Consider the following 72,089-nt stretch of genomic DNA (forward strand, 5'->3'; position numbering starts at 1 on the left):
ATGGCGATAATGCATGTGTTACAGATGTTATGGAACAATTAGCCCACAAAAATGTCAATTGTATGGCCTTAATGCCAACTCTTGCAAGCTGTTTCAAATTCAATGAAATCATGCTAAGTAAAGAAATGCAACCAATAATGGAAATTAGCACCACAGACAAACTAGATGTTCATGGAATGACACTACCCATGTGTGACCAAGCCACAACAAGACTAAATAATTTAGAAAAATCAATCTCAAACACAGCAGGCTTAGAAAAGATGTTAAAATTATCCTTAAATTGCAGAGTAATGCTTAAACGTAACCTTGACGTGGACCAAGGACTAGTTAATGGAGCACTGGGTACAGTTGTTGGCTTTCAAACATACCCACGTGACAACAAAATTCAGTTTGTCAATATACTCTTTGACAAACTTTCAGAAGTAAAACGGATAGGACGCTCAACAGCTAGATTCCTTCTCTTCAAAGATATGTATGTACGCAGAGAACAATTTTCTTTAACTCTTGCATACGCAGTCACAATTCATAAATCACAAGGTCTTACCCTAGACAAAGCAATGATAGATATTGGTAACACAGTCTTTAAAGAAGGCATGAGCTACGTAGCACTATCACGCTTACGTACACTTGACGGTCTATTTCTAATCAACTTTGATGCAAGTAAAGTAAACGCTGATATTCCTTGCATTTTAGAATATAATAGACTTCGCTCACTATACACTCCCCATCTAAACACATATTCTGTTCCACAAAAACTAAAACGTTGTAAAAGAAAACTAAATCAAACTGAAATGCAACAGGACGTCACTGGAAATCCTCCAAAGAGAGTAAAAGAAACTAATACTTCATCAAGTACCACAAACAAAAAAGAATCATTTAGAGAAAGTAAACCAGGTACTTCTTTAAAGAAGGAAGACAAACTCCAAAAAAAGCAGTTAGATACAGAACTACCTGGACCATTTAAATTCTCAAATATAGTTGGTGTAAATTGCTATGCAAATGTAGCAATGAATATTCTATTTCAATTACCACCAATTGTTGACAACATTTACTCACACAGTACAAACCCATTGTGTTTGCAAATGTTAGTACTTCACAGAAATGCAGCAAACAATCCTGACAACACATATAGTGTTTTTGGAATAAGACGACAATTGGACTACTGTGCTGGAATGGTAAAATTCACTATAAACTCACAGGAAGATCCACAAGAATTTCTAATGTACTTACTACAAGTACTGGAAAACAAAAACATACCTATAAATGAAATCTTTCAGATTTCATACATGTGGAAACATACATGCACTCTCTGCAACAATGTGACACAAGAAGAAATCCCCAATGAACGCTTCATATATATATCAAAACCAAATTGTGAATCCATTCCATTTCAGCAACTTGTAAAAAATGCAAACCATGGTAGATTATGCTCTACCTGCAATTCAGATAATCGTTCCACGTTGGTAATACTAATGCTTCAACGTTACAATGCAGATGGTACCAAAAACAACTGCAAGCTGACTGGATTCACACATGGTCAAATATCATTTGGTAAGAAAACCTTCACAACAATAGGTATAATCTACCACGCAGGAGCCACAACCAATTCAGGGCACTACACTGCATACATAAAAAAGAAATGTGGATGGTTTGAATGTAATGATAGTACCATTACTCTAAAGCAGAGATTACCAGCAAATCTTACAAACGCTTATTTGATGTTCTTAAAACCAAAATTTGATAAATAAACTGTATTTAAACCTTTAAGTAAATTTGTGTTACAAAAATATAAACTGTTAGAATACTCCAAAAGCTATATAACTGCTCAAAGATTCTACAACAACTAATCAGATAAATGAATACCACTAAATTAGACCAAACCATACACAGTTAGAATACGCCAATTGGTATCTAACTGTCCCAAAATTATAATTGTGTGTTAAAATAATATAAACTGTTAGATACTCCAAAAGCTATCTAACAGCTCAAAGATTCTACAACAACTAATCAGATAAATGAATACCACTAAATTAGGCCAAAAAATACACAGTTAGAATACGCCAATTGGTATCTAACTGTCCCAAAATTTAACAGTATCCAAATAGGTAAATGAAAACCAATACAATATATTAAAAAAATAGACAGTTAGAATACGCCAATTGGTATCTAACTGCTCCAAAATTTTATAATATCAAAACAAATGAAGAATCTGTTACTGTTCCAAAAAAAATACAACAAAGCAAAGTATAAAGCATTAGCCAGAAACAACAAGTGAACACTGAAAACAAACAAACAAATAAACTGTAGCATAACAGAAAAAGGGTTTTTTTTAAATTCAACATGGATTTTTTTTTCTCCCACAGACCCAATGATTTTAGCAACAAATACAGAAACTGAGCAAATTGCACAGTACTCTGATTTGTACTCTACTAAATATGAGGGTCGAAAAAAAATAAAAGTATATTGCTTATACAATGTAATAAGTCATTACAAAATACTAATACTAACATGCTATTTTCTTTTATCACAGAAATGAAGAAGAAAAACATGGACTCCCATTACTAGACCAAACAGTATGTATACAATAATAAGGACAACCATAGCAGCACATCACATCCATAGTATCTAATACCTTTGTTCCTTATACATTTGTTTTTCACCCAAAGTTATACACAAATATGAATGTGATATGCTGCGGTGGTTGTTGCCAGGGCATAGAGTCTTGGGTGCATGGCCAAATGGCCATGCACCCAAGACTCTATGCCCTGGCAACAACCACCGCAGCATATCACATCCATAGAGTCAAACATTTCAACTATGATCTATGGGAAACTTTTAATGTCTGCGAACAATGTGAGTGTTCTTAGAACACTTTGAACTTGCCAGCGAACAATACGGACATCGTTTTCAGGACACCCCCTACGAACATTTCAGAACAACGCGATAGTCCTTAGAACACTTTCAACTTAACAACGAACAATACGGACAGCGTCCTAAGGACACCCCCTACGAACATTCCAGGACACCGGGAGTGTTCTCAAAAACGTCTTCAGAACACCCCCATCTTGTTTATTTGCGAACAATTCAGGACACCTCGAGTGTTCTTAGGACACATTCAACTTGACAGAGAACAATACGGACAGTGTCCTCAGGACACCCCCTACGAACATTCCAGGACACCGGGAGTGTTCTCAAAAACGTCTTCAGAACACCCCCATCTTGTTTATTTGCGAACATTTCAGGACACCGCCAGTGTTCTTAGGACACATTCAACTTGACAAAGAACAATACGGCAGCGTCCTCAGGACACCCCCTACGAACACTCCCCGGACACCGGGAGTGTGCTTAGAAGCGTCTTCAGAACACCAGTATCTTGTTATTTGTGAACATTTCAGGACACCGTGAGTGTTCTTAGGACACATTCAACTTGACAAAGAACAATACGGACAGCGTCCTCAGGACACCCCATACGAACACTCCCCAGACACCGCGAGTGTTCTTAGAAGCGTCTTCAGAACACCCCCATTTTTTTTATTTGCGAACATTTCAGGACACCGCGAGTGTTCTTAGGACAGACTCAACTTGACAGAGAACAATACGGACAGCGTCCCCAGGACACCCCCTACGAACAATCCCCAGACACCGCGAGTGTTCTTAGAAACGTCTTTAGAACACCCCCATTTTGTTTATTTGCAAACATTTCAGGACACCGCGCGTGTTCTTAGAACACATTCAACTTGACAGAGAACAATACGGACAGCGTCCTCAGGACACCACCTACGAACACTCCCCGGACACCGCGAGTGTTCTTAGAACAGTTTCACTTTGCTTGCGAACAAAACAGACACATTTTGACTCCTTAGAACACCCCCTAGTCAGTTTATTTAGAAAATTTCAGAACACCCGTGATGTCCGCAAACAAATCGAACACAAAAAGAACGTCTAACACATAAAAAACACAACTTTCATTCTATCTCACACACTCCCACCCTCCCCAAACACTCCTACACACCAACACACTCTACAAAATACACATTTTGAACAAAGTTTCACCGCGCTGTCCGGGGACGTCCGCAAATCCAATATGGCGGGCGCTACCGAAAAATCTGCCGCGCTTCACGCTCCACGCCGTCCAATCAGCGAACACTTTGCATGTCCGCGAACATCACGCAAGACGATTGGCCAATCAGGACACTTTCCGCGGAGCAAACAGGGACGTGTATCCGCAAACCGTACACAGATATCACTAATTTTCTTTTACCTACTTTTTGGTCATTTTAAAAAAAAACTACTGGACGAATTTTCACCAAATTTGCAAAAGCACGCTTTCGGGACCAAGCCGCTGCTCCTGGTCCAAATTTGATGGAAATCCGTCCAGCGGTTTGGGCTGTAGATGCGAGCAACATTTTTTTCCCATTCACTCTATGGAGAGTGAGTATAATGTATACAAATATGAGCATATAGAGGGAAGGTAGAGTAATAAAAATAAAACTATGACAAAGTGCTGATAACCATAATGATTATCTTCATGCACAGAAAGGATTGCTCTCTTTCAAGCCTGTATCTTCCACTATGTACATGTTTCATATATGATGTGACAGGACCCCACGTCTACAAATATAGTACCTTTTCAATTTTTACTTCCTGACTGTTACTGTAGAAAACTATGTGGCTTCGATATGTCAGTAAAGGATAAAAAGGGAGAGCCAGCCATGTGATGTCATCAGTTATGTCATCAATGACATTTGTGATCTCATCTTTGATGTCCTGGGTGTTAGTGTTAGCAGTGCACGGTGGCGCGAGTTATGGTTGCTTATGTTACCATAACTGGCGAATTTCAAGGGTTTTTCGAGTTTTACTTGGAACCATAACGTCCCTTTAACAAAGTTTTTTCACTGAATTTCATAGGTTTTTAGTAGAACAACTTAACCATAATATCCCTGACATGTAACATAGAACATACTAACCCCCTCGTAGTGATTTTCATGTCCGCGGACTACCGCCATGTCCGCGGACACATCGAAAATCTGAGCGTGGTGAATGTAAATTTAAATAGTGGGCCCCATTTCCCCTTTGAAGTTGGCTCTGAAAAGAGACGTTTTTTTTTTTTTACAGATGCTTGACAGACACCTGTTATTTTATATTTTTTTTCTTGTTTTTTTTTCTTACTTTACTCCTAAAATCTTCACATAACCTTCTCCAAAGCAACCCTTACATTCCAAAATAAAAAGGCATTTCCGGTAAAAGATAAACAAATGCCATCTTCTTTAAAATTAACAGCATTACTGGCATCAATATTCTCATTGTTACAGAAGAACATACCAGCTCTAAGCATGAATGCACACATGCCTCGGTTGATGACACACCTAGCAATGTTTTGCTGAGGACAAAAAACTGAACTATTGTCCCATATTGCCCTAGGTAGTAATCCAGAAAAAATTGCTTTCGCATTTGGAAGGATCTTCACTACGGCTTGAACCAAGCGTTCCAAATCAGCCAACAAAGTAGGGGCACTGACGTTGCCCAAATGGAAAGCACCATAGTGCAAAACTACCACATGCGGACTGTTCATCGTGGCCATATCCGCACAAACTTGTACAATTCCCTGTACATTGCAATCAGGCACAGTGCTCCACACCACCTCCACTCCTTTGACATCAAAGTTCTTTGCAACATGCCTGCATTCTGCGTGCTGCTGTAAACCATGCACAAACATATCTCCAAGCACCAACACCCTGACTTTCTCCACTTCTGCCATCTTCACCACACACAGTCTCTTTCAACACAAATCCACAACCTCGACATCTGATTGGCTGATCCGTACAGTCTTCTTTCCATGTTGGATTTCCTGGAAAAACCCGGATTTACCACGCCCTGTCCACCAACAGCCGCGGTGTCCGCGGACGGCGTCCACTTTACTCTCTGTACCATTCCCTCATTGCATACAGCTAAGCAATCACACAATACGAATAACGTCCTCAGAACACCCCCATTTTGTGAATTTTCTAACATTTCAGGACAATTATCATTTCATTATTCTACATATTAACATTACAAATATTATACTTTTATCTTGTACTCTGCACACAATGCTATCTTTCTCCATTAGCAGCTCAGTATACTACATAGAATCCCATAATACAATGCTATTTATTGATATAAATGCATCGTTCAAAGCACTAATAACGGTATGATATTTATTGCAATATCCTTGACACTTTTTTCGGAACATTATAATGAAAATCCCTAGTACACAAATTCCATGAAAAGTACATACACATGTGATGTCATCAGTGATTTCATCAATGACATTTGCAATGTCATCTTTGATGTCCTGGGTGTTAGTCTTAGCAGTGCATGGTGTTGGCGCGAGTTATTTTTCATAGCTTACCATAACTTGCTATTTTCAGGGGTCTTTCGGCTGTACTTAGAACCATAACGTCCTTTAAACAAACTTTTTTTAATATCACGCAAACAATATACAAATATGGCGTACAAAAACCAACTTCTACAGATGGCTTTACACAGAATGTTGCAAAGTAAGAATTTATGCTCGTTCACAGTGAAGGTCAGCTGCTTCCATTTTTTTCTCGGGCCCCGGAGAGGCTCACGAAGCAGACTATAAGGCTGTATTGTGTTTTGACCTTGACAGACAGAGATTGTGATGAAAGACTTCTCTTGAAGGAGTGTTGCTAAAACGTAAAAGAAGATAAAGATGACATTTCTGAAACGAAACCACTTTTACAGATTATATCACTATGCGAAAGATCGTTGGCACACGCGGAGTCGTATTTTGGGACTGCACCACTCGTAGACAATGGAAATTGCAATTGTACTGTAAGTAACCCTTTACATTACTTTATACCAAATATAATTACAATAGCGTAGCATTAAAGACCGCTGAAGTTGAACTTGTTCGTTGAAAGTGGCATAATGTTTTCTACCGCGCACTATCACCGCCGAATTGATCCCCTGTCATTTAGAGGGCTCTGAAAAAGGCAGACGACACAGAGTGGGTTAATATAAATAATTTAACCGGTCTATAGGCGGTCAAGCGCTCTACTCGCTGTGCCACTTCACTGTAGCCTGTCAAGTGGCACAGCGAGTACAGCGCTCGCTTTGACATCCGTGCACAGCTTGCTAATGCAAGTTCGAATCCCGGCAAGGCCAAACTCAGCCTCTTATCCTTCCGTGGTCGATAAATGAGCACCACACACCGTGGTTAATAATAAGCACCGCTAAAATATTATTATTTTATTATTAACATACTCTGTTGCACTATCTTCGATAGCAAATAGTTTCAAGCCCTAATAAATAAAATGATGATTTTTAATGAAGATCGGCTGGTGAGACTAATTTATGTTTTTTAAAACAGGTACGTGGCCCCGTTTTGTCTATGTCACGATTTACAGACTCCAGCGGATGGGGTCTTCAACTGCCAGGTGCAAGTCCAAATATGCAACTTCATGACCCTCACCATTTTATGGGACAATCGCCAAGGACCAATATGCCCTTACGCAGTACTAGCGGCTACAAACAACATACCCACCAATACGGTGGTCTCATGGCTCCTTGTTGGAGCAACCTTCCGATTATCAGAGAGATCATTTACTGCTTTTATCATAAACCAACAGCCTATCTACCGCAAAGGAACAACGCGTGGCTCCAAATAAACTTTTGCTGATCGACAGCAGAGACAATAGCAAATCGCTGAATATTCACTAAACATTTCATGTGAAATAAATGTACTTTACCAAATGTACAATCCTGCTGTTTACTTTTAAACCACAGTTTCATATTCCGAATTGTGGCGCACTGAGTTGTAACCTGATCTAACACTCTCTGTACCGCAAAGGAACATTGCGTGTCTCAACATGAACTTTTGCGTATCGACAACAAAGACAAATGCAAATTCCTGAATATTCTCTAAACATTTGATGTCAAATAAATGTACTTTACAACATTTACAATCTTGCTCTTTGCTTTTAAATCACAGTTTCATATTCTGAATTGTGGCGCGCTGTGTTGTGACATAATGTGTGTTGTCTTCCGGGTCGTGTAAAGTCGCGTAGTACTGGAGACGACTGGGCGCGTTTCATTACGCACCCTGTAACGTCACGGAGAAAGGCGGGGAATATGAATGCTTTGATAATATCAGGTTTAGTGGCGGGAGATATGATTTAGTGTCGCAAAAGCAAGTCAGCCAGGTCAATAGCGCCAGTCATAGGATTATCACATAATGTCGACGCACACCAGCCGGATTTATCGTTTCTTTAGTGGACAAAAAGTCGGTTGACGCCCTTAGGAAATTGTACTATTAGCGAACAAAAGGAGTGCTCTTAAAACACTTTCACCCTGACAACGAACAATACAAACAACGTTCTCAGAACACCCCCATTTTGTGTAATTGCAACCATTTCGGGACACTGCGAGTGTTCTTAGAACACATTCAACTAGACAGATTACAATACGGACAGCGTCCTGAGGACACCCCCAGTTTGTGTATTTACGAACAATTAAGTACACCGCGAGTGTTCATAGCTCATTTTTACCTTCCTTGCGAACAAAAATGACACATACTCCGTCCTCTAAACACCCCACCATTTAGTTTATTTACAAAATGTCAGAACAGCCGTGTTCTCCGCGGACAAATCGAACGCAACAAAAAGGTCTAGCACATAAAAAAACAAAGCATTGAACCTATCTCATACTCCCCAACCCTCCCCAAACACTCTTACACACCAACACACGGCACTAAATACAATTTTTTATCCACGTTTCACTGCGCTGTACGCGGTCGACTGCGAAAACAAGATGGCGGGCGCCACAGAAAATCTGACGCGCTCCACGCCCCTCGCCGTCCAATCAGCGAACACGTCGCATGTCCGCGGACATGACGCAAGCCCATGGGCCAATCGGGGTGCTGTCCGCGGAAGGAACAGGGAAGTCCGTCCGCGAAGCGAACGCAGATATCACTAATTTTTTTGCCTTACATTTTGGTCATTTTTAAAAAACTACTGGACAGATTTACAACAAATTTACAAAAGCATGCTTTTGGGACCAGGCCGCCGCTCCTGCCGCAAATTTGGTGTAAATCCGTCCAGCGGTTCGGGCTGTAGCCGTGCGCAAAGTTTTTTCCGATTCAGTCTATGGGAAAAAAAAAAGTTTTGGGACCCCCCCTATAACTCCCCCCCCCCTGGACGAATCCTCACCAAACTTTGCAGAAAAATTCAGAGTGACCCAACTACTTTTTTTGCAAAGTTTGGTGAGGATCCGTCCAGGGAGAGCGAAGTTATAAGCCGCCCAAAAAGTGCTCTTCCTATGGAAACAGCAACTTAACCATAACTACATGGCCACTACCGCGGTAGTGTGTGTTTCCATAGGAAGAGCACTTTTTGGGCGGCTTATAACTTCGCTCCCCCTGGACGAATCCTCACCAAACTTTTCAAAAAAAGTATATGGCCCACTCTGAATTTTGGTGAGGATTCGTCCAGGGGGGGAAAAGTTATAGGGGGGGTCCCAAAACTTTTTTTTTCCCATAGACTGAATGGGAAAAAACTTTGCGCACGGCTACAGCCCGAACCGCTGGACGGATTTACACCAAATTTGCAGCAGGAGTGGTGGCCTGGTCCGGAAAGCGTGCGTTTGCAAATTTGGTGTAAATCCGTCCAGTAGTTTTTTTTAAAATGACCAAAATGTAAGGCAAAAAAATTAGTGATATCTGTGTTCGCTTCGCGGACGGACTTCCCTGTTCGCTCCACGGACAGCACCCCGATTGGCCCATGGCCTTGCGTCATGTCCACGGACATGTGATGTGTTCGCTGATTGGACGGCGAGGGGCGTGGAGCGCGTCAGATTTTCTGTGGTGCCTGCCATCTTGTATTCGCTGTCGACCCTATACAGCGCGGTGAAACGTGGATAAAAAATTGTATTTAGTCCCCTGTGTTGGTGTGTAAGAGTGTTTGGGGAGGGTGGGGGAGTATGAGATAGGTTCAATGTTTTGTTTTTTTATGTGCTAGACGTTTTTGTTGCGTTCGATTTGTCCGCGGAGAACACGGCTGTTCAGACATTTTGTAAATAAACTAAATGGTGGGGTGTTTAGAGGACAAAGTATGTGTCATTTTTGTTTGCAAGGAAGGTAAAAATGAGCTATGAAAACTTGCGGTGTACTTAATTGTTCGTAAATACACAAACTGGGGGTGTCCTCAGGACGCTGTCCGTATTGTAATTTGTCTAGTTGAATGTGTTCTAAGAACACTCGCGGTGTCCCGAAATGGTTGCAATTACACAAAATGAGGGAGTTCTGAGAACGTTGTTTGTATTGTTCGTTGTCAGGGTGAAAGTGTTTTAAGACCACTCCTTTTGTCCGCTAATAGTACAATTTCCTATGGGCGTCAACCGACTTTTTGTCCACTAAAGAAACGATAAATCCGGCTGGTGTGCGCCGACATTATGTGATAATCCTATGACTGGCGCTATTGACCTGGCTGACTTGCTTTTGCAACACTAAATCACATCTCCCGCCCCTAAGCCTGATATTATCAAAGCATTCATATTCCCCGCCTCTCTCCGTGACGTTACAGGGTGCGTCATCAAACGCGCCCAGTCCTCTCCAGTCCTAAGTGACTTTACACAGAACCCGGAAGACAACACATATTATGTCACAACACAGCGTGCCACAATTCTGAATATGAAACAGTGATTTAAAAGCAAAGAGCAAGATTGTAAATTTTGTAAAGTACATTTATTTGACATCAAATGTTTAGAGAATATTCAGCAATTTGCATTTGTCTTTGTTGTCGATCCGCAAAAGTTCATGTTGAGGCACGCGAAGTTCCAATGTGGTACAGAGGGTGTTAGATCAGCTTACAACTCAGTGCGCCACAATTCGGAATATGAAACTGTGGTTTAAAAGTAAACAGCAGGATTGTACATTTGGTAAAGTACATTTATTTCACATGAAATATTTAGTGAATATTCAGCGATTTGCTATTGTCTCTGCTGTCGATCAGCAAAAGTTTATTTGGAGCCACGCGTTGTTCCTTTGCGGTAGATAGGCTGTTGGTTTATGATAAAAGCAGTAAATGGTCACTCTGATAATCGGAAGGTTGCTCCAAAAACGAGCCATTAGACCACCCTATTGGTTGGTATGTTGTTTGTAGCCGCTAGTACTGCGTAAGGGCATATTGGTCCTTGGTGATTGTCCCATAAAATGGTGAGGGTCATGAAGTTGCATATTTGGACCTCCACTGGAGTCTGTAAATCGTGACATAGGCAAAAAACATAAATTAGTCTCACCAGCCAATCTTCATTAAAAATCATAATTGTATTTATTAGGGCGTGAAACTATTTGCTATCGAAGATAGTGCAACAGAGTATGTTAATAATAAAATAATAATATTTTCCCATTCATATAGCGCTAAGAACCGTGAGGTATCTAAGCGGTGCTTATTATTAACCATGGTGTGTGCTGCTCATTTATTGACCACGGAAGGATGAAAGGCTAAGTTTGGCCTTGCCGGGATTTGAACTTGCGTTAGCAATCTGTGCACGGATGTCAAAGCGAGCGTTGTACTCGCTGTGCCATTTGACAGGCTACAGTGAAGTGGCACAGCGAGTAGAGCGCTTGACCGCCTATAGACCGGTTAAATTATTTGTATTAACCCACCCTGTGTCGTCTGCCTTTTTCAGAGCCCTCTAAACAACAGGGGATCAATTTGGCGGTGATAGTGCGCGGTAGAAAACATTATGCCACTTTCAACGAACAAGTTCAACTTGAGCGGTCTTTAATGCTACGCTATTGTTATTATATTTGGTATAAAATAATCTAAAGGGTTACTTACAGTACAATTGCAATTTCCATTGTCTACGAGTGGTGCAGTCCCAAAATATGACTCCGCGTGTGCCAACGATCTTTCGCATAGTGATATAATATATAAAAGTGGTTTCGTTTCATAAATTTCATCCTTATCTTCTCTTACGTTTTAGCAACACTCCTTCAAGAGAAGTCTTTCATCACAATCTCTGTCTGTCAAGGTCAAAACACAATACAACCTTATAGTCCGCTTCGTGAGCCTCTCCGGGGCCCGAGAAAAAAATGGAAGCAGCTGACCTTCACTGTGAACGAGCATAAATTCTTACTTTGCAACAATCTGTGTAAAGCCATGTGTAGAAGTTGGTTTTTGCACGCCATGTTTGTATATTTTTTGCGTGATATTAAAAAAAGTTTGTTTAAAGGGTGTTATGGTTTTAAGTACAGCCGAAAGACCCCTGAAAACCATTTGTGATGTCATCTTTGATGTCCTGGGTGTTAGTGTTAGCAGTGCACGGTGGCGGCGCGAGTTATGGTTGCTTATCTTACCATAACTGCCAAATTTCAGGGGTTTTTCGGTTTTACTTTAAACCATAACGTCCCTTTAACAAAGTTTTTTCACTGAATTTCATTGGTTTTTAGTAGCGCAACTTAACCATAACGTCCCTTTAACAACGTTTTTTTACTGAATTTCATAGCTTTTTAGTAGAGCGACTTAACCATAACGTCCCTTTAACAAAGTTTTTTCACTGAATATATATATATAGAAAGAGATAATAAACAATAAAGCATGGGTTTCTAGTTAGTATTATACAAAACTTGTTTCTTTTTTTTTTTTTAAAGAAACTACAGTTTAAACACAAGGCAAAAACTTTTGTTTCAAAAAGAAAGACAGAAAGAAAAAAATCCTTGCATCATCTATTAATAATGATAACATCCAAAATAAACAAGAGACAAATGCAAAGACAATACAGAAAAGAGACAAGAAGAAAGAAAAAAGGAAAAGCAGAGTTCTCAGCATTTGCTTTCAAGTATCCCAACATAATGTTACGCATCCCACTCTGTTCTAACATGTCGCAATCTTTCAATCGAGCACAAATTAGAAGTTGATTAGACATCTACTTTTCAGATCATGTCCATATAGTTTACAGTTGCATATACAAGTTTTATATTTTTCCCTGAGATGCATCTGGCCCACCACCCATTCATGTTGTCATCTAATGGAGCAAACTTTCCAAAATGTAGTGATCGTTGGATTACAATCTGTTCACACTCGAAGAGCAAGTGTTTTGAAGTTTCAATAGCCATTCCACAAAACCGACAGAGATTATCTTTTATTGACTCATCCTTTCTTTTCCAGAGCATTTCCTTTGTTTTCAAGTTGTATGTCCTGAGCCTCAGAAATTGATCTCGATGATGACGAGAAGGACATTGGATGAAATATCGTGGGTATATATTTAGTTTTTTGTAGTCATATCCCAAGAATTTAACTGAGTCCATCTTGTTTCGAGATTCTTGATTTATGATCCATTCCCAATTTTCAAATCTCTTCTTGGCATGTTGCGGGCGATTTAGTAGCTCTTGATTTTTAATATCAGCTGCCTTCAGAAATGACCTTAATCGGTGGAACCAAAGACTGAGTAGGTTTTTACTGTTTGGATCATACTTGTTTCCAAATATTTGATATGCTGGCGACGGAAACTCTAGAGACATCTTTCGCATTGCTGCAATAGAGTTCCATATTACTCTTGTATGTAACGACTTTATTGACAGTTCATGTCTCAGTACCGTCATAGATGTCGATTGTGGCAGTCTGAAAACATATCCCCAGAACCGCCCTTCCAATGAATGCCAGATTTGCTCATTGATATTCCACCCCGCCTCGGCACCAAAGTTTATGATTGGCATAACTTTTTGTAGGTAAAATTTGAGGACGGGTTCCAATGAAAACTTTCTGTATCTTCTATTGATTTTTGCTGCTTGAAAGGTAAGCATCTGCATTTTATTTTTCAATTCTTTCACCCAATGGTATTCACAAACCGAGTTGTTAAATTGGATTCCCAAATATCTGATGGAGTCTACAGAGGCGATAAATTCTCCAGCAACCGTCCACCTAAACGATTTGTCTTTCTTATTTTTTACACCCCCAATTGACACAATTTTTGTTTTTGCTGTATTAATGGTTAGCTCATTGCTAACCATGTACTTGTGTAGGGATGCAAGTAATCGCTGTGGTCCTATTTGAGTTCTGTCCAACAATACGAGATCATCTGCATATATAATGCATCTGATTGGGATCCGATTAACCATTGGTGGAAAACCAATGAACTTGTGCAAGGTGGTTCGGCAGGTCGGCTAGGAAGAGCTTGAAGAGCTCAGCAGCAAGAGGGCACCCTTTTTTTACACCCTTTTGCGTTGCAATCGTATCTGATAGATCCCCACCAATATTTAATCTTACTTTCATAGAGGTTTGAGTATGAAGTGCTATAATTGGTTCAAGGAGTTTTGCCGGACATTGCCATTTTGCCAATTTTGCCCAAAGTAAACCGCGATTTACACTGTCAAAAGCCTGTTTCATATCTACAAAGGCAAGATGAATTTTGCCATTTGCCTTCAGCGTTTCCAATTTCAAGATGGTAAGGATTAGCAGATTAACATCTACCCTGACACCTATCGTGAATCCAGTTTGGTGGATGTCTATAATCTGGGAGTCCTCAGCCCATTTCGCAAGTTGTTTGCGTAGGTTCGATCCAAAAAATTTTCCAATCGTATCGAGGAGGGCAATTGGACGATAGTTGTTAGGATCATTTTGGTTGCCCTTGTTGTGAATTGGAACCACTATTGCAGTGGTCCATGATTCGGGTAGTTTCCTTGACACTGCAATATTTGAGTACAACTTTTCAATTAAGCGAGCCCAATCATGAGGATGTTTTTTAAGCGCCACATTTGAGATCAAATAAGGTCTGGCGGCGCGTGAATTTTTTAGTGCTCTTATTGCTCTCACAATCTCATCCAGTGACATTTTGACGGCCCATTGGGTTTCCTTCACATTTCTTATATTCGTTGTCTCAAATGATGGTTTCTTAAAAACCGTTGAAAAAAGCAATACCCAAGCATCTCCTGAGATTGTGTTTGTTGGCGTAGGTGTATGTTTCGAACAGTCCTTGTTGAGGATCTGCCAAATTTCTCGTGTTTTCTTAGTAACAAGTAGGTTTAGCATTAATTTTGCCCGGTCTTGATCAACGATAATGGAGTGAGATTTTGCCCAATTTCGATATTGCACACGTCTAGCTTTAACCGCTTCTTGCACATTTTTCCTCAGCATACCTTTTTTTATTGCTCTCAGATCTCTCCGCATTTTCTTTTTTTCTTCATGCAAGGCTTTGCTGTATAGATGTTTATGTAATCGTCCATAACACATGGAAGCATTTGCATCAATGATGTAATCAGTCAACAGCGGAATATAGTCAATTCCCTGTCCAGCTGGGATATTCATAAGCTTAGTACCAAGGTTGTGTATTTGGTTTCCGTTTACTCGAAGACGGTTCCCGCCAGCATTCACTTCTATAGGCAATTTGTAGGTGGTGTCAGATGTGGTCACATCCATCATACAACCAAATTTCAAAATACAGTGATCACTATGTTTCATTTGTTGGATTTGTAGATCTATGGATTTTGATTCGATGTTTCTGGAGACCCATATATATCACGATGCCAAGTTGCTTTTGCAGGAACATCCCCTTTTGCAGAGCCATTTAACATTAAGAGGTTGCGAGTACTCATGGCGTTTTGCCATCGCGTGCCTCTTGCGTCTAAACGATCTTTTGACAAAAGCTTATAGGCCTGCAAATTTTGATCGTACTGGAACCAGGTGCAGTTTAAATCTCTGCGGCAAATCACATACAGGTTGTTATGAGCTAGCATAGATTCATCAATTAGCTGTGTGATAGCATTTACAAAATCATTTGTGCTGATTTTTGCGGGGTTCCAATATCCATTGACTATTAATAGATGCTTGCTGGACTGAGTACGTTTTTCCATCGTGTGAATAATTGTGCCTTGCACAAACGGATTTGGATTGACCGAAACTGGGGCCGACCATGATTGAGTTATTCTCACCATCGTAAGTAGACCAGAGCTTGGACGCCCTTTAACATTTCTTACAGCTGGATTAAGCAAGGAGCATTGCATAGCCATGTTTCTTGTAAACAGATTATAAACACATTTTCCAGAGAGATGTTAAAGTCATTAAATAGGTGTTTATATCCACGTGTATTCCAAGATAAGATCGTACATGGACTATCGTGATCTGTTAGTCATGGCTAAGAAGTGCGATGCTTGTTTAGGTTTCCTTTTTTGGCTGATAGTGAGTTTGACAGAGGACGATCTTGACTTGTGTTCTGCGCATGCCTCATAGATTTCCGTAAATTTACGGAGTCAACGCGCATCAGGTTATGTTGGGAAGTCTTTGTCCCTTCTTCTCGTGAGACGCAATCCTTATCGGGTTCAACGGAAATCTCAAATCCGAAGAATAGAAGATCTTCGCTGGCTCTTAATACAGTGTTTCGAACTCCTGCCGAATCAATGTGTAGAAGCACTTGGTCTGAATACTTTTCAGTTGCGTATTCTACAATCTTTATGTCATCTGATTCGATTGTGTGCAACAATGGGATACATTTGAACAGTTTCATTATGTTCGTTCGATTTAGATTGACTTCCGATTCATCGCTTTGACTATTTTGTAATCGTAGTTTTCAGCATTGCAATGGACTTTTGGTGACTTTGTTGGCATGAACTCTTGTTTTAAAGTGAACAACATGCCTGCATTCACGTGCTGTTTGCGTTGATTTGCCGTAAATTTCAGATTTAACCTTTGGTCATTTGCGCGTTGATCAGGTTCATTAACTGCAGTGTCCTGCTTTCTGGGTAAAAGCTCGGACATAGTTTTCGCACAAGCCGTCTTAGTTTCCTTCGAGTTCAGGCCGCTTTCCCTCCTTATTGCATGTTGATGTGAGCTAGAATCAATGGACACCTCTTGATCATAATCTATCGAGCATGTGGATAAATCACACAGATCAATTGAAGAGGGTGCGGAAGAGGATCCATTTGTTTCAGAGTCAGATATAATTCTTCTTCGTTTTTGAGTTGGTTTTTGCTTTCGGCTGTCATTATGGACTTGAGAGTTTTTTTTTTTTATAGCCAGATCAGGCCTTTCAGCTTTGACTCCAGTGTCTCTTTGAAATAGGCTGGGCTTTGGTGGTGATGATACATTTCTTATACATTTCTTTACCTTTGTGTTACCAGGCCTTTTGCCCACCTTTGCTTTTTTTCGTACTTCAGTGGTGCCTACAATTTCTTTAATAGCAATCAGATTTTTAGAATTTGCTATTGGTATTATAGGTCTTGCTGTGCCAGTAAAAATACCAAATGACGAGAAATGTTTCTCCGGCAGAATCAATGGCTCTTGGATGGGCACCACACATTCGATTCCTCTGACTCCTTCACTTCCTCATCATTGGCCGTGCCGGTGTTAAGAGGTGGTTGTAATCCCTTTGCATTTTTGATATTCTCAGCAGGTAAACTTTTGGGACAGCCAGACCCGTCCGCAGGTTTAGATATGGCTGAGATTTGCGGAAGCTTAACAGGGCGACCATTGAACAAGGAATTCTTGCCGATTTGATTTGTATTGACCTCGGAGTCTGTAGCCGCATGCGCCGTATTGGATCCTTCTATGTTAGTATGTTTAGTACATTTTCCAGTACAAACAGCAGCCTCAGGGCCATGCTTTTTTCACATCCATTTGATAGCTTCCAAGAGGCCTTCAGTTAGGTTGTCATTTTGGCAGTGATGTCGAGCCGCTAGGTCTCATAGCTTTTTCTGCCACTGTATAGTTAGGTCAGCTTCAGCTTGTATTTTGTTTTTAAGGAGGCAATTGACATTTTCGATTTGCTCCAATTTTAGGTTCAAGTTTGATAACATTGCTCCTTGGTCATGAATTGTGTCTCTTAGGGCTTCATACAGTTTCACAAATGGAATTATGGCTAAAGATGATGCTGCCAAAACATTGTTATGGATTTGCATTGCAGCTGCAGATGATAGACTAGCCTTTGCGGGTGCATGAGAGATATTTTCTGCCCCAATACTTCAATGATTTGAAAGCTCCTCGTTTGGCATTTGGGATTCGGAAAGAAGCCCATTGCTCTGAGCTGACGGTGGTCTTTTTGCATTGTGTTGCTTCCTTGCAATCGCCATTGGAGTGCTTGTCTTAGTCTTCGCAAATTCTGAGAGACCAATAGGCAAGTTAACACGCAGCGGTCTTTTTGACGAATCAGGGGTTTAATGTTTGTTGTTTTTTTCAGCCAATGCCTCTGCATATAGAGCTGATGATTCTGGGACAGTGAGCCGTTCCGGGGAATGCCGGCTTTCCGTCATAGCTGTTGGTTTGGGAGGCTGATGTAAATTGGTCTGACGAAACAATTTTGTTTTGTCCTGCAATAAATGTCCCGTTCCCGTCATTGCAGCCGCAGCCTCCGTTTTTTCGGCTGGTTTAGATTTTGGCAGAGTGTCCTCAATTTGATGAGGCACGGGGTGTTCAACTTCATTTGTGTCTTTGATGGGCAAGTCTAGCAATTTTAGTGGTCGTCTTACAAAAGGCTCTTGAATACACTTATTGAGCACTGCATGATAACGTAGCACCTTTTTCCCACTAGGCGCCAACCCAACATCTTTTATTGACTGTCCGTCCATCAGTTTGTGCCCCTCTTTAGCCGTTTGTGACCCTTTATCAGCTAAAGTAGGGATGTCCTCGGAATTGTTTTCCATCTCACATGCATCAGCTTCATCTCTCTGGCTTTCAGATAATGTCATATCAATGAAGTTATTTACGGCTGCAGAGGCACTTGCAGGCTGTGTGCCTTGGATAGGAATATCCAGTGTGTTGCGCCGTGAGCCTTGTGCACATTGTAAATTAGTTTTATCAGAATCATTTGATATAGATTAGGATGTTGATACCAACATTAGATCAGCGTTGGTAATTTCAAAAGGTGAATAGAAGAGGTCAGGAGTATCAGGACTGACTGTCACTTTCCTCATTTCAGGCATCGGATTAGCGATTAGTTCCAAATTATTTAGGGACAACAAGGCAGATTCAGGTAGCACTATTGGGGCAGACGAATCTTGCTCCAAAGCTTCATACTGAACGTCATTTTCGTCACCTTCATGTTTTTTGGGCAGCATATCCGGAAATGTATCAGGGAGCGCCCGTGTTGTGAATTCCGGGCTAACTTTAACAACAACAACATTTTCACCGTTTTCACCATGTGTGCCAGTGACCGCAGCACCCATGGGCTCGGGAGCTTTGTTCACCGGCAAAGCAACAATCTGTTTGCTTACCTTACCGTTCGACGCATCAGCTTTATTTGCTGCCGTCCAGGGGTTCAACATGCGGCGTTGTTGCAGTGTTTTGTGCTGGGCTTGTGGACCCAGTTTTTTTGAGTCTGCCATGGCGACCTGCAGCGGACTGGGGCAGACTGGGAACTCGCCACCGAACTCCACGCTGCGCTCCGCGCTTCCAAAGCGTTTCTATCAGTGGACACAAACGCAGGACTGTTCACGTCGTGCAGCTCCTCTGTAGAAAAGAAAAACACTGTAGTGACTGGGGCAGACTGGGAACTCGCCACCGAACTCCGCGAAAACTTCTTTCAATATTATGAGCCCTATCAGAAGTGCCAGAGGCCCCAGAGAGAGTTTGGAGCCTCTCACACTGCAGGAGCAGTGCACGCTCCCATCCTGTGAGCACAGCATGCCCAGGTAAGCCTGTGGGCCCTGTGAGCATAGCCAGCTGTAAACAACTGATTCCTCTGCGAATGCGGTGAAATCCACGTTTAAGTTCAGCATCACCCACAATTTATTCTGAACCTTCTGCACGCCGTACAACTGCTAATCCAGGCTGTTTGCCCTACATCATGTCCATTTGGGCAAATCTCCTCCATTGGGCCCCAGGAGGAACACTGAAATGTGTTATTCTCCACTGCTGCAACGCAGGCTACCTGGATCCCACCCCAATGCCTGATTGGTTTGCAGCATATATGTCCACCAACCAGACGCCAGCAGGCGGTAGCAGGCTCCCCAACAAAGGCACACCAACAAAGGTGCCTGTCATGAGCCTGTCTGGAGCCGAATGGGCAATGGGCCCACTCTCGCTGCCTATCCGCACGGCGCCTACCTGTTAAGAACTGCTGCGTGCTCCCTGCATCCTGCGACCCCCAGGTTATGCATTTCACGCGGTTCCCGTGAGCCTGAAGTAATGTCCCTGCTAGTAAACTAGCCTTGCCTGATTCTGCCCAGCACGGTATGACTCTGAAATGACTTGCTCATACTACCATGTTCCGTTAGTGCTGACACATTGAACTTAACTAGTATCCTCCTCCACCAACCTTCCTACGCCTTACCTTTGCATGTGTATCTGACCGTTCATGCAACTGCGGCAACTATGCTACCAATTTATCTAACATTACTTGTATCTGTCTATCTTGCCATTATGACTGTATGTTGCCTGCTCCCCTAAATCAGCACATAATAATGAGCACTTATATGTCTTATCTATGACCTAGCCATGGCATAGATATTGAACCTAGCCACGCTGTATACACACTAATCCTCGCCTTGCGACCATTCCGATAGCAAGGCAGCCAGACATTTGTGCCTATGCTGCATCTAAACATGCGTGTATACTCTGAATTTTCATATTTGTGCATATTCTGCATCTAGCCCTAGTGCCCACATTGATCCCAGCCTGTGACTATTGTGACCATTGTGATAATACTGTATACAGACATTTATGCCTATTTCAAATCTAGACATGTGTGTTTACTCTGAATTTCCATATTTGTGCATATTTTGCATCTAGCCCCAGTGTCAACACACTTTCTTGCATATTTTAAAGCCAGACACTTGCGCATTTATTGAATCATTGCTCTCATTCTACCCCAGAAAGTCGCTTCTATCCACTCACATTATTACAAATATAGTAGTCTTAGCCTATCTGCTATAGCTTCCGTGACACTACCTTACACATTCCTCTGCGCCTTCGCACTTTCAACCTACTTTAAATGCCACACTCTTCATCAGCTAGCCACCCCAAGTGCAAATCATGTATCTGCCTCTGATTTACACTGTCGTATTGAGGACTATCCTATAAATATTTAGTATACCAGACTTTACCATGCCACATACCTTGCCTCTATCAGCGCATGTTACTCTCCATCACAAGCCTCCTAATTTTAATGACTTGATCACAAGACCCTGTAGTCTCCTCCAAAGAAACCTCAAACTTCGCGCCAGACTCCCCAAAATCTACGAACCACTAGCCAAAACCCTACATCCTCGCTCTAATAGCTCTACCAGAAACGTAAGAGGCCCCCAGCCTAACACCAAAACCTCCTCTAATAAAGCCACTAACACTCAGCACCCACTCCAGCTTAATAGTAGGCTCACTAGAGGCCATTACACCCACCCAAGGCACCAACACAGCACCCAGGCATTACCTATGGAATCCACACAAACTGGTATAAAAGGAGCCCTAATAAATGCCCGTTCTATGGTGGCCCATGCTACAGAAATAGCCAATCTAATCCTAACTGAAAAAATGGACTTCCTCACCATCACTGAATCCTGGCTTCATTCAGCAGCTGGCCCAGCAATCATGTTAGCCATCCCTGAGGACTACACCCTTCTAAGAACAAATCGCACCACCTCCAGAGTCGGAGGCCTTGCCATAATTGCAAAAACTAGCCTAGCACTGAGACTCACCTCTCCACATAATGTAGACTCATGCGAATCCCTCACTGCCAAGTTAAATATCTCTGACACCCAGACCCTATCGATTCACCTCATATACAGACCCCCTGGTCCACTAGGCTCTTTTGAAGAAGGTCTCACCAATATCCTATCTGATAACCTTAAAAACTCCTCACTATGTCTTCTCTTAGGAGACCTCAACCTTGGTTTCAAAGACCCCTCATATCTTAACGCAACGCTGATTAATGATTCCCCTGAGGAATTAGGGTTTGCCCAAAAGGTAACAGGTGCAACCCACAAGAAAGGCAGGACCCTCGATTGGATAGCAGAGCACAATTGCCAGACATCCATTATTTCCATAACACCACAGTCTTGGTCCGACCATCACCTGATCTCCTTCTCCTTAGAGGCTACAGCTCCCCCACTTACCGACAGCATAGCCTCTGCCATTCCCGCTAGAAACAAAAAAAAAAACATTACAGTTGAAAAACTAATTCCCCTGATTCTTCCTACCCTGAACTCTCTTCCTGCCCTCACAGACCCATACTTGTTGGTAGAAGAGTACAACAAAGTAATGTTATCTGCTCTAGATGCCATAGCACCATTGAAAATCAGAAAGAGCAAACAGAAAAAACATGTGAATACAATGTTCACTCCCCATCTGAAAGCAATCCAACTAGAGAAATCAAAAGCGAATAAACTTGGACACTTGAACCGTCTGACATCAACAAAAACAACCTCAGCAAACTAGCCTACCTCTATAAAAAAGAAATGATCCTTGCCAAACAAGCATCATATAACTGCGTACCACTCATTGCTAACTCAAATACCAAGGAATTGTTCACAATCCTTAAAGAAATAGAAATGCCTATCCAAGCCCCAGACACCTCCCTTAAGGACTAAAGCTGGTGCACCAGCATAGAGAGCACCCATCTAATAAGATAATGACTCTCCAGGCTAAGATCAACAATAAAAAAGAAATGCTCCTCCTTGCCCCTAATACTAATAATATCTCTGCACCTTTGCCACCCCCGCCTCCCATTACCTTGCCTCACACTCCTTCGCCCACCCCACCCACACCCCACTTCAACTTCAAGAAAGTATCCTTCCTCGAAGTGAAAAAAGTCATCCTTACCCTGCCCACCACAAATTATAAAAGATGCGGCAGGTGACCTCTCCTCATTCATTGCCAAACTCATAAATGCCTCATTCTCCACCGGCAACATTCCCAGTAACATGAAGCAGTCTTGAGTCCTCCCACTTCTGAAAAAACAAACACTTGACCCGTCAATACCCACCAACTATCACCCCATCACCACAGTAGATAAGGTGGCATACCTCCAAATTCAACAATATCTGGAATGCAACCACCTGTTAGGAGTATGTCAGTCAGATTTTAGACCACAACATGGAACGGAAACTGCGCTTATCGACCTTAAAGCACAAATAGATGCCCTGAGAGACAATGGTAAATCAGCACTATTACTGCTACTTGATCTCTCAGTGGCATTCGACCTGGTGGACCATAAGATTCTCTGCAACCACTAGGACTCCACCGCTCACTTCTCACAAGAAGCCATAGGTTGGATTCAATCCTTCCTTGATAATAGAACAATGCACATTTTCTCACCCCTAGCTGCCGCTGACCTCTTACCTATCACCTGCGGTGTGCTCCAGGGTTCCTGCATCTCACCCACTCTGTACAACATCTTCACAAAGCACCTTTTTGATTATCTAGATGGCCTGGGTATCACCTACACAAACTATGCCGATGATACACAGATCCTCATCCCGTTGACGAGAGATTACAACAAGGATTTGGCCTTTGTGAATAGAGTGTACCTCATCATCCAGGTATGGATGGCATCTCATGGTCTATGCCTGAATGATGACAAAACGGAAATCCTCATTCTCAGCACCCCCACTAACCTTAAAAAACTAGGCCAAATTTACTCCAACTTCAAAATAGACAATAATAACATCACAGTAGCCAACAAGGTCAAACCCTTGGATTTTATCTAGATTGCACACTAACCTTCAAAAAACAAGTTAACTCCATGGCCTCTGCTACTGCTTATACCTGTAAGCTAATCAGAGCAGCAAAGCCTTTCCTCTCATCTCAAAACTGCATTACCCTAGCAGGAGCCCTTGTCTTATCCAAACTGGACTACTGTAATGCCTTATATGTAGGAAGGACCAAATACATCACCAATAAGATCCAGATTTTGCAAAATAATGCCCTGAGAGCAGCCCTAAGTATTCCCAAGAAAGCCCATATATCTGACCTAAGAAGATACAATAACTGGCTCTCCACAAAAGACAACATTCTCCTCAAAACAGCCTCCCTGACACACAAATGCCTTCACCATAAAACCCTTTCAAAACAGGGATTGTGCTAAATTCATTACCAGCCTTCATTTTGACTTAATAATCTTAGATTTGGGTGAGGAATGTTCCACATCATCTTCCTCAATTATTAAGTGATCATAAAATCCAATTCAGGCAATTTGGGATGTAATCACCCACTATTAAAACCTGTGTGTCGCTTGTATTTCTTGTCTCCACTATGAACATAAAAACTTCCTTCATAGACACTATTGTCGTTTTCACAGCTATTAAGCAAATGTTTACTATACATACAACAGTACAATCATTGGCCATCCATAGGTCAACATGGATGTTCTAATTACCACCATCAACAGTAAAAAAATATACATATTATCTTAAAACCAAATTAACACATCTCTTCTCTAACTGTCTCTTTTACCTTTCTCGGCTGATTTAAAAAAAACTCACATTAGACTGTTTAAATATATTAGTTAAAACTACATGTTTCTTGGAAGCAAATGATACTATGTTTCCTACAAAGTCTTATTAATCAGAGTCCTCCATTTTCCTGCTTATCCCTGAAATATTCCATGACATTTCGGAAACCGTATCCAAGCCAACTGTAATGGCTTGATACAAAAACGCAGTTCCAGAAGTTGTAGATATTGTATCTACCTGTCGAGAAGAAGATACAGATAAATGAATAAGCTGCCTACAAACTAATGATCATCATAGGACACCATTTGCACATCATTAGTTGAAAGCTGTTGTATGTTTGTTTCCTATTTTCAGGGTAGTAATAATAATGTAGACATTTCTATCTTAGAAGCATGCTGTTCTCAATACATCCCCTCAATGTATTGACGTTTATCAGTTTATAATTCCTATCCAGTGACAACAATTTGCAATCACTGTATCAGTCCTCTCTTGCTTCCCCCTCACAAGTAGCAGATCCCTTGTCATATAGACTATATAAAAAAAGAGTCTGTATTTTACTGGACATTCTGTTCCAGATTCCCAGATCTTTATATTACATATCATTTGCAGACTCTTTACAACCTTGCACAGCTATCATTTGATTGAGGGCCATACACCTATTCATATATTCTAAAATATAGACCACCTCTGTTTCCTCTAATTGAGTAGTTGCTATTGTATCTGTTTTTGAATTAATTATACTAATGCTCACCTGATTAAAGCCCAACAACAATTGGTTTGTTGAGAAATTCTCTGAAATAGGCATCATTGGGCCTCAATGCGCGGTAGGCGGTAGCCATGGCGCTATTAGCACCATGGCTACCCCCTTACCGCATTCCGGGTCCGTGTTCCCGGAATAGGGACTTACCGGGTCATTCCGACCTTGGAGGACCCGGTAAGTCCCCATTCCAGGAACAATTCCCCATTCCCATTTGAGCCCCCATAGGGCTCAATGGAAATGGGGATGGAGCTAATAACGGGCCCGCTATTAGCGGGCCCGTTATTAGCTCTGAAGTCCCTCAACGGGTCCCTTCCATAACGCCTGGTAAAAACCAGGCGTTAGGGAAGGGACCCGCTAAGAGACCTCGTAGTAATGCGATAAGGAATTACCGGCACCGGTGCCCTTACCGGTGCTGGTAATCCCTTACCGCCTATCGCTTAATGAGGCCCATTGTCTTTCCATTAAATTAGGGGACACATTGTTCTAAGTGGACAAAGCAAAAGTATCGGAACATATTATATTCAGTACTTGACGTGGAATAGAAATTAATTTAGATTTCATGACATTATGTTCAACGAATAGCAGATCAGTAGTTGTATTCAAAATTGCAATACACCCTTTAATTCAGAGCAATTAGTGCAGTTTGAACTGAAAGGTTACGTTTCTGGAGTTATGTGGTGAAGCGGTGTGCCACTTTATTTAATATCTTTTTCTCAGCTTTAGATAGTTTTACATTACAAATAGGTCAAATCACAGAATCCATAAGCCCTTTAGGAACACAGCAAATTTAAACATCAGCAGATAATAATCGGGCAAACCAAAGTAAAAATACCCTTAGCATATACCACTGGACATTTCCGATTGATCAAACACCTCTCATCATCTACAAGTATTAAAAACATTCAGCATATCTTTCCTTTCAACAGCAGTATGAATTGCATGGATGTGGTTAGATTCATTGACAACTCTAGTGTCAATATAAATATCCTCCATCATGCAATGTTAACAGTAATTGTGGCCAATAGTCTACTTGTCTGTGTGTTGCCCTGTATTGGGGAACGTTTTCACAGTGCTCTCCAGTTTCCCATTTTCAGCACACATTCAATATAGCCCCAGTATAGCAACAGTGCTCAGATAACACTGATACTGCTCCAGACTTTAGATTTAATAAAGCATAATTATTGGTTATTAACAACACATCCACAATGCAGTCTGGGTCACCCCCTCTCAAACTTTAGTACTTTACCATAAACTGTAGCCATGCTTACAGGACCTCGCCATCACTGGTATAATTAATATCCTTTCTCTTTTTGTACTGCTTTTCTACTTTGCCTCTATGTGTCATTGGCCGTCTCATTCAGGATTCTGGTGTAGACCAACACACATGTGGCCAGATTACAAAAACTTTGAACTGGTGCAAGTGCAAAGTTGCACTGCATTAGCACTAGCTTACCTTTAGCAGGAAGCCAAACATTCCCCTAGTGCACAAACATGTACATTCAATGCATTTTTGCACCAGGGCAAAGTTTGCCCTTGTGCTAATATGTAATGGTAGGAATGAGAGATGCAAAAAAGGAATTTTGCAATGTCAGCACCAATCTACTCCGCCATGTCAGCACCTATCTAATAATAATATTCTGTTCATTTTTATAGCACGTTATCCAAATCACTTTACATAGAACGTTTGTATACATAAGTATTATTACCCAATTAGAATTGATAATCAGTTAATTACCTTGAAGGATTAAAGGTTGAGTTGGCCTTGCCTGGTTTTGAACCTGCAAGATGCAGATCTCACTAACAAGGAATACATGCTCAATCTCTGAAACCATCTTACATGCTACTTCTCAATGTCAGAATAACCACTCTCTATTGTCTCCATTGTCAGAACCCTTATACTTCCAAGGGTCAACAACTATGCTACTCACCAGTGTCAGCATCGACAAACCTACCAGGCGTAACACCCCTCCATTCCCCACTTGGAGCACAGCCTAATTCTTGAGTATTTACACCGCTCCTTTATCCCAATATTCTGAACCCCAAATTCCCCAGTGTTAGTACCCCTAAATTTCCCATGGCCAGCATCATTCCTTTTCCCAAGATCATCACCCCTTAATCCCCTCTTCCACAGTGTCAACATCACTGTATTTCTCAACACCAGCGCATTCTACTCCCCACTGTCAGCACCTCTCTATATGATAATGTCAGGATCTAATTTTCCTGTAGCCTCAACCCCACTTTTCCTGTTCCCACGTGTGGCCTCCAACAGTTGTTCAGCCATCCCACCTTGGAAATTGTATGTTGTCTCATCCACCCCTTTTCATAAAATAGATTTAAACAACCTTGGTCTGGTTTTGTCATTTCTGTGTTTAGTCTTCCATTCACACACTATTAGGCCCCATTATTGTTTTATCATAATAGAGACAACGGGGGTCATTCTGAGTTGGGCGGTAAGGGTTTACTGGCACGGCTAAGGATGCCGGTGCCAGTAAACGCTTACAGCCCTATTCCGAGGTCCCTTAGCGGGTCCCAGCAGGAACAGCTGGTGAGACCAGCCGTTCTCTGCGGGTCCCGTTAAGGGACCTTGGAGCTAATAACGGGCCCGCAATTTGCGGGCCCATTATTAGCGCGTTCCACATTCCCATTGAGCCTTATGGGGGCTCAAATGGGAATGGGGAATGGTTTACTGAATGGGGACTTACCGGGTCCTCCAAGGTCAGAATGACCCGGTAACTCCCCATTCAGTCAGACCGGACCCGGACCCGGGTTTGGAGGCAGCCATGGCGCTAATAGCGCCATGGCTACCTGCAAACTCGTAATGACTCCCACCATCACCAACCTACTTCAACAACCAGTCAGGCAACTTTTTTCCCTTCAAATCACAATTCTCTGCCTCGCTCTATCTATCCGTGTCCATGATTCAGCTTCTATTTCACATATACTGCATGTGATTCCATTAAGTTTGTTAATTAATGAGCTGTTTCAACTTGATGTGATTGAGGGAACCATGGGAAGTGGGAGATGTAATTGTGTATATTGCTGTGTTTGCCAGAAAGGGTGTGCTGTGTTAGAGGTGTTTGCACCCAAGCAAGTCCCCTCAAGTCCCGCTTTGCCACGAGACTCTGCTGCTCCAGGGACGCTTTACTTCGTTTTACACGGATCGTGCTTTGGACTCCATTTTCAAAAACGAACTTCATTTCCCACAAGGTGAACATACTGCAGTGACTTTTTGATATACTAGTTATACTATCCTTCCTACTATATAATAAACGTTGTTTATTGTTACCTTTTCATTGTTTAGGCTTGTTCACCATTTGGAGGCGGCACCTATTTAACCTGGGACCCAAGCGCACCCAAGCAAGTCCCCTCAAGTCACGTTTTGCCACTTAGCAACGGAGCTACGGCGCTGAGGCTCTGAAATCTTGCTAATAGATATACAATTGTACCACTTGATATCTTTCAGGGTGTATGAACTTATTTGGCCTTGCACTTGTAAGTCATTTCTATTTTTCTACACTGTTGTTCTGTGGTTGCTTTATTTAATAGTTAAGGTAGTTGTTTAGCATAATTGTTTGAGAGAACTTTTCTTATGCAACCGTATACCCTTAAGTCAAACATGCCTAATATAGTCCCTCAAATAGGCACCCCTTTGCGTTCAGTCTCGAGCAAAGTAAAACAAAGTGTCCTCTTGTACATCTATCACACTCATGCCACGAGTCAAAAATCAAGTGAAAACCCCAACCTCGAGCAAGGATATCAGACAGTTTTGGAAATCATGGCTCAGGATTCCATGCCTCTTGTTTTACAGATCGGTTCTCTTCCTGTTACAAAAACGAATCAGGAAGAATTTCAAGACTCACCAAACTATGCAACCCAAGTGGTCACTCCATCTGCACTTCTGGCTGGTTCGCCCAAAGCAGCTTCAATAAATCAAGAAGAATTACAAAAGCCAATAAAAACCACAGCTCAAGGATCTATTGACACTTCTTTAGCGCAGTCTAGCGCCTTTCAGAGTGTGCCCCCAAACCACGAAGACATCCAAAATCACGAGGAGCTCCCAGTTTCTGATAATACAATGTTGCAAGCAATCAAGATCTCCGAAAAAGATAAACTATCGCGACCGCAGTTAGACCAAATTGAAGAAATCTCAGACACTGAGGATAATCAAGAAGTTTTCTCTGAAGTTTCAATTCATGCAAGTACCCGAGGAAAAAATGAATCTCTACATTCTGCATCACCGGACTACCGCCAACGACGTTCAATGGATTACTCCATTTCTCTAGCGGTCTCATATATTCTACCTACTCCTAGACATCGAGCTTCCTTTAGAGAAAAAGTGACAACATCTTCAAACTCTGGCTTACTTGAAATGATATTGGTGGCGGTAAACTCAACAATCCAAAGTTTACTCAAACTCTTTGAGTCGCTCGAATTAAAAATCAATACTCAATCCGAAAAGATTGATCAAATTACAACATGGATTAAAACACATCCTCATCAGAGATTGTTGCCTTACAACATGTTTCAGTAGAAAATGAAATCACTAGAGCAACTACAAATGTGCCAATACCATCAGCACTTTCAACAAATCCAATCCAAATTCTACCTTCTTTTGAGCACATCATCCACCCAATTGAATCTGATATTCCAACAACAGCGGACCACAATTCATCGTGGATAAGTGTGTACAATAATCCAACAATCGCAAAGCAACAAGTAAATAAGGTTGCCTATGACGTTTTATTAAACGCCGTCGTGCTAAAGGTAAGGCAAGGCACCTTTTGACCAAACCTTATCAACCAAGCAACAAAACAGTGAAAGTCAACAACCTTTCATCTCGCCCTCTTTCAATTGATTTAACCAAAGCCACGAAAACTCCTTGTAAACAAACTAAGGTGGTTGGACAATTGCCTGAAAATGAACTTCCCACAACACAAATTGAAAATTCGTCCTGTCCTCCTACGAATCACTCACCACTGAACCAACTTGTAATTGCTCTGGATGACGATGTACTTGATTCTTACCATCAAGCAACTAATCAAGATCCCTGCGCGAATTCCATAAACGCAGTGGACATCGTCCCTCATCCGGCTATTGCACTGCAAGCATCTAACTCCAAAGAAATCTATCTCAGAATGATGCCATCAAAGCAGCGGTTGATGCATATCTTTCACAACCCGCCATTAAAACAAATGTGGTGGTTCCTGTAAATGAGTCTGGTCCAAAAGCACCAATTGCAATCGCTCAAGATCCTAAAGCAAGTGAAATCAAGCCTAAATTGAACCAACAGGTGAACTTGGAACAATGGAGACAATTGACCTTAATGAACTTTCCGCAGGCAATACCTAAGGAAGGAAAGCAATCTCACACGACGAACGAACAAAATGAGATCATAAAGACAGCTATTGAAACATAACCTGGCGCCAAATCATAGCACTCAGTTAAGAAACACAGAACCAAGAGTTTCACATGCAAACTGCAACGCTTCGACCAAGGATTTCGCACTACGACAGAGGACTCCCATTTCCGTAAAAAACCCTCTGCACAAAAAACAACACATGACAGAGGGCCCTAATAATAAGCAGCAGAAGCCAGATTCCAAAATAAAAAATGGCTTTGCCAATTATCATACGCTAATATTGAAATGCCGAGCAGCTCCTCATCAACAGTATGATCTTTCAAGAGCAAGTGTTCTCAAAATCTTTAATGACATCCCTGAACTCGAAGATCTGACATCAGCGGACATTGGCCAAGTGGAATTCATTTGTGATGTGAATTTATCCATAGTCCGATTATGGATGAAATCTGGTCTAGTGCTGAACATGTTATGGCGAGCAAAGATGGTATTATTCAGAATGGGCTTCCTTCTGGCCCAAGATCCCAAAAGGAAGAACTACAAAACATTGTGTGAGACACAAAAGCCCCAAAACTGCTGCCTAACTGAATGTCAGTGCACTTACTGCACCTTGGACCAAAAAATGATTAATGAACAGCGTATTATTGCCCAAGCATAACCATCATTGCAGCAAGGATCTTCCGAAAAGCAATCAAGTTCTCTTACACTCATAGCCGGTCAAGTGGCACAGCGAGTAGAGCGCTCGCTTTGACACCCGTGCAGAGCCTGTTAACGCAGGTTCGAATCCCGGCAGGGCCAAACTCAGCCTTTCATCCTTCCGAGGTCGATAAATGAGCACCACACACCGTGGGTAATAATAAGCAGCGCTCGGATACCTGAGGGTTTGTAGCGCTATATAAAAGCCTAATTATTATTATTATTATTATTATTATAAATTGGAATACGAGGGGTCATAGCCATTTGCAATGGGAACAAATCAGCAATCTCTCTGAGGCAGATATAGTAATCCTTCAGGAAACCTGGATGACCACTCCTCCTATATGGGACAATCATGACATAGCCTTCACCCCAGCAATATTAGCACAGAAGGGTCGCCCTATGGCGGGTCTCTTAGTAGCAGTTAAATCTAGCTCAGCCATCAAATTACTCAAATGGGCTAGTCCGAACAGCTATATGCAACTTGTTAAAATTACACTGGATGACCATGTTATGGCTGTAATTAATCTATATAGAAACCCTGCAGCAATATCGGATGGCCTTTTCTATAGAGACTTGTCCATGTTATTTGAACTGATTGCAAAAACGAATAGAATTACATCTATCATTCTAGCTGGAGATTTTAATCTCGATGCATTAAGACAACTAGTGGGAAGAAAACCCAAGAAATAAATAAATGGAACAGCTGCATGAACCATCTCGGCATGCGAATGGCCAATGGCTCCCTGCCAGGTGACATTCCATCTCATTCTACCTGGCAGTGAGGTGCATCAACTAGTACGATCGACTACATTTATTTATCAAATGCGCAATTTATGTTGCCAACACGTTTCAAAATAATAATGCAATCTGCAAGTGATCACCATATGTTAATGCTATCTGGGCCTAGGATTAGCCCTGATAATCAACAAAAGCGCTCTTGGATGTCCCAGACTCTGTGTATAAACAACACTAAAAAACGCTTCAAGTGGACCCCAAAGTCTCTGCTTGCATTCAACGAAACCTTGTGCGAGCAACCAAGATAATATCAATCTCAATCTTATGTAGATGCTTTGTCAATGTATAAAAATCTTTATATTCCTACCAGGAATAAACACAACCATGCATTTGACCAACATATGCAACAGGCAAAGAAAGTATACTATAGAGAACTGCGAGCTACTAGTCGTCTACCTTTGATTGAGAGGATCAAAGTTCGCAAGGTTATTAAATCTCGCTTCAGAACCTGGGCCAGATCCTACAAAGGTAAATTGTTCCAACAAGATGGTGAAGCTTTCCTAGTGGCTACATCAAATACAAAATTCGGCTCAAATTTGGCAATTGTTAAACGTAAATGCAATTCATAATCAATTCCATTCACAAGTAAACTGAGTCTCTGAAACCCAGTGGATTGCACATTTTACAGCTCTTTATGCGGACAAGTCCTTTGATTCATTTCATTACGAAATCCAATCTACATCATCGTGGAACTTGAAATGCTCGGAGACCATAATAGAAGAACTTATTTTGAAATCATCCTCTTCACGGGCTGCTGGACCAGACGGAATCACCAACCAAATGCTAAAACAGCATCCTAAACATTGGGCAACCATACTTAATAATATTTTTCAACAAATTCTTTTCACAAAGAAACTCCCAGATACATGGCATACTTCACTTATAGTACCAATCTTTAAAAAGGGTGACCGTGGAACACCGTCAAACTATCGACCAATAGCTCTTTTGGATTCTCCGGGCAAAATCTTTAATCGGCAAGTCCTAAGAGATTTCAATAAATGGTCACAGTCATCCAATTCTCGCGATTGAAATCAAACAGGCTTTGTTCCAGGTCTTGAGACTTCAGTCAACCTAATGATACTTAATGCTTTAAAAGAACAAGCAAAAAATACAAATACATCATTGTTCTTTCCGTTTATTGATAAACGCGGCATTTGACTCTGTCTCAAGGGTGAAACTAATTGAGAAATTGATCAAAGCCCAATTTACCCAGGATCTGATTGACATCATCTTTATGCTGCACTCCTCAACCTCCATTCAGGTTAATCTGACCTTTATGGGATTGCTGTCTGCTGTAATAAGAACTTCAAGAGGACTGAAGCAGGATTGTAATCTGGCTTCGGCCCTGTTTAATTTTTTCATCCATGATGTTAGAGATATTTTCACCCATATTGCATCAGACTCGCCAAAGATAAACATGGTTGCAATACAAGCATTACGGTATGCTGATGATCTTGTTCTTATCTCTAAGACCCCTACAGGACTGCAAAAGCTACTATCTGTTCTTACTGTTTACTTTGATGAAAACGAACTGTCAATGTCAATGAATGTAATAAAGTCACAAATTGTAGCATATACCCCTAAACCAACACGCAGAAATAAATTTGTATGGAGGGTTAAAGACATCACCTTGGATGTTGTATCTCACTATACATACCTGGGTTTACCATTTGAAGGCAATAACTCTGCCTCAATGCACATACATACGTTACAAGATAAGTTAACATCATCCATATCGCAAACTGAAATAATACTTTATAAATATGGCAAATTCACCATTAATCCAGCGCTCTTCTTTTGGCAATAAAACGTTTCTCCTGTTTTGTTTTATGGGTTAGAATCAAGAGCTATAACTTCTACCCAATTCTTGAATAAACTAGAAGCCAAGTTCTGGAGACAGATTCTCAATGTACCACAATCCACCCCTGGTTCATGTTTGAGATATGAGTTGGGTCTTATATCCTTAAGTGCGAAATATCACTGGCAACTATGTGCCCTTCTGCGTAAATGTCTTGTAAATACCAATGAACTATCAATTCTTTCTGTAGTAGCGTCCTATCTGTTTACATCAGACCATGTTTTCATCCAGAAATGGACTAGATATGTTTATCAAGTCCTGGCAATGGCAGATGTCAACTTGGAAACATTTATACTGAATCCAGTGAGAGCTAAAAAGAAAATCTTCCTCCAAGATTGGATTCTAACACTTTCATTATGCTTGCAGTATAAGCACTTTAATAACAAAAGCCATGTTGACAAGAGAATGGGAGTTGTTGAACCTTATTTGACTATATCTCCTGACCACAAATACGCATGGCAATTGTGAGAATGCGATTTAATTTATGGCTCACCCGAGATGTCTTGGCTCAACGGAAGCAAATTGGTGTGTCAGAGAATATCTGTAGATTCTGCAATGATTTAGCACAAAAAGAAACCTTAGAGCACCTAATTGTAGAATGTACAGCTCTGATTTCCCTGAGAAACAAATTGTTTGAGAAACATATGGCCACAGTTGCAAATGTGCAGCCTGAATTTAGATGGGCTTTCCTTCTTAACTCTGCCAATATGAGCTTAAACATAGCCTTGGTGAATTTTCTTACTATTCTTCTCCTTGATGATGGAAATGGATATCGTACGAATGATGAGATCCTTCGATAGATTTGATGTAATTCATGGTACTTTTGCATGTAATACATATGTAAATAGCCATGGTTTATGTCTGTAAATTATTTAGAATGTTTTCCTTTTTGTAACTTAGTATGAAAGTAAATAGTCAAGGTTTATGTCTATAAATGTCTATAAACATTTTAGAATGTTTTCTTTTGTAACTTCGTATGCGGTGTTTGCCGTGGGTCAGGGGACATTATGTGAATTGTTCCAAGTTCTACATCTCTTTGTAAACCCAGTAGATGTTCTTCCCAACTCTGCCAACCTCTATTTCTCTCTGCTTGCCTTTATATGGTACACAGAGGAAATTTTTAGTACAAGCCCTTGGGGTACCACAATATGCAGCTGTCCCCTGTCCAGAGGTACTGGGGCAGATTTCAGAGAGCGAATGAGCAGGGATGGGCTCTGCCCTGATCACTAGATTGACCTCCAACAACCACCATTGTTAACCTGATGACACCTCTCAGGAACCCTAGTATTTTGCTGAGGAAAATAAAGGAAGGTCCCAAGTAGAGCCCCTTAATATACCTGCCAAGCCCTATTCCCTGTTGCACACTGTGTACAATGTATCTATTTGTAATAGAGAGGGAAGGTGGAGTAAATCAGGTCTAGGGATTCTTGCACTCTTACAAGGAGCGCTGTGTTATTTTCATTACTTTCATCCTGCGCACCACGTTGGCAGCACTGCGAGCGTTGCTCTTGCTGCAGTAACCGCTTCCTGGAGGGGGCGGAGCTGAACTCCGACACGTGTTTGGTCACGTGACTTCAACCAGCACTGAAATCGCCGGCACAACCGCCCGTGAGGCGGATTCTTGCACTCTTACAAGGAGCGCTGTGTTATTTTCATTACTTTCATCCTGCGCACCACGTTGGCAGCACTGCGAGCGTTGCTCTTGCTGCAGTAACCGCTTCCTGGAGGGGGCGGAGCTGAACTCCGACACGTGTTTGGTCACGTGACTTCAACCAGCACTGAAATCGCCGGCACAACCGCCCGTGAGGCGGATTCTTGCACTCTTACAAGGAGCGCTGTGTTATTTTCATTACTTTCATCCTGCGCACCACGTTGGCAGCACTGCGAGCGTTGCTCTTGCTGCAGTAACCGCTTCCTGGAGGGGGCGGAGCTGAACTCCGACACGTGTTTGGTCACGTGACTTCAACCAGCACTGAAATCGCCGGCACAACCGCCCGTGAGGCGGATTCTTGCACTCTTACAAGGAGCGCTGTGTTATTTTCATTACTTTCATCCTGCGCACCACGTTGGCAGCACTGCGAGCGTTGCTCTTGCTGCAGTAACCGCTTCCTGGAGGGGGCGGAGCTGAACTCCGACACGTGTTTGGTCACGTGACTTCAACCAGCACTGAAATCGCCGGCACAACCACCCTTGCGGCGTTAAGCCCTGGAGGCAGTAAGGGCTGGAGTCGCTGTTGTGCTGTTTGGCTGTGACCTGGGCAACTGGCACGAGCTAAGTTTTTGAGAAGTACTTTTTCGTGATAGTGTACAGTGCTTAACTCTTTGTTTATGTTGAGAAGGCTGTCAGTTTACGTTTAAATTTTCTAACCATCAATAGGAAAGGTGTTTACTTATTCTGAGATTTTGTAAAAAGTATTCTTATATTTGGTGTACCTCCTTTTTACAATGGCCAATGGCCTGCGAAGTGGGCGTTGCATTGAGGCAATAACTAATACCTTAACATCTTCCAGCATTCACTCTACGGTATGCAAAGGTCGAACTTCATATCATGAAGTGCCATTAGTTGACATGGTGGATGACAATATACCTACTGCCCCTGTGGTTTGCTTAGATAATGGTAACTGCTCCACTCATGTAGCCCAAGTGCATGCTACTTCCACTGTTGTTATGTATGCCCCAACAAAGGTTGAGGAAAAAGAGATTGTAGATGTAAATACGAATGATAGTATGATTAGATCTGATTCATGTACCCCTAACAAAGTGCACTTTAGCACTACCTTGCAGAAGATGGCTGCATTAAATGCACAAGTCAATCAAACTATTAGTATGATGACTCCACTAGTACATGGTACAACACACTCTGGCACCACCGGATATACTAACAGGAGTTATCATACCAAAATAGATGATGATGTATCGGATGAGGCACCAATTGGAGCAAGTCCGCGCACGCTTTCATTCTCGCCTGATCAATTTAATGTCTCAAACAAAGTATCAATTGAGGATCTTGGAGTAGGTACGAATAGTGTGCGCGGAACTGAAAATCAATCCCCAACTCCTCTTCCGGTGATCACCAAAATTTTAGATCTCCTTGACAAGGGTCACGAGCTCACTCATCTTGAATTAAAGGAAACTAAGGCCATCTTGCACTATCTTTGTTCCAAAATGGATAAAATTGAGGGGTTTATCACTGCAGTTGACACCCTAAGATCCATTCAATCCACAGCAATGAAGAGGCAGGGAGACACGATTCTCCTGCAAACAGTTTGGAACAGTGCAATCAGGACGCATTAACTGAACCTGTGAAATGTAAGTGCGACAATGACTTGAAAGAAATTAAGGCATCAGTCGACGCACTGAACTTCACAATTACAACTCACTTTACCAAAAGAGAACCTTCAATGCAGTTTCCCGATAGCCCATCTGCTCTCCTTGAAGTAATTGAACCACAAAACAAAACAGAGACAGAATGCTGTGTTTCTGAGGAACCTTTTACTTTTATGTCCCGTCGAGTCAAAAGAAATCACTTGAGAGCTGTTAAGAGATATGCTAAGCGCAGGAAGGAAGCACTATTAAATAAGAATGACGGACGTGGAAAGGATACCCCCTTGGTTCCTAGTATAGAATTAATCGATGAAGATCATATTGATGTAGGACAACTGTCTAAAGAAAGCCAAGATGCTCTTACCCCGGTTACTAACTCATTGGAGGAAGTAAGTCAAAATGGTATCATTACCAAGTCACTAATGATGGGTGCCATCCCTCCTCAGATTGCTAATCTCAAATCTGGTATTGTTAATCCAATGAATAGCATAACTGAGGAAATTACGATTTCTAAACCTTTGACCAAATCAAACTTATGTGAAATGTCTCTAAAGGTGTTAGATAATCAGGACAACGGATGTGTAACAACTCTAATTGAACCTGTTATCGGCTCTGTGGTAAAAAATAATTTAAGGGACTTTTTCCCGATTATAGGGAGATGTCGTACCATGAAAAACAACATCATTCAATCGGGCCCTCATGGTAGCGATAATTCGATTTCACTTACTAGGAAAACCTATAGCGAAGCATGTTCAAGCGTTGTGACCACTGAATGCTCTGCGAACAACATCCCTGAACAGTCCAAAAATATACCCTTAGTCGCTGTAAATGGCATTGGTAAAATAGGGAAGGTAGAGGTAGATGAAATAATTAATAACATAGAAGAGGAGGTGAATAAGCCTAAATCGGTAATCGCAGTAAATGGCACGGGAAAAAGAACTACTTTGGTTGAGGCATCGGCAGTACTTCATAAAGAGAGTCCTAAGTTCAGCTGCTTCGATCAAACTGGATCAATTGATAATACATTGACTCCAAATCCTATATTCATACACGGCCCTCCGCAAAGTAGAACACTACCACAACATACGAATATCAACCCACTCTTGTATAAAAACGGCGAAGCCTCCGTAGCTCTGAGTAAAACTTCCTTTATGGACAACCAGAACACAAACAATCATAACAAGATCCTATTAAAACAACCTAATAATTTATTAATCAATCCTGCTATTGAAGCAGGAACTTCAGTTGCTTTGGCACCAATCTCACACAGGTCCTTGCAGTCAGATAAGAGGAAGGAATATATCATAGGATTTGAAGGAAATGCTGAGGAATTGGTAGATGAACGCATTAATCGTTCATTTATCTTCTCCCTTTTCTCAAAAATACCTCAATTGAGAATGGTTAAATCCAATGATGTTACCAGAGTCTCCCTGGCCAGAATTAACAACTTCAGAGCCCTGTGTTATCTTGGTTCTGAGGCAGTAATGAAATTCATTTGGTCTAATCGGGAGGAAATAAAAAGAGAAGGTTTGGTTTTACTTACCTTTGGATCCGAGGATGATGCTGCTCTATTCCTAGATCCACCAAAAGTGACCGATGGAAATTGTATTGATATGACCGTACCCATTATTAAAACAAATACGGGCTCTGGATTTGACTTGGCTGAGATTCTGAAAGTTGTAGCTCAAACCAACGGCCTTCCTTGGCTGGAACCTATGCTCTCGGCCATTTTGTCTTCTAATACTATTTCACTACCTACTAAACCAGCCACATAGTTATCTAATCACAAAGAACTTAAAATCATGTCCTGGAATTTGTGCGGCTTTGTGAACTTAATGAACTGGCATCTTAATCTCAATAGTGACGAACCGCCAACTATAATCATAATTCAAGAGTCGATGAAAACAGAACCACTACTTATCCCTGGTTATGTTACTTTTAACTCATTAGCTAAAAGACATCTCTCAGGCCGCCCATCTGGGGGCTTATCGATTGCAATAAACACTTCATTTAAAGTCCAACCTAATTTAGTGTGGAACTCTCCGAGTTTACTAGGGGTTCATCTTAATATACCCTCAATCAGATACCCATCATTAATTATCATCTCATTATATTGGAATCCTGCCAATTTAACTATTGAAGAGATGTTCGATGATCTTGAAGCATGCTTGGAATTCTCCGCTAGTACATATCAGAACTGTGAGATCATTCTTGGTGGCGATTTTAACTGTGACTGTAGGAATGTGAATGAAATTAGTCTATCCAAACTCGCAACCTTAGCATGCATTAGAGGAGCCAAGTTTAGAGAACTCTTAACCGATTGGGATATGGATCTCTTGGCGACACACGATATGAGATCCAAATTCACATGGGAAAGAGGACTCAAGAAGTCAATGATAGATTTTATCTTTGTATCTCGTAATCTTATAGTCCACATGGCCCCATTAGTAATAGAGCCTATATTGATTGGTGATCATGCACAACTTATAACATCATTGAAATTGAAATGTCAATTGTTAGGGGCAAATAGCTCACTAACAGCAGTAGAAATTGATCGCCCTCAGCACTCAATTAGGTGGAACAATGGTTTGTGCGATCAGATTGTTAAATACATATCTCGAGAAACAATGCGAGTTGATCAATATGGTACCAATTTAAGAATAAAACTATCTGATAGGGATTACTCCGAAATAGTTGACACCGTTTTGCTCAAATTTTGTAAAAACCGCAGCAGTGCGAAACACACACACATTTACGATCAGAAATGTAAACTGTTGAAAAGGGAAAAAAATAAAGCACTAAGACAATTAAAATACAATGTTTTAAGCACTGAAAGACTCAGAGAAAGGCGGAATCAAATCATCTCACAGTACAAACAAAACTTAAGATTCGCCCGGATCTCGAGACACAACGAAGATAACTGCACTTTAATTCGTGCCATCACGTCACACGACACTCGAGTTATATGGCGTACTCTAAAAGCTGACCCAAAAAATGCCGTGCTATCTATGCCAAATTGTATTTCTGATCAGACATGGCAGACGTATATAACTGCAAAATTTCAACTACCTTATAAGTTCCAATCTCTCCCTGGTATAATGCTAGACTCTACTAAGATCCCTCCGTTTAATTGGAGCATTAGAGATATAAACTGGGCAATCTCGAGGCTGTCGTATTCTAAGGCTGCAGGACCAGATGGGCTCCCCCCTTGTCTCTATAAAGCGGACCCTGTTATGTGGGCAGAAATTATAAATACCAAATTTGAAACCATCTTCAATTCTGGGGAAATCCCACCATCTTGGTTAACTGCAAAGATAGTACCGATATTTAAGAGGGGTGACCCTTCCTGTCCTGAAAATTATCGCCCGATTTCTCTGATCGACACAGAGGCTAAAATCTTTGCGATTCTACTTCTTCATGATCTGGAGAAGATTATTGAGTCCAAGGGTCTTTATTCTAAATTTCAAACAGGTTTCAGAAAGAATATGAGTACCACTTTAAATGCAACTATCCTTGCGCATGTCATTGCTGGAGCCAAGAATAAGAACTCCAATCCGGTATATATTGCAATGATTGACATGAGTGCAGCCTTTGATAATGTTGTCCGCAACTTATTGTGGATGAAAATGTTGGCTTTCGGAATTCCAAAAGATTTAATGTATTGGATCATGAAATTGCATACAAACACATCTTATAGAATAAAAATATCACAGGACGGGGGCACCACAGCTCCAATAGGAACAGCACTGGGCCTGAAACAGGGCTGCAATCTTGCAGCAACCCTGTTTAATCTATATATGGCGGATCTGGATAAAAACTGGGAAAAGATGAACCTGTTCTTTGTGAAGGTTGGGAGTATATCCTTACAATGGATTGCCTTTGCAGATGATATTATTTTGTTTGACCCGACTCCTGCAGGTTTACAAACGAAATTAATACTTTTTGAGGAATTTGCAAAGGACCACAATTTAACTCCCAACCCGGCAAAGACTGCAATTATGAAATTTGGAGTGAAGCAGAAAAAGGGCAGTTTTAGATGGCATATTATGGATGCACAGATATCTTGTATTAACAACGCCATTTATTTGGGGTATCATCTCTCTGATCAGAATTCTATTAAGGTATGGACAGACATTATCAAATGCAAAACCAGGACACTCCTCTCGCAAATGAAAAGGATCTATACCCGGTTCTGTAAATTCTCATTAACTCCGTTAATTGAATTTATGTCCTTGAAGACTGAGAGTATCATTCTTTATGCACTAGACATATGTTTGTGTGATATGTCTAATATGTTGGATTGTGTACAAGGTTCACTTTTAAAAGCAGCAATGATCTTGCCTATGTCCATTCCAAATGCCATCATACACCATGAATTGGGGCTGGTGGCACTATTGTCTAGATGGAAATGGAGACAGTTATCTCATTTTGCAAAAATGAATTACCCACCGAAAAATTCGCTATATGCGGATTTGCATAAGATGCTGGGTACCCACTGTCCTCCTTCCTTCTATAATTACCAACTGAAAATGCAACAACTTTTAAGTGAAGTGAATATTACAGTGAATGATATCCACCTTCGCCCGTGCTATGCAAAAAAAAATTTTTTTGACTTCGACTGGTGCGTAACTATTGATTGGATTATGACTTATAAATCTTATGAAGAATATGGTGCCTTTGTTAAACAGCGCATCCCTCGCTATGCACATATCACTTTATTCCCCTGTGAAATTACCAGGAAGGCATATATTCGATTTAGATTTAATCTTTACCATACTAGAGATAGAATAAAGAACTGGCGAACTAATGCCACCACATTTGCTGTGGGATGTCGATTTGATGAATGTAACGAACCATATGAAACAATGAAGCATCTCATACTCTACTGCCCCCATTTCAACAAAATACGTACAGCAAGATTTATGAAATTTGTTGATATAGAGTTTGAAGACTGCCTTGAGTTTTTATGGGTTCGCATGATGCAAGGAACTCACTACCGTTTAATCTATGAATTAGTAAGCTTTTGTAAGCATATAGAAAAAGAACTTATTTTGACTGGAGAATGAAATGCTGAGTTGGTAAACTGATTGGTATATCTTTGCTTTCACCTGTATTTTAATTTGTATTTTAAAGCATTTTAAAGTATTGTGTGCTAATGTAAAATAATGTAATTTCAAATGTTTAAATTTTCTTTTCTTTATACATGGATTTTAACTTGCTCTTTTGCAAAGGTTCTACTCGAATTTATTCTTGTAAATGAACTAAATGCAAATAAATAAAAAAAAAAATCAGGTCTAGAGTGAAAATGGGAGCGATCTGTAGAATCATGTAGGATGAGAAAGAGGGAGAGAGACAGAGAAAGGTAGAGGGAAACAGAGAAAGAGAGTGTTTGTATGTATTAGTGGGAGAGAAGGCAATGGTAGCGGGATAGAGTTTAGAGGTGGGTCAAGAAGAGAAAGGATCAACAGAACTCAGTGCCATCGCCTCCCCGTGCATGTTAAAACGTCCCTAACATTGCCATTGTTTTGATGGGCTGTTTACTCTTTATTCATGTTACTAATTTGTTAAAACAATTATGAGTGAGTGTACTTGTTATGCCAGCACACTGGCCATCACATAAATTACAAGCTTGCATGTAGGGAATGACTGTACTCTCACTTGCACCAGACACATCATGCCCTGCACAGGACCGGGTCACACCATTCCCTCCAGAGCATTGATCTGAAACTGTACAGACGCTAATAACGAACAGCCATATCAGGACAGTCAGGCACATGAACAGAGGCGTAGACAGCGTAGTGCATGAGCGGGCAAGGGCCAACCAAAATTCTAAATGCCCACTCAGCAGCACATTCTGGCCATTTACAGGTTCTAATTTCAATGTGGCGAAAAAACTAAATTAATTTCACGGCCGAAGTTTTAGACAATCGTGGATGCGCCTCTGCACATGAATAGGACATTCTTGTACCGAACATCTCACCACGACTTCACAACACTCCTACCATACAATCTTAAACAATGTCACCTCCTACAGGACTTCGCGCCATGATTAACTCCTGTCAGAACCACACATCTCACAGACACTTAGGTAGCAAGTCAATGAACAACTCTTGACAGGAGGCATACAGGAAAGACCTATTGGTAAACAACCCCCCCTGTGAGCACTACACAAGTGAGTCATCCCACAGCGCAAGAAATATAATGGGCCTTATTACGAGTTTGGAGGTAGCCATGCCGTTTTTAGCGGCATGGCTACCCTCAAACTCAGGTCCGGGTCCCTAACAATGGGATTTACCGGGCCATTCTGACATTTGCGAGCCCGGTAAATCCCATTTGTGGAACCGACACCCGGTACGTCCCCATTCCCATTTGAGCCCGCATAGGGCTCAATAGGAATGGGGAGGATGCTAACAACGGACCCGTTAATGACGGGTGTGTTGTTAACATCCAGGTCTGCTCGCGGCTGCCGGTAGGCACGTCTGGCAAGACCAGGCGTGCATACCACCACCCGTGAGCAAACTCATAATGTGGCGGCCCGGTATGAACGGTGCCGGTATCTTACCGGCACCGTTCATACCGCGGCCGCCAGGGTCATAATGAAGCCCATGTCATCGCTGACACAAGCCAATTTTTCAACAATCATTTGGGGCCATCCGCGACACCATGAGGTCATGTTAATGGCAGGAGGTGCTCTTCATAAATCCCCCATAACATAACGCTTCAAATGTATCATGTTCTTGATCCCTTTCCCTGTCTCATCCCATATAAATCCTTACTTTCTCTCTAACTTGTCATCTCTCGCTTCTCTTCTTCTATCTCTATCGACCGTTGTACTTCTCTTCATTTGACCTGGAAAAGAAAATCTAATTCCCACTTAGAGAAGGATCAGTACATTTAGTTAACTTAATACGAAATGACTGCTGAGCCCAATTACCTATTTGATAAAATAACCCTAAAATCCAGTACACAAAATGAGAGCTAAAAAGAACACTGAGCTGAATGACACAAGTGTTTCATTGCGCTCTCATTGACAGCAAAGGAGGCCCCTACGTGAACAGTACATTTCACAGAGGGAAGGTAAGAGAATTGATTTTTTTTAAAGTGTTTTAATGAATGTGCTTGCGAATTGATTGCTTAATGTGGTTCAATGAGTCGTAGTTTAATGAAAGTCCACATGTGTATATTCGTGTCTACTTGATTTTCTTGTGCTCGATTCTTCTAAGGCCACACGTTTTAATGAGTGCTTCCAGGACGGTGTGAATTAATGCTCCCATAAACCAAGCAAAAATGAGAACGTTTCAAATAAATGGCTGTATTGTTTCACACCCTATAAGAACGTTTAGTGAAACACGTTCTTGCTTCATATATCGATGTGACTTGCTATCATAGGGTCTCATCATGTGTTGGGCGGAGTGGTAAAAATGTGGTGGTAATAGCGTTACTGTCGCATTACCGCTCCACCCAATCCCGATTTTGGGCGGAAAGTTTGAGGTTTACCTCCAGCTTTGAGGGTGAGTTAAATCTGGCCACTTTCTGCTCATTGAGTCCTAAGGACTCTTAGAAAAATGGGGAGTAACAGCATTGTCGCAACTCAGGATCCGGTGCTAATAGCGCTGGACCGAGTTGCGGTAATGCTATTTGCTTTGGGCAGTATCCCAACACATTTACCACCGGGATACTGCCCAAGTTCTGATGATGCCCATAGTCTGTTATACCAACAGGCCCGAGTTAGCCAGTCATCCTTCCGGGTCTGATAAACTGAATACCATTCCATTCTGAAACAATAGCACCAATTTTTAAAGTGCTTAGAAGCAAAAGGAACCCGGCATAAAATACTGTATGAAGCACTATATAAAACCTTCTATCATTATCTATATATATGATAGCTTCCACAAATAATACGTCTACGTAACATGAACTAACTGTGGCTTACTATTCACCCATTGAGAATGTAGAATTGCTTTTCACATATATTTACTAAAAGTTTTATGCTAAAATAATTCTGTATGATATGCTGGCATTAGAGATTTTCAGAAGGTTCGTTTATTTTCGGGAAAGGGATGATCAACAGAAACACAGAGTAATTAAGCCTGATAAATAAGCAAATTATAGACTTATAGAGAGGTGTCAATTATAGGCATCACATGTCAAGGTACTCACACCAATAGCCAGCTATTGCCACGACATGTCCAGTGAGAGCAAGTGAATGCCTGCTATTATCACAAAATGAGTACCCATGTAGGAGTTCTTGCTAATATAAACCAGGAATTTATTTTTCAAAATGAGAGGAAAGGCAAACCATTATTTACAATAATTCCAGTGTGGTTAGAATAGTGAGGTGACATTCCATTATTATCAATAACATAGTGAGGTCAGGGTAGCTAGCACTGTGTAAGCACCAACCCAGCACCCCACAGAGTCCTTTGGAGGTAGCCAGCACATTGATGTTAAGGGTCACTCGATAACACTGTACCTGTGCACACTGTAGTATACCAGCAACCACGGTCCCCCGCCATTGACATTGGAGGAAGGGAAGTGAGTTTGGCACGTGCATCAGCTGGCTTTTTCCGTTTCTGGCATAACTAGTGTGGGTTTCAAACAGAGCTTGGGGCCAGTGTTCTCTGTCACTGGAGGAATGGATGAAGCTGGATCCTCCTAACTCTGACCACCATTCTGATCTTCGACATGAATTCAAGACTGCAATGGGTGAAGGTTGTTGCAGTGCGTGAGTGCCAATGGTTAAACTGGCCTGGGGGAATGTTTTTTTTTTTTTAATATGGAGTAATACTGGATCTTGTGAAAGCGGTTAGGGGTACAAGGGACAAGACCCAAATTTGTTTTCTGGGCAACGGGGTGACACTGAAACAGGCGGTGGGTGTTGGGAGAAGAGGAGACACAGCATGTTTTTGCAGTTTGTATATTAGAGACACTGAGCCTTTGTTTTACTATTTTCTGTGGGCAGAAGAACACTGATTTGATGATGCTTCCTGTTAAGAATTAATACAATCAGGTAGTGTTTGATGCAGAAGGAAGTCATTATCAAGATACAGGGTCTCATCAGGAGTTGGGTGTAGCAGCAAAAAGGCAACGCAACGCTATTACCTCTGCATTACTGCTCCATCAAATCAAGAGTTTGGACGGGAAAGTGTGAGGTTTACCTCCAGCTTTTTGCTGGAGGTAGAAACATCCCCTTGCCACGCTAATAGCGCTGTTACTGCCCCCAATGGGAAGTAACAGTGTTACCACAACTCGGGACCTGGCGCTAATAGTGCCGGAGAGAGTTGCAATAACGCTATTTGCGTTGGCTGTATCCTGTTGCATTTATTGCCAGGATACTGGAAGGTATCCTGGCGATAAATGCACAGGATACCTTGGCGGTATCCTTGATAGCCCACAGACAGGTAACCTTATACAAATGCCGAAATATTACCCACATTTTACAGCCCCTCATTACAAAAGGAATTCCCCTAATGATAAAAATGAGATATCGTGTGAATGCAAAAATGGCCTCACTGCTATTCCGCCACTGGTAAAACGGTCACTTTTTGGGGCTCATATTGGACAGTGGGAACTTCTCTTGCGTTTGCACTTGTGCCTAACAGTTCTCTGCTGATGAAAAGGGGAGTGGAAAAAGACAGTGTGTGAGCTTGTGCACCTCCTTTTTCACTCCGCCATCCAAATGAAGTAAACGCTGCCTGTCATGTACTCATGACAGGCAGAGTTTACAGTGAATTTCTTTGGAGCCTGCATACTTTTTGCATATTTTTACATGCATAGGAATCTACAGCATTTGCACCAACATGAAAATCCATGCTTGCACCAATACTGTAGTATTTGTATGGCCAAAAGAAAGGGAGTGATGGAATCGTAATTGTGCCGTGACATGAATGAAAGACATAAAAGCCTTAAACATACCTTTTGTGCCTTGCATTTACATTACAGCACAAAACAGAATGAGCTCCTTTTTGTTTAACTGGGTGCAAAAGAAATTCCTCAACTGTGGGTAAAACATTGGGCCTCATTACAAATATGGCAGTGTCGGAAAAAAGTGGCAGTAATTCTGTCACTGCACTTTTCCCGCACCACTGAAATACAATATTTGATTGATTTACTGCCCGCGGGATTTCGGCCTGATAAATTTGGCAATTTTTACTGGAGGTAAATCCTCCATTTTACCTGAAAAAGCAGCGGATTTACAGTGCAGTAATTCCACCGTCTGTAAGTCTACCAAAAGACACCATGGAGTCCTATGCACTCAAAAATGGGGAATTACCACCACTTGTAATCCCATCGTATTTCCACGGGACCAATTGGCAGTAACAGTAATTGAGTTTGGTGATATTTAGGCAGATTTACTGCCAGAATAACACCAAACTTGTAAAGAATCCTAGAGCCAATGTACAACTTTAACAAATGGAGCATTTGTGAATATCGTTTTTGAAATCAGCTGAAATAACCACCTCACCAACCCATTTAACCATTATTTTGGCCCCATGTTTTCTCCCATACATGTCGGAAATGGCATTCCAACATGCTATTTATTAATTTGCCAGCAGTTTGGTCTTGTAATAAATAAATAAATAAATAAATGTGTCTTTCAGCAGTGCCCAAAGTACCTGTAACTGCATTGTCTTTCCACAACATACATGGACACAGTGTGATGTAGATCTCCTTTCATGCATGCAGGTACTTGTGGACTTTGGTAGACTCAAGGTTGAGGCTTGCCAGGGGCACCCATATTACCTGTAAATGTTGGGTACATTTACTGGTCCTTCATGTATAACATGTCAAACTTTATTTTACAATTTTTAATAATGCAGGATAACAGCCGCATACAGAATGAGCTCATTAAATAAGTCTGTGTCCAATATCCCCTCAGCCCTGGGGGATTCTTATAGATGGCAGCCCAGACATGGACTTTCACATGGTCTGACCGAACGTCCCTTACGGGTCCCGCTAAGGGACCAGTGCGCTAATAACGGGCTTGCAAGTCGCGAGCCCGTTATTAGCGCCCTCCACATTCCCTTTGAGCCCTATGGGGGCTCAAATGGGAATGGGGAATGACATGTTCAATGGGGACTTACGGGTCCCGCCAGGGTCGGACTACACCAATAAGTCCCCATTGAACTACACCGCTGACGGAACCGTTATTGGTGGCAGTCATGCCGCAAATAGCGCCATGACTACCACCAATCTCGGAATGAGGCCCATGGTCAACCAAACTCCCTGTAGGATAACTTCATCTAGCCCACCACACTTGCTGACCCCTCTCCCCCGCCCGAACCAGTTTCCTTACTGCACTATTTAGGCTATGAAATATAAATGTCTATGTCATATCAAAATCAAATGAAATGAAAAAGGACGGGTTTGCATGTATGGCCACCATCATCTCTTACAGTATACTGAACAACACCCACTGCATCCGCATACCCGCCCACACCACTGACTTATTCTGATGCTTAATTCTCCTCGTCTATGTGTGTGCTTTACCCTGAGTGTGATGGAAGATTGCAGTCGGCATGCAAGAAATCCTTTCAGTTATGAGCCATTTTTGGATTTCTGAAAAGGAATATTGATTGCTGAAAAGCTTCTTCAGCTTGGCACTCAATTCCGAGCTGATAATTTTAAGTATTTTACAGCACAAGAAAAGATTTGATGCAGCAGGTGAAGTATCTCACCATTTGTAATGTACGACAACAAAATGTATGGCCATCTTTAAAAATGTGTCCCTTTTATTTGGGTAGGGAATGGAATAGTAGGGGTCCACATAGCATTTAACAGTCAGAAGTTTAATTATTTCACAGAGGCCTTTTTGAAGTGCAGCTGTAAATTAAAGGAGCCTTCATCAGGACCCACAGACATTTGGATCCCAAGTAAATAGAAATTGCCCAAGATAGAAGGTGCGCATACTTCGTATTGGCACTCAGGGACGTCATTTCACCAAAATGCCAGGGGTAGCGGAAGTGACATCACACGACCCATGACCTCTGATGATATCACAGGAAGTGATGCAATTTGACTCTACCCTGAAGTGACATCACAGGTAACGATAGAACACAACCTTTCACCCCTTGACAAAACAGGAAGTGGCAACTCAAAACAATGTTTGTTAGTACACTTCGAAAAATATGGTTACAATATCACTGTAATGTGATATACATTTATACAAGAATGGATTACCATATGTATCATTAATATTAGCCTGTAGAGGCCCATATTAACAAATTACTGTGAATGCAAGTAGACGTCCAAGACCAAACAATAATGATGTGTTACTATGTAAAACCTATGCTTAAGTACTTCATATAGAACAAATATACATACAATATCCCCTATCCTGTGTTGGTACTAATTTATCAACCTCAGCAGGATGAAAGGCTGAGTTGACCTTACCGGGAGTCGAACCTGCAGCCTGCATATCACACACACATTGCAGCAGCAGGCGTTCAACCCACTGAGATATCTTACCACCTATAGCTAGCATAAACCAGCCACTCCAGAAACAAAGAGCCACTTGCTGCTGACCACAGCCCAGGAGCCTCAGCTTAATAAAAAGAAAAAAGAAGAAAAAAAAAAGATACTTTTTTTTCATCTTTTTTAGGGGTAGCAAAGGAGGTAGCAAGGGTGACCTCAGGGGTCGCAGGTGCGACCCCTGGCAACCCCTAAATGATGTCCCTGTTGGTACTCTATATGAGGTTAACATCTCCACATAAGTGGACTGCTCCAGTCCAAAGTCTGCTCCCTTTTGCCAAGTTGAGCATAATTTACAAACCTCAGGCTAACATATACATAGAATGCTACATGGGTAGCAATTTACTACAGGGATTTATTTGACCATGGGTTGGCAAGTGACATTTGAAAGGAAATGTCCCTGTCCTTGTACTGTGCTGCTAACAATCTTAGAGTAATTAAAAAGGCAGGGTAAAATAGCAAAAATTTGCATTAATTGGGATGTGGCTCTGAATAGCACTGTACCTTTTGTGGTGAACCAGACTCGAACTACAAGAAGTTTATTTAAAAACAAAATGTAAATGCCTACCACTATGAGGGAAATTCCCTACCGACCAAAACTAAAGCTAAGGGTGCAAGCCAAGTCCAGAGTAAAATAAATCTTCAGTCTGAATCCTACACAACTGGCCATACCACTTTAGAAAACACCTAAGTAAAAGGTAAAAGGGGAGGCTTGCACAGTACCCTCGGTATGGGCTTCTGCCGGGCCCACCTTGTAATGTAGTTGTTCCCAGTCTTAAAATTCCTTTAGAACACCAGGGTATTGTCTTTCCAATCGTCACACAGACTTTCTTGGTATATATTACAATTATCTTCAGTATGGGTTTCACGCTTCCCCTTTTCAAAGACAAAACTGTTGCTTTCTTTTCTCCTGTTTTATTTAAAATGTCCAAATCCCTCCAGGATTACTGGAAAAGACAAGTTGTTGTCTCCCAACTTCGCGGCACAAGGCCTCTTCAAAAGTCCTGTGGTTCCCTGGTAGCATCCCAATTTCATTATATAACTTAAGCTGTCAGCTTGTTCTGGTATTTCAGGTATCCATGGCCTTATGCACTTGGCTAGCTTTGCTACCGAACATTCACCTTCCTTTCACTCTGTTCCCAAGTAGCCATGTCATCTACTCCAGTCTTGATATGCAATGTTCGTGTTTCTTTCACACTGGTTCGGCAGGCTTTTGAGCCTGTTAGTTCCTTTTAAGGTCTCATGCTTTTGGCAGCTATGCCAGCAATAACATACAGTGTTCGTATCTCTTGCACACTGTTTCCATGGGGCTGTGACTCGTTTGCTTCTCTCAAGTTTCCATGCTTTTCTCAGCTTTACCAGCCATTACATACTGCGTTCAAAACTCATTCACTCTGTTGTCGGTTTCAGTACCACTGTTATAGGTGTCACTGACATGCACAAATCGATAGCATCTGTGTTCCCACCAGTACCTCCCTCAGCATAACATGCACATGTTGGGTAAAGCTCAGGGAGCGGGGCTCCTGTCCTGTTTCTGGTCTCAGCATCAATTGCTTAGTGCCCAGCCCACCACTGCTCTTCAGTGGTCGTGCCAACATAGAAGACGGTTGTCTTCCTGTCACACCTCCTCCGCTGACCGGAGAATCTTGCTTGGTCGAGGCATCCGCCGTCAAAATCTCAAACTAGCGAGGATTCCTTCTTTCACGCCACTGCTGGTTCTGTGACTTGACGTGGCTCTTCCCGTACAGGATGTCGTTGCGACAGAGGCTCACCGCGGTATATCGGTTCCTATCCTCCCTCCGTAGGAGTCTTACCTTCATTCATATTCCGTTCTTTCCTTTTACACGTCATTGGAATTCATGGAATTGAGTCCATCTTCCGTGATAATGGCATTCAGGCAATGTTTAGCATTTCCTGAAGCCAACAGAGTCAAATAAGGATTTTTGTTAATTATGCTTGTAACAGGGAATGCTAAAGTCTTTCCAACATCCATATTTGCAAAAAGGGTGGGTTGGACTGGGAGTTCCTGATTGGAATGGGGGTCCTTGTCCCCAAGAGCGGAGTCACTTTCAGTGAGGTCCCACTTGCCCAGATCCCTAGGGAGGGACTTGCATAGCTCTAACCTCAAAGAAGGTGGCTCCCCTCAGGGCAGAAGGGGTGAATTGGCTAGGTTCATCACACTTTATACAGCCTACCCAACTCCTGGGCACACAGACAGAGATCCTCTGCTATCAACACATGATTATTTTGTGTGTGCTAAACATAGATAAACTTTGACCCCATATCATTTTTCTGTTTTGTTTCTGTTGTTTCCTGTTTGTATCCCAATGAATGAAAATAAAAAGCAAGTCTGATTAGAATAAAAGCCACTGCAGGAGGTGAGATTCGAAAATAACTTCTATGGTTGTTCCATTTTTGGGGGCAAGCAGTCATACTGTTTAACTAGCAGGGGGCGCTACTTAAGTTGCATGCTGCGAGCGCAGTCTTTCTTCCTTTGCTTGGGTACCTGATTAGTCTGCTCTTCCTTGCCACGCATTCCTCGGTCACGTGGCTCTCATTCACAACACTTCTGTGCCAGAGTGAGAAGGTCAGTGTTGACTGCGGGCGCCGCTTAAGTTGCTGCTCTTAGTGCTATTACTTTTATTATGTTGTCTGTGCATTTTTTATTGAATTGTGTGCTGGTGCCTCCCTTTCCCCAAATCTCCTGTTTATGTTTGTAACTATTTAGACACGATAATGTTTGTGCTGCGAGCGTAGTCTTTCTTCCTACACTTGGGTACCTGATTACTATGCCCTTCCTTACTGAGCATTCCGGCGTCACGTGGCCCTTATTCACGATTTTTTTGTGCCAGAGTGAGAAGGTCAGTGTTGAATAAGGGTGCTGCTTCAGTTACAGCTCTTAGTGCTATTAATTTTGAATATATTGTCTATGCATTTTTTATTGAAAGCCTCCCTTTCCCCAAATCTCCTGTTTGTGTTTTTAACTATTTAGACACGGCAATATGCATAGTCTTTCTTCATACACTTGGGTACCTGATTAGTCTGCTCTTCCTTGCCGCGCATCACGCGGTCACATGGCCCTCATTCACTACACTATGTGTTGTTCATTCTGGCGGCACAGCGGATGGGCGCAGCGGGCTTGCCTGTTGCGCATCTGAGGCGCGCTTAAGGCAAGCCCGTCTGTGCCAGTCCGGGTCCCGGGAGGGTGGCTTGGTCAAGGGTCCTTTCTGTCTGGTGATGCTGACTCTATCCCTTCCGCTCTTGGAACAGGAATAACTCATTGCTTTGGCCCGACACTATTTGGCCTTCTGGCTTACTACCTAAACTAACAGCCATTGATACTGAGCCTGTACCGAATCCCTATCAGCTTAACTGCTTGTTTTGCAATGCTAGGTCCCTGGTGGACCATGCTGCCGACTGTTTTGACCTACTACCTGACTTGAAGCCAGATTGCTTACTGGTCAGTGAAACCTGGCTTTCTGAGTCCTCCAGACCAGCTGTAGTAGCAATGCTTCCTGTTGGCTACAATATCTTGCGATCAGACTGAGTTGCCAGTCACCCTGGGGTTGGTGTTGCTTTTATTTTTAAATCTAGTTTCTCTTCTACAGTGACTCCTCTGTTGGTTCAATGCAAGATTGAGGCACTTTTGATGCTTATGCTTCTCTTATGGCCAGGACTGTTCTTTTTCTGGTGGCCTATCGCCCCCCACCCCCCAGGCTTTGACTCCACTTTCATTGATATATTTGCTGAGATAGTAGCTTCATTGTAGCTTCAACAACCCAATTTGATTGTTGCTGGCGATTTTTACTTTAGGTTCAATGATCCCTCTTATAAAGTTGCTGTCATGGATGATCTGTCACTAGTAAAACTTGTCATGGGGTCAACACATATCCTTGGCAATCATTTGGACTTGGTGTTTGCTAAATATGACCTGGTGACTGTCTCCACCCCTATTAGGATCACTTGGTCTGATCACTTTGTCATTCCTTTTGTGTACGATTTTGTTGATGCTCCCTCTGGTTCTGGTAATCAGAGAATAAGGAAGCGCAACTGGCCTGCAGTGGATCCTTCTCTCCTTGTTGCCCATATTAATGTGTGCTGCAATGCTGCTCCTTCTTTGGATTTTGGTGCTCTCTCTGAGATGTTCACTACAGCGGCTGATGCACTGGCTCATTTGGTGGGGATTCAGGTATGCAGTCGGCCATCTGGGCCTTGGTATAGTGACGTCCTCAACGCTTTTTGTCTTAAACGTAGACAAGCAGAACGCAAATGGCGCTCCTCTTACTCAGCTAGTGATAGGACTGCTTTCTGTGCTATTACTTCTAGCTATCATCTGGCTATTAAATAGGCTTAACAAAAGTTTTTCACTGCCCAAATTGAGAACTCTATCACTCAGCCTAAAGAGTTGTTTAGGGTGGTTCGCTCTTTGCCTGTCAAAGAGTCTTCCACTGATTCCACTCCTCCGACCCAAGAACGATGTGATTCTTTGGCTGAATTCTTTGTTACGAAAATAGTCAGTATTCTGGAACTCATCTCTGCTACTTACAATCCTGCTGAGGCGACGCCAGGTTTATCCTCTGCTCTGCTCTCTGGGTCCTTGTTACCAGCAGGTGTTTTATGGGACTCTTTTCTGCTGTGTACGGCTGCCGATATTCCATCTGCAGTTGAGAGAATGAAGTCAGCGTCCTCTACAGACGCCATTCCTCTTAGTATGGTGAAAGCATTTTGCCTTTGATTGTGTCCCATATCACGGCTGTGGTTTGCTAATCTGGTTCAACTGGGACCCTTTCCTCTGCACTTAAATGTGCCACAGTGATTCCTCTCTAAAAAAAATCTTCGTTGGATCCCTTGTTTCCTACTCATTTTCACCCTACTTCACTTCTGCCATTTCTTATGAAGTTGCTGGAATCTCTGGTCTCTCTGCGGCTTGGGCAGTTTTGTATAGATACGTTCTAGTCTGGGTTTAGGCCTGGACATGGTACCGAGACTGTTCTAGTCTCATTGCTTGATGATTTGACACTCATTGCTGATCAGGGTGGAGTGGCAGCATTGATCCTGCTGGATCTTTCTGCTGCATTTGTTACTATCGATCACTCCATCCTGATCAGTCGTTTGGCAGCTGCTGGGATATCTGGCTCTGATCTTTTGTGGTTTTGTTCTTTTCTTTCTGACCGTTCGCAGTTTTTCTCAACTCTGTCTTTTCTTTCCTCCATTTCTGTGCTGGTGTGCGGGGTTCCTCACTGCTCTGCCTTATCTCCTACCCTTTTCAATATTTACATCCAGCCTCTCGCCGCTCTTATCCGCTGCCACGGGTTCAGATGTTACTCGTACGCTGACGATACTCAGATTCTTGTCTGGCTGGACCTTTCCCATCTGGCCCATGCCACTCAGCTGCAAGACTGTCTGTCTGGAGTGGGATGCTGGATGAGCGAGTTGGCTTAAATTAAACTGGTATAAATCTGAGGTTATGGTTGTTGGCTCTAGTGCTGTGACATCTCTTTGGACTCCATCCTTTTGGCTTCCCTCTTTTGGTTCCTTTCCTGTTGCGTTTCCTTTCGTTAATAATCTTGGTGTAAAGCTGTCTGTTTCCCGCTCTATGGCTTCCCAGATTAGCTCAGTATGTCAAGCTGGTCACTTTCAGCTGAAGATACTCAGAAAGGTTCTGGAGTTTATTCCCCCTCGCCTACAGGCACCGGTTGTCTCTGCTCTAGTCCTTAGTCAGATTGATTATTGTAACTCTCTTCATCTGGCTCAGCCTGCTTATTTACTCTGCTGCTTTCAAATTCTACAGAATTGAGCTGCCCGCCTTGCCATGGGTTCTTCCTACCAGGAGAATATTTCCCCCGTTCTTAGTGCTCTGCACTGACTCCCATTTGCTAAACGTGTAAATTTCAAATCTCTTTGTCTGGTGCATAGTATTTACAGCTGAAGTTTCAACCTTATGTGCCTGGCTGTGTACTCTGTTCTAGGGACCCCTTCATTCTTGCCGTTGCTAGGTTTTGCTGTGTGCGAATTGGCGGCTGCTCATTTTCTGTCAAAGCTGCTATGCTGTGGAATGCCCTACCTATTGCTCTTTGTTCTGTTACTGCTCATTTGCAGTTTAGAAGGGCTCTTAAAATGCTGCTCTTCTGAGCCCTGTTTTGTTTCCTCCTTATTAGTACCTCAGTCTTAGCGCCAGGTTGCCTTTGGTGTCGGTTGCGCTGAACCTTTTGGTACGAAAACTCGTAACATTAACATAACATAACAATGACATAATCACAAAGCACCCATTGTGTACATAAACTTTAACACAACCAAGCAGGTCATCAAGGCCTTATGCAATGCCAACGCTTTTGGCATTTAACATCCACTATGTTGAGAGTGGAGAGGTGCAGTTAGTTCCTTTTTAGGCCCTTTGGCGATGGAGAAAAATGAATGAATTACCCAATAGTCGTTTGCCGAGACAAAATAACTCACAACCAATATTACCAATGTCGATGACTTGTAATGTATGCAGGGGCAGGACCTTGGTACCCTGAAGCAGCTAGTGAGCTACCAGAAAGTAAACATGTTTTGTATTGAACACCTAGGACACCCACCAAATATATACTCAAACAGCAACCTGTAGAACATATTCTTGGAAATGTACCCACACAGGGAAGAAAAGGATCTTGGGCGATTGCCATAAGCCATATCTCCAGCACAATTGATACTGTGAACATTAGTGGAATGATCTCTGCAGTGATAGTAGATAAAATGAGGCAAACTGATGTATACTGATCTAATATTCCATAAATCCATGCCCATACTGTGGCTGAGGAGGCTGTACTAGTGTCATTCTCAAAACACACAAGTCCTAGGGAAATGACGGAGGAGTTTAGCAAAGTGTCACAAGGCCCAGCGACTCTATACATAACTATGAAGAAAAATGCACAACATTATGAAAACGTCCCAACCACCTGCTTTGTGATGGGGGGCTTGGGGTTGGTATAGGGATGATCCCCTTGTTGTAATTGTAATTTTTTAATATTTTTTTATTAAGCATTTAGTTAAAATACAAACTTTTGCTTGACTTTTTGTCTTCCAAACATGAACCAAGAGATAACACCATACTGTTTTTGTTCAGTTTCCATCTCAAATAGGTCCCGAAGTTTGGAGCATTTGACAGTCTCGTAGCAAGAGTTCCAGTGTTTGTCAAGATCTGCCTAGTCTCTTCACTTTACTTAATAGTAATTTACTTATTATTCTGCAAGTGATTCAATGGGCAGTCTCAAATGTATTACCAAATATTGCCTCCAATAAGGATCGCACAGCCCTTGTTACTCCATATATCGACTCCCACCAAAGATCAGCATTCAATCCGCATCCACCTTCAAATTTGTCGTAAAGGAATTTGTTTTTTTCCGGTCTTAGCTCCTTGCAGTGAAGTATCAGGTGTTGTAGTGATTCCTGCTGAAGTCCACACAGACGTCACTTGGCATCTGTTGATGCACCGTATTTGAATAGTTTTTTTTTTTGTTCTCTGAATATTCAACCCAAATCTCAGAATTAGATCTCTATGTTTCTGGTTGGGTGATTTTTTTCAAATATTCCGGGATGATGTCAGGAAGACCGGTTAGTGTCTCTGAGAGGGTATATGTCTTTAACGTGCAATGCCTTGTTTCTGTTTCTGCTCAATCAACGAACGTGAGTAAGGTCTTTATTCTCTTTGGATTGTCACATAGTGTTTGGACTTTTGTGTCAAGGGACTTCAAAATCTGTATATATTTCTTTCTCCAAGCTAGCAAAGGCCAAAAGGTAGATCATTTATCTTCAGTTTTGATGATTTTGTCCTGCAGCGGGCAAAAGAGGAGCTCCAGTTTTCGGAACATTGTAACAGACTTCCAGACAATTCTGGAGTACAAAGAGTGGAGACACAGTTCATGCCTAATTACTGCCATTGGTACATATTTCAGCAGTCTTAGGACTCTTTTCCAATAGGCTCCCTCAAGTTTTTCCCATGTTTGCCAGTGCAGTCCCAAACCCGCCTCACCGCATATGTCATTGAGGGCACCACTTTCTGGTTGTAGAAATGTATGATAGGTTCTAGTGAAAATTTGCCAAGGGAAAGTTAGGATAAGGGCTTGTGTAGTTGGTTGACCCATTTTCGTTTTCAAATTGTAAATCCAGAGCTTTTCACCTTGATCAGCACTAACCATTATACCTAAGTACTTTGTTGTTTTTGACAAGGGTATTCTTTTGTTACCCAAGCACCATCTGAATTTTTTTCTTCCGATTTTGCCCGTGGATTTTTGATGATCAAAATTTCAGATATCTCAATGTTTACTTTTTGATTATTTCGCTCTACAAATATCCGAAGTGCATCCAATTTTCACTGCAGACCTAAGAGCGTTCAATCGAGTAATACCAGGTCGTCTGCATATATCAGATGACCCACCAGGCAACCGTTGATTCTTGGGGAGCATGCTCTAGGAGGCTACAGTTCGTCTTTCATATCCATGATGTAGAAGTTGTATAATATGGATGCTAGGGACACAGCGCCTTGAACCACTTGCGTATAGGCACGTTATAAATGCCATATCATATCATATCACCCTTGTTTGAGTCCTCTTCTAGTGGGTATATCTCTGGTTGGATTACCTGATTGTTCCAGCCTGACCTGAAGAGACGTTTCCGTATGACGTGCTGAAATTGCTGCTATTTGATCTTCAGGGCAGCCTTTCTGTCGTAATTTTGACCAGAGTGTATCTCGGTCCACTTTGTCAAAAGCTGCAATCATGTCAATGAAGGATAAGAATAGATTTTCATTTTTTTTTTAATGTCTTAGTTTAGAGAAGACTAATTCAGCAGACATTAAGCCGACAATTGTCCGAATCCGAATTGTCTTAGGTCAATGTTGCCAGTGGTTGATATCCATTCTTTCAGACGTTTGAGTTGGATACCTGTGTATAGTTTTCCTAGTACATGCAGAAGTGATATTGGTCGATAGTTTCCTGGTTTTGATCTATTACCCTACTTGAAGATTGGTACCACTGCCGCGTGTTTCCACGAGGCAGGGAATGATTTTGTGTAATTGATTCTGGTGAAAATTTCAAAGCAGAAATCTGTCCACCTGCCGGGGCTGCCTTTAGCATGACGTTGGACATGCCATCAGGACCTGTGGCCCTCAAAGCACTTGCTTTCACTATGATGCACTTTATTTGTTATCAAAATCTATGGTCCAAGGTTTGGGATCTTATTTCTCACCAACTTCCCTGTTTACTGGATATTTTTGGCCATAGATCGACTCAAAATGTTCTGTCCATTGGTTTTCCTCGATTGAATTTAGCAGCAAGGTACAGTTGTTATTTCCTTTATCATTCAAAAGAAACCAGAAGAATTTGGCATTTTTAGTATTTATAGCCATCAACATGTGTTTGGAATCTTTTTGGTATAAGGAGGCTCTGTGGGCCTTCACCCAGTTATGATGTTGTTGTTTGCGAACTCTCTTCTTTTCAAGTCTAGTTACAAGTGGTTCATGGTTTAAGGTCGTAAGGTCTTTTGCCAGTTGCTTCTTTTTTTCTTCAATGAGTAAGTTAAAGATATGCTTTCGCTTAATCTTAACCTTATCTTTTCCAGTAGGTGTTTCTCTAAATAATAGTAAACACAACTCGTGCTCAACTCCCAGTTCAGGGGATAGATGCCATTTGTTCAGGGCAGTTGTCAAGGCAGGAAGCGATTTTGCATCGATCCACATTCTGTTTAGGCCATTATTAAGGTCAACTTTGTGGGGCCAACACTTCCAATCGTTGTTTGTGTTGGCTTCTTAGGTGCGCTTGGAGCAAGTTAGGATTAGAGGTCTATGATCACTCTTCAGGGATGACAGGATGTTTAAAGTAACAACCCTGAAAAGGGTGGTCCATCAACGAGGAAGTAATCCAGTGTGGCACTTCCTCGATAGGAGGACCAGGTTTTAGCTCCTGTAAGGTTCCCCTTCACGTGGCCATTCATCATATGTAGGTCTCTGCTTTTTATTTCTTCCAGCCTCTTCATGGTACGTAAGGACTTCTCGAATTTGAGCCATTTGGCAATCGTGAAGGTTTCCAGATAGTCAGCATTTAGGTTGCCACAGATAACAATCTGTAGGTCTTTACATTTTGCTCTGATGTCTTCTATTCATTTCATTGGAAGTTGAATGAAGCAATTAGCTTGTTTGCCTTTGACATTCCAGTAAAGATTAATAATGGCTTGGACTCCCTCCTTGGGATTCAGGGAATCTTTTGGTTTTATTAACGTGTTCTGCATCAGGAGAGAGGGATTGATTACTTTTATCACTTTCCGTATTGTGCTTTTATTTATAAACATTAGTAATCCTGATGAAGGTCTTCCCCTTGTCCCTTTCACTACCTTGTTCAAGTATCCAGTGAATCCATCCAGGATTGGTGTTTCTCTAAGCCAGGATTCTTGCAGGCCTCAAGGCATGTCAGTTCTGGGTCCAAGCATTAAAACAGATGGGTGAAGCTTCGGGTATTTCACAATCCTATTTACAGCCTTTCTGTCTGGCTTGCATCTTCAATCTATTCTGTAGATAGTTTGGCTAGGGATGTCGCTAGCCAGTCCCAGGATTTTTCCATTGCCAGTCTTGTTTCCAAGCCATTTGTTTTTGGTTCTTCAGGGACTATCTTGATTGGTGTTCTGACCTTAATTACTATTCTCAGGGCTTCCGGCCCGTGGAGAGGGGTAGGAGTTAGTCTGTTCGGTTTATGGGATTTGTCTTCATCATTTGACTCCCAATTTTGTGATGTATTTTCCAGGTTGTTGTGATTTCGGTTTTCATTTGGTCCTGAGGTATCGGGTTGAGTGTGCCAGGTTTTAGATCAAAGCCCAAAGCCCGGAGTTCATCGGTTGAGGTTCTGAGTAGCGTAAACCTTACCAGGTTCATCAGGAAAAGCAACGATTTTAATGTCTTTAGGCTCAATTACTCTAAGACATGGCACATTGTGAAAAATAATCGTTATGTTAGATTGATTCATAATTAAGCAGTCATTTGCCTTCAGAATTCTTTCAAGTACGATCTTATTTGTTGAACTTGCCGACTCAGAAGGTTTTCCTGGATGGTTGGTTCGCTGTTGTTCGCCCAGATCTTCCACACATCTTGTTCTTTGTGATGTTTCTGAGTAACTTGGTTGTTGATATCTCTTTTGTCTAGCTCTATCAATCATAGTGTCTATCAGATTCTGTTTTGGATTCTCCTTTGCCAATTTAGCCTCTGCATTTAATTTTTCCAAGGTTTCAAAGAGGTAGGATCGATCTAGGAAGCTCTCTGCGTGTTCCTCATGATCTGTGTCAATTGTATTGTTGTTATGAGAAGTCTCGCTTTCCAAGTTGGAATGGTCGTCATCCTCATAAGTAGATAATTGTAAAAGTAGGTCAATTTCCTTATCTTGGTGCTCCCTTCTTGTTTCTATTTGAGGCTGGAGCATTTCACTTTCTTTTGTTCTGCTATTTTGTATCATTGGTGAATTGCTGGTGGAGTAATTTCCAATTGAAGGCACTTTACTTTGTTGATGTTCTGATATAGGCCTCAGATTTCTGATGAAATGGAACGTACTGCCACTTGCAGTATGTTTGCATCTGGGCAAGTTCTTTGTTTTTTTTTGGTTAGGGGTCCCTGACTTTTTGCCTTGCTCCCTCCTAGGTCCTTTGAGCTAGATTCATGTCAGATGTTCAGATCAAATTTGGGAAAGACCTCCTGAGACGAGGTTGAGATTTTGTCATTTTTAATTGTGTTTATTTTGCCTGTGCTTTATCATTTCACACATGGTTTCTGAGTTCTGCATCATTACTTAGAGTTGGGCAGGTATTGATGCTTTTTGATGGAGCAGACACCTGTGCAGTCGTTTCTCTGTCTGTTGAGTAAACCTGCGAGCTGCTACTCACATTCAATGTGGTGGGGTATACCTCGACTTGTGGCAGGCACTGAGATTGCAGAGAGACTGTATTTATTTGCATCTGGACCTTGGACTGCTTCTTTTCAAGTTTTGTGTTCTCAGTAGTTTGACTGTGTCTCGGAAGCGGGTGAAGAAATATATAGTATCCTCTCTTGCCTCTTCAATTAAATCAATAAAAGTTTTAAAGATGATGATTTTTGATTGCTTCTCTTTTGCTATCTTTTGTCTTGCCTCTTTCATGTGTGCTTCGATGAATGTTAGATTTGATTACATCAGTGTTGTTTGGTCTTAGTAGTTATCGTGCAGCGATTAGTATAGCTTGAGGAAAGGTGCCAGTGTTATAGTTATCATTGAACCCAGTGCTGCCTGTAGGGTGGCACACTGGTCATCCTGGGTGGATGGGTTATCAAGTTTTACACGTTTCGCTCCACGGACAAGATTCTTTAGAGATTTCTCCCATTTCCTCCAAGCTTTGGTTTTCTGGGTTCTGTGCTGATTTGAGCTCTCACTAAGTGAATCTTCCAAGTCTTCAGTGCAGGAGGATCCACGGTTGTTATTTCTTCTTTGTACACCTATGTTGTTTCTGGTGTCAGACAGGTGTTGGAGGCACCTACTATCATGGTCGGAGGCCTAGTACCATCAACTCCCTTGTCAGTAGCAGTCTGACGTTGCCATTGTTGTAGTCACTTGGTCAATGTCCACTTCCGTGATTGTTCATTTTGCTCCTCTCGTTTGTGATGAGTGGTTTTCCACATTTATCTGTGGAGTGGACGATTGCGTGAGCGGGAGGAACCTGCCATCAATTGTTTTACATGTGCCTGTTATAGGTGGCAAGGTGGGTTCTTTGTTAGCCGAGGTACTGGGTTCACTTGTCTCTCCAAATGGTCAGTTCCAATTATCAATGGTGAGCCCCTTGTTCTCTTTGGGGCCATTTTTTGATAAATCGGTCTCTTTGGGATTTTTTTTGAGTTTGTCATATAAAAGTACCATTCCCGCGCTCATGACGTTTGATATAGTGGGGTTTAGGTTTGTAGGGCTGTCTGGTGCGTTAGTTTTGCTTTTTTCCACTGGAAGTGCTAGCATTCCACAGTCTGCTTCTTCCATCTGAGGCGATACACTCTTTAGCGAGTCAGGAGTATGTGTGTGCTGTCTTTTTCCACTTGCCATACTTGGGCATCCTGAGGCCACCAAGAGATCTGCATTAGAATATCTAGCCATGAATCGTCCATATTTTTTGAAGCAGAGGTTGTTTTTTGTACATGTGTAACAGCTAGATGTGGTGCTGCATTAGTGTTGAGTTCTTTTGGCTTGAAGTGCCATCTGATTGTCTTGGTATCAGAGAATGATTTAGAGTGGTGCTTTGTCTACAGGCTGCTCATTTGCTTTGGTCGTAAAGGGCCCAGTTCGTTTGTAAGAGATGGGCTACCAACATTCCAGCATTTTGTTTTAACAGAAAGGTCCAAATCTTGTTGTACCATACTCGTTGGATGGATAAAGGTCTGTTCGGACATTGCTTCGTGCAAATGTCAACGTTGGTATCGCGTTTCTGGTTTGTTAGTTTTGCATCATTCAGGATAAGTAAGTCGGTCTTTTGATATGTTGGACGTAGGATCTGAGCTGTCGACTTCTACGTTGTCTGTCCGTGCATATGGATCTTGCACAGGCACTCAGTTTGAAGCATTACTAGCGAATAGCGCGGGCGACAAGGTTGCGCAGCGTCCCTCCTCCCTCCGCCCCCTCTCATTGTTCATCTGACACAACCAATCATGCGGGGAGGAGGATTGTTCAATCACAACCTTTACCTGGGCAGGCGGAGAGGGGGGACAGCACGCCGAGTGCTTGTTTATAGAAACTGGGGGAAAGTCCATACCTTTGTGATCCTTCGGTGTGAGATATGTTGGTGAAAGCTCGCTCATGAGTCCTTCTCATCTTCCGACTTCTCCTGCATCGTGCAGCTCTTCGTAGAGCACCATCTTCATTTGGCTACTTATGCGCAGGGGGAGCCTGGAATCGGGTAGCAGACGTTGCTCGATGGCAACCCAGGTAACCTCTGCCAACACTCTGCCAATACTCGGCATCGGGAGCGGGGGTTTTGGCAGATAAGTCCTGCCTCTTACTAGAGGCCACTGAAGAAACACTGCAATCTGCAGTATGATGTTGCTGGTATTACTGTGACTGTGGCACGTTGCTAGTGCACAATGGAACACTGCTTTCCACAAAGAATTTCCTGTTAGCTGCCACACTCTGCCAGCACTCTGTAATTGTAATTGTTTATTTACACAGCACTTATACACAGGGGGGATGCGTCAAAGCGCTTCGAGGCAGGAAGGGATCAAGGGAATACAGTCAAGATTCTTAGGCATGCTCAACATAAAAAAACTAGCATACTAGGCCTGACAGCATTTCTCCAAGTGCAAGTTCTCTAGGAATGGCGGAAGTGTTACCCTTCAACATCGGGTGCCATGAACAGGGGACTACCAATTGTCATCCACCACCACTCCCAATCCCCTGAATCAACCCATAGGGAAGACAGCCATCACCTCCAAGGTGCAAAGATATGCATCACATGAGATGAGCAAACTGAAACTGCTAGCCCTTTTGATCAGTTCATATGCGAGGAAGATGTAATTGCTTCAGCCTGTTTTATTCTGAGCCATGAGAGGGAAAGAGAAGAACAATCAATCTGGATCTGCGAAGCAGTGCAGTTCTTGAAGGCACTTTTGCACATGTGGGGGAGCCAGATCCACACCAACTCTCCTCAGATGGAGATGGAAGTAGTGGGTTTGCATTCTACTTCACATGTTTAAGAAAAACTAACATACTCATGTAGAAAATTCAACTTGTTAGAGGAGTTTGTCTTAGGCTAAGTCTGTCAAACGGAAAGCACAATAGAAAGCACATTAAACACACCTAAATCCTCACTTTCAAACCTATCGCCCAGCTACAAATCACTATTACAGACATGTGAGGGTCACAGAGCCATGTACAAGTGGAGGACTGTGGGAACTTTAAATACCAGAAGGAAGCATGGGGGACTGTGGGTGTTTGGAGCAGTGCAGTCAGCTGGCCTGGTGAGATGCAGAGGTGATTGCTAAAGGTAAAGGAAGAGGAGAAGGTAGAAAGAGTGTTCAAGACAGAGGAGGTCAAGGGGGGAGAGCTAAAGAAGAAGGAGAAGAAGTGGGAGGAAAGACACATCAAGCAAGAGTGGAGAGGGCAGAGGCTAGAACATCAAGCAGGATGGGGAGGATAGAAGTTGGAAAAGAATATCATGCAGGAGCTCAGAGGATATTACTTGGAAGATAATATTCAGAAGCAAAGGAGGAAGAAGCAATCAGGGAAAATAATAGTAAGTAGGGGAAGTTAGTACAGTTTGGGCTAGAGGTTAATTTTTACATAAAAGGATGACGTTGCTAGAGGAGGAAAGGAGAAGTTGATAATCAGAGAAGTATAGATGACAGATTGCCCTGTTGGTGTAGGGCCTGGCACAGAGGGATAATTGCCATCAAACCATTGTGTCAAATGAGTGGGAATGGGAACACACTCATGGTGAAATGGTGAAGAGGACAACTGACAGCTATCAGAAGGATCATTGGCTAGATCTAGAGACAGGACCTCGGTAATGAGTGAACATTGGTTGAAAGATGAGGCAAGTAAGCAGGGATTGGGTGAGAGGATTTGGCCCAGGTTCAGAGGATCACCAAAGCCCTGAACCGGCATATAGAGACTCCCCACCCCTCTAATATACCCCATCTCTGGGAGCTTCTGTGGACGCTATTGCACAACAATCTGGCCCTGAACATGTTTGGCCTATCTCATGCACACTATGAATCCTTTGGTCACTGGGAGAGAAGCCATCACAATAAGGGATGCCATTTTTCTGACCCCATTTGAGCAGCTATATTGTGAGGGATGGTAGGAAAAGGATCAGAGAGACTATTTGTGAATAAGAATGTTTAGTTTAGGTTTTTGAAGGAAGTAAAGGTGGCACATAGATAAACTACTGACTTTGCTTTGCAGGGGAGGTTTATTTTGTTGTTAGCCTCTCCCTTTCGGGAGCACAAGGAAGAGATGGACACGCCTTTAGACTCCTTCATGATACAAAAGATTTCCTGGCACCCTGAAAAGATGGGAAAGCCAGACTCTATATTATCCAATGCAAGTATGATAGCGGAAGTACAGGAAATGAGGGGACACAAGTATCAAGACTTGTGTTTGTTAGGGGAGCATAATTGGGGGAGAAAATCTTACCCTGACATCTAAATAGTAACTCCAAGCCCAAATAGAGGTTGATAACACTGCTATCTGCAGGAAGGAGTTTACCTCTGAGTTGGCAATCCTTGTTATCCATATATGTATATCAAGAAAAAAAACGTTAGTTGCATGGACGTTAAGGTGAGAACTTAATGCAACAAAACCCCTGAAATTCAGTTAAAGCCACCTTAACGTCACGCCCCTGTTGTACAGCCTGTGACAACAATGAATACATCACATATCAAATGTTTTACCTAATATGTTTATATGTGTCATCTTCTTTTTGAATATGAGTAACTGTGAAACAAATGAACATGTATTTTATAATAAAATAAAACCAAGAATAGAGATTTTTTTCTTCATAATTGTACTAAGTGAATATTGAATGTATTCCTACTACACAACCAACAAACGGTTGTATTCATTAATCATGCTACAGAGGAAAAAAACTCTATTCACCTCTTTAAAATATTTAACAATAAATATATATATTTACAAATGATATACTAACTCACTTTCTACAAGTATATCTATATGACAGGTTAAATAAAAATGTTAACACTTGTATGAAATAAACATTGTGTCAAGAAAAACCTTAAACTTTCAAAGAGAAGGGTATCTACAATGTATTATAGAAGAAATAAATGTTGTATGATTACCTGAACTACACTAACCATTTAGGTAACTACAAACTTGGTTTGCATCAGCAAATTCTAAATAGAATTTCTCGCAATGTCAATAGATCATGCACCTATAAAGGGATTTCACTACAGTGAAGATATGTTTCAGTACTGTATGAACATTATTTAATATTAAATGATGACAAATTAGCAAATTAATGTACGCAACTTTAACCAGGAAACCAACAGGGACTGTACTGTAACAGGGACTGAAATCCCACCTAGATGTGACAACAAGATGGCCGCCACTGTGGAGAAACACCCATTGTGCTCCTAGCCCACCTAGATGCGACATCAAGATTACTGCCACTGTGGAAAAACAACCACTCTGCTTGGAGCCTGCCCCAGGCTGCCCTGGAGCTGATTGGCAGGTGCCCTGGTCATCCTCCCCCTCCCGGGCAAGCTCGGAGTCAAAGTCAGCCTGTTATAAAGGCCTGTGTTTAAGGACTCTGCCATTTGTCTCTGCTGGACTCCACCGTAGACACAAAAACGCATCAACAACTCAAGATCTGGGAACGAGATGTAAGTCCATAATCCTGCCAGATCATGCATTTAGAGGTAAGAACTCATAAACTGATGGAAAATGCTTCTGTGTGATATCAGCATCAAATCCTGCTGGTGTACATTTGAATCTGACTTGTGCAATGCCTAGCCCTTCACCTTTCTTGCCTGCACCCTATTACGTGCGAGATACTACTCCGCCATCATCTACGATTGCAGTGTTGCAGCCCATCACTCATCTAGCATATCCGCCATCCTGCCCAGCGAATGCGCACTCTCATATAGAGTGTGAGCTGTCCTCCTCTCTCTCTACTGAGGCACCCAGCTCGCCGTGCATTACCTTCATCTACACTGCTCAGGAAGAGTGGTGCTGCCATACCTACACTCGCTCCTCAAACGTTGCAATCACTGAGCACTGCTGCCCCTGCCCCTTTGTTCCTACAACCCAGCTTGCCACTCACCGTGTGCATACTCGACCATCACTGGCAACTCGTAATGCAAGGTCCAGGTCGCGCACAACCTCTACTGCACACCAGACCTGTCCGCGTTCTACGGAGAAAAGGCAGTTATTTGTAAGAGCACGTACGCAGCCACACACATTGCTCGTATTTCTATCTAACTCCTCTGAATGTTCAGCCCTGCTGCCAAAGCATTCAGCAACCATGCCCAATGACTCCCACCATGGTCTCCACTCGTGGAGTAGCTCACTTCAAGTACTCACAGCACCCATTAACTCACTGAAGGGCCCCTCAAGGTTGCTCTCTCTCCATGCCCAGACATGAGAACACTCCCAGGAGTCACAACAATGTTAGCGCACTATGCCAAGAGGTACTAACCACTACAATCACTTTGCAATCTCAGCCTGTGAGTCTTGCTACCACAAACCCTGCACATGATTAACTCGCCAAATGGATGAAATACAAATACTGCTGAACTGCTCATGCACGGTTACCGTTGTATTCCCACTATGCCTGTGATTACTATTTTCAAGGCTGCTGTCTTACCTACAGCTAAGTACTCAAGCAACACCTCTAGTACCACAACCATCACTTATACCAATGTTGCTACTTGTATGCCTGTTATACCTTTGATCGATTACTCTACTGAGATGATTGCTGCCAACTTCATTCATTGCATATATGATACTACTAATAATATGTCCTCCATTGCTACTTTTTCAAGTGCTGCTTGCGTGCAGCCTCCTCTCGCCCAGTGCACCTCCTCCAATGCCCATCAGAAATGTGATGTTGTTTTAAGTGCTGCTTGTGTGTCACCTCCTCTCGCCCAGCTCACCTCCTCCAAAGCTCATCAGAAATGTAATGTTGGGATCGGCCACCAGGGGGCGCATGGATGAGTAAAGCCTCTGTGTGAGCTCTGCATCTTGCAGCCCTAAAAGTTGTTTGAGCCCCCACCAAATGGGCCCCTCTCCCGGAGATACTTGGTGAATCGTGTGTTTGAACAAGACCCCCGGCAACTTGTCGAAAACCCGACAAAAATCGGAGTCGAATTTCCCCAGAAATCACGATCTACGACCGTGGCGTCACAGGCCCGGCCCGGCCTGCAACTTTCCAAGGGAAAGTATCCCAGAATCAGAGTGTGAGCCCAAAGGGATACGCAAGTCCCTCATACCAGTGAATTGCATAGAGGACGCCCGTTGGTAATGGAGGAAGCCCAGAGCACAGCTGACCCTCCCAGGGGATACTGTCCATGGGGGGAAACACAGACGACCCTCGCCAGATCCGTTCCCAGGATCAACGCGGCGAAGACTCCAGGTGGGGACACACACGTGGACCCTGAGTCAGAGGTGTGCCTGCTGATCCCACCTTCCATGGTGCGCCGCAAAAGAGCGTAAGCCCCCAGCCTCATACCATCATAGGCAGATGCCGTTACAAGAGAGGGCCATCCCACCACTCGGACAGCTGCGGTGATCGATCAGGCTCAGCGGTACAGCACCCGTCCACACCCCCACTCTCCGACCCATGGCACTACCATCGGCTCTCCCCATACACATGAAACACACCCGACAACTCCGGTGGGGTCGCAGTGGGCTTTTGGACTGAGGAGTTCTCCAGGAAGAAAAGAAGAGATGTCTCGCATCACCTCCCGCCTTCTCCCAACATGCCACGCAATGATCTAGCCCACTCACCGCGAGTGTCTCTGGTGGCCTGCGGAATAAACATCCCGATCCTGTGAGGAAGTGCACCACAGTTCTGCTGTCCCTGGAGATGAGGTGAATGAGTCCTTGAAAATGCACAAGTTTGCCCTTGCCAACGGCTTTCTTTTTCTGTGACAAGATTGGTGCTTGTCTATAGCGAGGCGACCCATCTGGGTAGGGGCATATGTTGGATTTAACACACAGCCCCGGGATCCCTCGTCCAGCGAACCTGAACCCATACAAGCAAAGTGACACACCAATCCCACCTCAACCTCGTTGCACCCTGGTGATCCCGGCATTCGTATTAAAGGAACGCATCGCGAGGTGAGGGTGGATGAATGCCAGAAACCTTTTTGTCCTCTTGGAGCCCTGCACCCTTGATTTGAATCTGGTAGCCCAGAGTGGTGAGGAGTATTCAGATCCACCAATTTGGCCTATGTTGGTCCTCTATGATGACCCAGCAGTCTTGATCCTGCGTCAGAGGTGTTCACCCCATCTATGCTGAAACACGCTCCTGGAACCAGAAGAGAAAAGCTGCTACTTCAACGACTGATTTGTGGCACATGAGTGTATTGGGAACTGCACTGCACTCCTGGAATCATTCTGAGGGCATCCAAACTGGACATTGACAAGACCAACCACTGGCAGGTGACCTGCTAAAGCCTAAAAAGTGGGCAGTTCACACCAAGGGGCTAATGAGTAACCCCATCGAGCAGCAGTGAAAGCACTGATGGATAGTTCCGTCCTGAATAAATGTTGTAACTGTACCCCCCTCTGACGGGGTGAACCTCCCACCCTCTTTGCATAAAGATAGGGCACGTAAAGATTGGAAAGGTTGCATCAGGTGAGAGTCCCTGAACACCACGAAAGTGAATACAGCTTTCATATCCCATAGTGGACTCAACTGGGCGCACAACCTGGGTCACTATTAGAGGGTTGGGCCCCCGTCATTGGGGCGTGTGCCCTCCTCTAAGAAAACCTTTTGCAACCATCGTAACGTATCTACCCTCGGCAAGCTGATAGATCTTCATTGGCATATCAACTAGAAAACACCCACCCCTACCTCCCAGTGAGACCTAACTAAAGGGGGCCTAGGAGCATCCGCTCACAGACACTTTCTCACACAACGTATCCTTACGGCCCATGTTTAGCTCCCGCGTTGTCGATCTCTACTTGCCACTGAGAAGGTTGGGCCCCCGTTACTGGGGCATGTGCCCTCCTCTATGGACAATCCGCCAGAAAGAGGCATGACTCTCTGACCACACCAACACCTATTGAACCATAAGAAGCGAATGTCCACTGCCATACCCGTGTACACTCTCAGAAATAAAAAGTGAAGAGATCCTGAGGGGCAGCAGCTCTACAGTCATGGACTATGATTTCAGTAAAGAATCCTGAGTAAAGGGTGTGCTACCTGGTGAATACCCTCTTTCGAAGCGTAAATAGCCACGTAGACAAACTCATGGAATCCTATATCTGACACAAGGAGGAGGAACTCCCTTTCCCAGCATGCAGTAGTGAGCTCAAACGTTGACCGGAGAACCTTTCCCTAAGCCCATGGACATAAAACTACTGGATAACCATGACGAAGAAAGAGACCAAGGACAAGAGGGACCAAGTGGAAGACAGTGGCACATCCAAGGGCCAAGGAGGAAGCGAGTCTAAGGCTTGAGGACATTTTGAAGAGGGAACACCTCGCCGGAGGGGGAAGGTTGATCATACCTGATAATGTGTTTGGTTTCCCAATTGTCACACACCGTTTACCCGTGAAGGTGCTGTAGTGCTCTTAGAGACACACTGTTATGAGGAGAGGGCTGGTACGTCGGTCCCACCACAGGGGTTCCTACCCGCAGACTTGTTCATGTCTCTTCAAGGGCCGCTTGCCCCATGGCTCCAGGAATATGAAGTCTTATACACCTTGGATGCCAGGGAACAGACATTTTGTCGAAGGGAACCAGCCGGGTCCCTCCCTGCCCCTTGCCGACAGGCTCAGGTACAGGTATGGTTTTACCAAGTTGGAAATCCCCACCGGGGAAAATGAGCAGGCCACTGTGAACGAACTCGTATGGGAAACATATGTTCATTACCCGATGTTAATGTTTGTGTTTTGGAAGGGGGGTGGAAACCAGGGGCTCAAATGTTATTAGGATAGTTATATGCAGGGGGCTGTGAGGTAACGGCCTCCGCCAGTGGTCTGGCACTAACCCAGTGAATTCAACTGGTTTTGATCGGACGCCTCCAGGGAGGAAGGAGCTGGTGAGGAGGGGGAGGCGGAGGGGGAGGAGTGAGTGTCGGGTGGGAGGGTCAATCCTCGCTAAGCAGCAGAATTGTGAAGGTGCTAAAGTTTTATTATGCACTCAGTTGACGACCACCATCGAGGGGTCATTTGACACACACCAGAGGAAATGGTGGTTGATTTAGAGTTACAGAGAAGAGGTCTCCTCAAGGTGGGGACTCTAACCACTAAAGGTCTGAACTCCCTGACCAAAAGATCCCTGGTATGTAGGGAATTTCGAAGAGCGGGACTCGATGTCCTGCAGGAAACCAATATGCCCGCAGAGAGGAGCGAAAGGTCCTTGGCACGCGAAAGGGGACTGAATATTGGGGGTCTGGCCCTCTGAGGAAAGGAGGAGTCGGGATACTTATTAGAAAGGGATTAAACTTCACACTCACGAAGACATGGGCAGATGTAGAAGGGCGAGCACTGCTTGTAGTAGGCTCCATAGGAAAGGTAACCATCACATTTGCTGCAGTGCTGTCACGACCCACTTCCTGAAACCCCACCGGCAGGCCCATGGGCCAGGAGGGGTCTAGGCTCGGGCCCCCAAAAAGCTTAGGCATCCTTTGCCTAGGCCCTCTTGGGGCCAGTCCTGGCACCTTTGGTGCCAGGCTCATACTTAATGAAGACTTATGCTTGGGAACTACTTTATTTCAATGCCAGTCAACATGGAGGCA

Source organism: Ambystoma mexicanum, chromosome 5p (assembly GCF_040938575.1).
Source record: "Ambystoma mexicanum isolate Mex_15411 chromosome 5p, UKY_AmexF1_1, whole genome shotgun sequence".
Classification (NCBI taxonomy): domain Eukaryota; kingdom Metazoa; phylum Chordata; class Amphibia; order Caudata; family Ambystomatidae; genus Ambystoma; species Ambystoma mexicanum.